This window comes from Humulus lupulus, chromosome X (assembly GCF_963169125.1).
Source record: "Humulus lupulus chromosome X, drHumLupu1.1, whole genome shotgun sequence".
Taxonomy (NCBI): domain Eukaryota; kingdom Viridiplantae; phylum Streptophyta; class Magnoliopsida; order Rosales; family Cannabaceae; genus Humulus; species Humulus lupulus.
Window position 1 is genome coordinate 100329743 of NC_084802.1, and position 72089 is coordinate 100401831.

At 44.1% G+C, this 72089-nt stretch overlaps 2 protein-coding genes and 1 non-coding gene across 3 annotated transcripts; 2 read left to right on the forward strand and 1 right to left on the reverse strand.

Annotated features, from left to right (window-relative positions):
- The first annotated feature begins 24079 nt into the window (after nucleotides 1-24079).
- On the forward strand, nucleotides 24080-25281 carry LOC133804143 (putative clathrin assembly protein At4g40080). The gene has a single exon (XM_062242303.1). It carries the CDS (start codon nucleotides 24125-24127, stop codon nucleotides 25193-25195), a length of 1071 nt encoding a protein of 356 aa, XP_062098287.1. The 5' UTR covers nucleotides 24080-24124; the 3' UTR covers nucleotides 25196-25281.
- A 27597-nt stretch (nucleotides 25282-52878) lies between these two features.
- On the forward strand, nucleotides 52879-54431 carry LOC133805149 (uncharacterized). Its single transcript, XM_062243252.1, has 2 exons — nucleotides 52879-53786; nucleotides 53881-54431. Exons 1-2 carry the CDS (start codon nucleotides 53328-53330, stop codon nucleotides 54349-54351), a joined length of 930 nt encoding a protein of 309 aa, XP_062099236.1. The 5' UTR covers nucleotides 52879-53327; the 3' UTR covers nucleotides 54352-54431.
- Nucleotides 54432-68888: 14457 nt separating this feature from the next.
- LOC133807478 (small nucleolar RNA R71) lies at nucleotides 68889-68995 on the reverse strand. Its single transcript, XR_009879390.1, has one exon. It is a non-coding gene; the product is annotated as a small nucleolar RNA R71 (small nucleolar RNA).
- Between the last annotated feature and the right edge of the window lie 3094 nt (nucleotides 68996-72089).

Consider the following 72089-nt stretch of genomic DNA (forward strand, 5'->3'; position numbering starts at 1 on the left):
TGATTTGACATGGAAGAATATGAAGTTCACCTGGTTAGACAAGTGTGAGGGTAGCTTCCAAGAATTGAAGCGATGACTGATTACTGCTCTTATGTTGAGTCTTCCTTGGGAGGAAGGGAAATTTGTGGTTTACTGTGATGCATCGAGACTGGGATTGGGATGCGTACTGATGCAAAATGAGAAGGTTATCACCTATGTGTCTCGACAACTGAAAGAGTATGAGCAGTTGTATCCTACCCATGATTTGGAGTTAGCAGCAGTGGTGTTTGCTCTGAAAGTATGGCAACATTATCTGTATGGGGAGAAGTGCGAGATATACACTGATCATAAGAGTTTAAAGTATTTCTTTACCCAGAAGGACTTAAACATGAGACAGAGATGTTGGCTAGAGTTGGTTAAGGACTATGACTGTGACATCCTTTACCACCCAGGAAAAGCCAATGTAGTGGCAGACGCGCTAAGCTGGAGGGGCCCAGGACAGTTGTTTAGTTCGAAGCAGATAGCAAAGGAATTGGCAAAGGAGATAACTAGAGCGAGGATAGAATTGGTTGTGGGTCGGTTGGCCAATATTACTTTATAGTCTACCCTCTTAGGGAGGATAAGAGAGGGTTAGTTGGATGATGCGCAGTTGCAGGAGGTTAGAGGGAATGTCCTTGCTGGAGTGGCTAAGGATTATTCCATTTCAGAGATAGGTTTACTACGGTATAAGGATCAGATCTGTGCTCCGATGGATATGGGGATTAGACAAGAGATACTTGATGAGTCACATACTACACTATACTCACTCCATCCAGGCACCACGAAAATGTATCAGGATGTACGGACTTTATATTGGTGGTCTGGGATGAATAAGGACGTGGTTGAATATGTGGCCAAGTGTTTGACCTGTCAGCAGGTAAAGGTTGAACATTAGCGACCAGCGGGATTGTTACAACCTTTGGGTATTCCCGAGTGGAGTGGTAAGATATTACTATGGATTTTGTGGGAGGTTTACCCAGGACGGTGGGGCTACACGACTCGGTATGGGTGATAGTAGACAGATACACCAAGTCAGCTCACTTTCTGCCAGTGAGGATGACCTATACTGTAGATCAGTACGTGGAGTTATATGTCATAGAGATTGTGCGTCTCCATGGGGATCCTAAATCTATAGTATCAGACCGGGATCCCATATTTACCTCCAAGTTTTTGGGGTGGTTTGCAGAAGGCTATGGGAACTCAGTTGAAGTTCAGTACAACCTTTCATCCCCAGACAGATGGACAGTCTAAGAGGACAATTTAGATATTGGAGGACATGCTTAGAGCATGTGTATTAGACTTTGAGGGGTCTTGGAGTAAGTACCTCTCGTTGATTGAGTTTTCATACAACAACAGTTATCAATCGATGATTGGAGTAGCTCCATACGAGATGTTGTATGGAAGGAGATGTAGATCGCCCATTCATTGGGATGAGATGAGGGAGAGGAAGTATTTGGGACCAGAGATGGTTCAGAAGACTAGTGAAGCTATTGAGAAGATCCAAGCTCAAATGCTCGCTTCGCAAAGCAGACAGAAAAGCTATGCTGATCCTAAGCGTAGGAATGTGGAGTTCTAGGTAGGGGACCACGTGTTTCTACGAGTTTCACCATTAGGAGGGATGAGGAGGTTTGGGAAAAAGGGCAAGCAGAGCCCTAGATTCATAGGACCGTTTGAGATCCTGGAGAGGATCGGGAAGGTAGCCTATAGATTGGCTTTGCCACCATCGTTATCAGGAGTTCATGACGTATTCCACATCTCTATGATTTAGAAGTACGTGTCAGATACGACACAAGTATTAGGGTATGAGGATCTGGAGTTACAGAAAAATTTATCATATGAGGAGCAACCAGTGCAGATCCTAGATAGGAAGTATAAAGTTTCGAGGAACAAGACGATTCCTCTAGTCAAAATCTTATGGAGGAATAGCAAGGTTGAGGAAGCGATCTGAGTGCTTGAGTCAGCTATGCGGGATCAGTATCCCGAGTTATTCTGGTAAATTTCGAGGACAAAATTCTCAGTAGGAGGGGATAGTTGTAATGATCCAAAAATGCTAATAGGGTTTAGTGCCTTGATTAGCGTGCCGGGAGGGCATAATTGGATTGTATGTGATTAATTGATAAAATGCATGACTATGTGGCATGCATGATATATATGATGATATGAATATACTTGTATGCATGTTTATAAGTATTAGATATGCATGTGGGACCGTTATGGTTTATAAGGGCACATCAGTAATTTTGGCATGTTAAGGGCACAGATGTGATTATATGTGTTAAATAGTTAAGACCACATTATTATGTGGATATATTTGCAGTATACGGCTCGAGACGATCCTAGTGAGCGGATGGCGGAATAGTCACAGCGGGGAATAATACCCGGCTCGAGGTGAGCATAAGGGTATTTTGGGAAGTTTAGTGTATATTTGGGATTTATTGAGTAACGGGTAGGTATTTGGTGATTAATTGGGCATGATAGGATTAATTGAGAATTGGTAAGAATACTCGAGGACTTAGCGAGATGTGCCATATGACGAAATTTCCCTTAGTGGCACTTGAGGATTTAAATTGACTTAAGGGGTAATTTGGACATTTGGGCTAAGGGATCTACTTAGTTTTGGGTGTTTAGACTTTATGAAGAAGCCAGACGGAAGGAAACCACAAGAACCTTTCAGCACATTCTCTCCCTCTCACTCACGTACTCTCTCTCTCTCTCTCTCTCTCTCTCTCTCTCTCTTCCGCTTCTTGTGCCTTGAAGATAAGGGAAAATATGAAGGAAAAGCCAAGGAAGTAAGCTGGGATTTAAGTTGGGAGAGCCTGGTGAATGAAAGCTAGGATCAGACAAGAGTTTATGAGGTGATTAGGCTATCAACTGGGGTAAGAATCTAACTTCTAATTGTTGAATTCTACTAAATTATGGTTAGAACTTAGAGCTTGCATGAAAGTGGTTTCCAAAACTGATTTTGGGTTTTTCATAAGTGTAAGGAATGGTTATAGGTTGGTTATGATGTTTAGGCTATAAGGATAAGAATTCTAGACTTAATTATGAATTTGGTTGATGATTGGGGTATGAATTTGAGGTTTAGGTTCGAGGAAAAACGTAGGAAAAAGGCTGGTTTTCTGGGTTTGGGGGCTCGAGTCGCGACCTTGTTCTTCAGGCGCTGCAGCCCGTGTGCTCGAGGAGGTTGGAAGGCCTCTGTTCTGTCTAGACGCGTCGCGACGCAAGGTGTAGGGTGTCGTGGCCCGTGTGCTTTAGTAGAGAGGCATTTTGCCTCTGAGTTGAGCGCGCTGCGCCCCTAAGGGGCCGAGCACGCCTCAAATGCAAGACCAAGGATGTTTGAGGGTTTTAAGCTCGAGACCGCTCATAATCCATTGCTTGGGACTTAAGGTAAGAAAACTGCACCCATGTGGTTGTGTTTGGGACTGAGGTTCCCTGTAATTGAACATATGTATTGTGTAATTGTACGGCTGTTGTATGCAATATGAAAGTACGACCTAAGGGTGTCGGGGCTGACGATAAGCGTACTGAACGCAGTTCGGCCTAAGCAAGTCGGGATTAGCTAAATAATCAGAGGGCTTGGCCTAAGGGCATCGATACCTAATTGCTTGTATTATTGATCGAAGTATTTTTTTATTGTTGTCTAGCTTTATACCTGTATTCTACTGATTAGTTGAACTGATTGGATTGAAGTTGATTATATGCTATTGTTGCTATCTATGCTTGTTGTTTGTGGTTTTTTTGCTGGGCCATGGCTCACAGGTGCTACGTGGTGCAGGTAAATGCAAAGGAAAGTTGAACCAACCATGATTTGGAGAGCTCTGGGGGCAGAGTGTACATCGTTAACTGCTCGACAGCCACGGCCGAGGGAATTTACAGGAATTAGAGCTCTAAACTGTATTTTGCCATTTAGACTGGATTTTTGCTGTACCAACTTTTGAGGGTTGTTTTTCCACCATGTAAATACTATTTTTGGGATTCCATGTATCAAACACTTGTTTTAATGAAAACTAACCGTTTACGATTAAATTCTTTTATCCCTAACGTGTCAGTTGACTTTAGAAAACACATTTATGTTCAAATGACTTTGTACGCCCATAATTCTCCATGGGCTATTAGCAGGCTTAAGTATGGAATATTTGTGTATCAGCCACAGGGATGATGTTTACCCCGGAGGTGCTGCCCCCAGGTCCCACCTCTTTAGCTCGAGGTAACCACAGGTTCGCTGGAGCTGCTATGGAGTCGGATCAGGAGGATGGACACCGCAGACTAAGAAGAAGTCCAGCTCGAGGTACGGGCTTGAGCTGGCGTCTGTGACCCCTTATAAAGTCAACCACGCAATGTAAACGTGTATATATCAGACATCACGTGTCTGATATGTCCCTGAATTCTCGGATACGCAGCCTAAACGTGCGTTTTCAGGCGCCCACGACTGGGGTGGGTCGTGCGGCCCATTATCCCCCTTACCTATTGATTAGACCTCACTTCATTTGTCAGGTTTTAGGAATTAATCATGAATGTCACAGAGATGACATGATGGGTAAGAAGGTCACGTGATGACCCCCTTTGCCAACCCCCAAGTGCCCTCTCCTATAAATATGGAGAGCCTGGGAGTTGCAAAGGGTTGGATTCTATGATGAAAAGAAATACTCTGTAAAGAATACCAAAAACTACCAATAATATTGGCTGGTGGAGTAGAAGGATTTTAACCTTTGAACCACCTAAAAAAAGAGGTGTTTGCATTGCCATTTTATTTTATGATCACTCATCTGTTTCGGTTCAATACTTAGCACTAATCCCACTCTCTTATTTTCTTAATTACCTGTTGGCGAAGAACCGCGTCAATAGTTTGGTGCTTTCATTGAGAGCCTGTCAGATTGGTGCTATCCCATATTCCTAACCATGGTGGTCACTCGCTCGAGACATGGTAACGAGGCAGACCAAGGTGATGGGCAAGAGGCCCATCATGCCGCCATTTCGGGTGACCGAAACCCTGAGGTTCAACAGCGGCCGAGCAAGCAGCCAATAGGCCAAGATGATATTGGAAGTTCGGCTCCTCGACCACCTAATCCAAACCCAGATTTTTACACGGTGGTGGAAATGGAGAATGCTTAGCTGAGGAGTCAGCTGGCGAAAGTTAACCAGTAGATTAAGGAGGTGTTGGCCCGACTACCCCCTCTTACAACCAATGTTAACGTCGGAAAGAGGCAAGGCGAGACTCATAAGTCCCGTCGGGGTAATCGGTCCAAGCCTAGCCGGTCAACCAGACCCCCGACATCCAACTCTACTCCCTCATCGCACCGCCGAGAGACAACCTTCGAAGAACTACCTAGGGCCAAGCAGCAGTATAGTCGATCGGTCCAAACTTCAACTCCCAGCTCACTACCACCCTCGAGTGCACCCAGGAGGGCTCGAGGGAACTCTAGAAGGAGATCCGGGGAGGGCTCACAACGACAGCCCGTCCCGACCAGCCGTCCTGCGCCCCGCTCAGCCGCCAACCGCAAGACCCGTAGGTTGGCAGAGGCGAGAGGCCTCTACCTAAACTCATCCGCTCTGACGGGACCAGGATTGTACCCTCGGTCAGGCATCCTCCTTCACCGATAAGGTATCTGTCTCCTCCTGGACCTGTCCGAGATGTTCCAGCTTACGGGAGCAGCAGGAGAAACATACCTTCCGCAGGACCTTCCCATCGTGGCAGGGCGCCCAGGGAAATCCCGGATCCTCATCCCCAGAGGTGGGCTCTAAGCTTCTCAAACGGGAACTTTTGGACCGGAAGCCGCCGCAGTGACCTTTCTGGCGGAGACCTGCGCCAACGCCTAAGGTTAGATCAAAGTCCTCAAGCCATCCCGAGGGGCGATCTCCAGGATCGTCTTACCTCTCAAAGGGGAGGCCCAGCAGGGAATGGCGGCCGTGCTCGCCCAAGGGAAGACCTGTTCGAGGTCCGCGACAGCAAGAATGTCCCATATAACCTATCCCAAGAGAGGAGGGACGATAACCCGTCAAACGCGTACAACGGATCCGGAGCTGTTGAACTGCCCCAGAATAACAAAGGAAATCAGGACAAAACCCTTGAGTGCCTAGCTCAGATGGAGGAGCTAATGAGGAAGCTCATGTCAGAGAAAGAAAAAGACGAATATGATTCAGGGGATGAACTTGAGCTCTTCTCCCCCAGCATAGCAGCTACAACGTATCTGCCCGGTTTCCGTATGCCGCACTTGTCCAAGTTCAACGGAGATGAAGATCCATCAGATCATCTGGGCATGTTCAATACTCTGATGATGGCCCACAACATTGGCCCCGAGCTAAGATGTCTAATATTTCCATCCACATTGACTGGGCTGGGCAGGCAGTGGTTCAAGCAGAATAAAAAACAGTCAATAAGCTCGTGGAAAACTTTCTCTACTGACTTCAAAAGAGCATTCCGAGCCTCCCAGGCTGCCCGCGTCAAGGCCGATTCCCTGGCGAACGTAAGACAACAACCCGATGAGCCTCTGAAGGCTTACCTGAGCAGATTCGCGAACGTCGCTGCTCGGGCCAGAGACGCAGATGACAGCTCCAAGCTCATGGCTTTGAGAACTGGAATCCTCGTCGAAGGGGAACTCTGGAATGAGATACAAAGAAAGGGAGTCAGCTCCGTAAATGAATTCCTGAATAGGGCCCAAGAGTGGATCAACTTGGAGGAGACCCAAGCCTCAACTGCGGGAACCAGCTAGGTCCCTGAGCAGCCCGCTGGAGTGGCAACGGAGGTCGTGACAGCGACCCAGAATGTCACACAGAATAACCAGTTTGGAGGCAAGAGAAAGGGGAGCAGCGAGGGCAACCAGCACGGCCCAAAGAAGAATAAGTCCGTAGAAAAATTCAAGCCGGTCTATGCGACTTATACAGAGCTCACCCACTCTAGGGAGAACATCTTCCTAGCAAACTCTGCTCGCCTCCCCTGGAAGAAGCCGGAGCCGTTAAAGCACCAGAAGGGGAAGCGAGACCCCTCCAAGTTTTTCCGTTTCCACAACGACGTTGGCCACAATATCAATGATTGTAGACACCTGAAGGATGAGATGGAGACTCTCATCAGAGCCGGCCCCTTGGCTCAGTATGCGCGGAACAGAGTTCCCGAAGCCCGTCCGACTCCGGAAGTCCCGATCACTCAGCCCGGGTCTCGGGTAGATCAGGACGTCCCTCCTCCAGTGACAAGAGTGGAGATCTCCACAATCTCTGGAGGTCCTCATTTGGCTGGCATGAGCAGAGGTGCCCAAAAGAGGTGCGTCAATGAACTTAAGGCTCATAATGGAGTAGAGTTCGTCCCCGAGCAACATCTGCCAAAGCAGCAGCGATTGGAAAGGAAACCAATCATTTTTACTAAAGAAGATGCCAGCCACGTCCAGTTCCCTCATAACGACCCTCTGGTCGTAGCAGTGCAGCTCAATAATCAGAGGGTTAGGAGAGTGCTGATCGATAATGGGAGCTCAGTAAACCTTCTATTCCAGTCCACGCTGGAGAAGATGGGTTTGACTGTCGTCGAGCTGAAGGCAACCTCCATGATGCTTTATTGTTTCTCGGGAGAAGGATCAGCGGCTATAGGGATGATCGAGTTGGTGATCACCTTAGGAGAGGGACCTCGGATAGTCTCAAAACTTCTTGAATTCGTGGTCATCGACTGTCCCGCCGCATACAATGCCATTTTGGGTCGACCTACACTTATAGCTTTTGAAGCCATCACCTCCATCCGCCACCTCGCGCTGAAATTTCCTTCTTCCACAGGGATATGCACGGTCCATGGCGATCAGCTTGCTGCCAGGGAATGCTACAGCATTTCCATGAAGGGAAAATTGAAACCCGTGCAGTTAACAATGGCCATCCAAGGTGGAGAAGAGGAATCTCAGGAACCTTTGCCTAATCCTGAGATTGAAAAACCTCAGAGTGCCGAAGGGGAAAGTATCGTCCTAAGTGAGGATATTGACCCCTAAATAGGCGAGGATAAGTCTAAGCTCCAAGCTATTGAAGAGCTCGAGGAAGTAAATATCGATCCACAAAATCCCTCACGGATGGTAAAGCTCGGGAAAAACCTCTGTGGCAAGAGGAAGGCGGAGCTGATCAAATTTCTGTAGGAGAACCTGGATGTGTTCGCATGGTCACACTACGACATGGTGGGAATCAGTCCAAATGTCATCATGCACACCCTTCATTTGGATAAGAGCGTTCCTGCAAAGTCCTAGAAGCAGAGGTGCCTGGGAACGGCTCGCGCTGAAGCCCTAGAAGAAGAAGTAGCCCGGCTCAAGAAATGCGGCTTTATCCATGAAGCCAGGTTCCCGGTTTGGGTCGCCAATCCCGTGTTGGTCCCGAAGCCAAATGGGAAATGGCGGACCTGCATCGACTTCTCCGATCTAAGCAAAGCCTCCCCCAAGGACTGTTTCCCCTTGCCGAGGATCGACCAATTGGTAGACGCCACGGCGGGGCATGAGCTCATGTCCTTTATGGACGCATACTTGGGCTATAATCAGATCGCCATGAATCCAGCTGACCAGGAGCACACTAGCTTCATGACCCCAACTAACGTCTATTGTTACAAGGTCATGCCGTTCGGACTGAAGAACGCCGGTGCTACATACCAGAGATTGGTGAATAGAATGTTTGCCAACCAGATCAGGAAGAACATGGAAGTGTACGTTGATGACATGCTGGTCAAGTCAAAGACTGCTGATAACCATGTTTCCGACCTAGAGGAATGCTTCAAGATACTGAGGGAGTACGGCATGAGGCTTAACCCGCAGAAGTGTACTTTCGGGGTCGCATTTGGAAAATTCTTGGGTTTCATTGTCAACACTAGAGGAATCGAGGCGAACCCCGATAAGATCAGGTCCTTGCTCGAGCTCCCCTCACCTAGGTCGCGAAAGGACGTCCAAGGCCTGACAGGAAGGGTGGCAGCCCTTAATCGGTTTATTTCCAAATCCACCGACAAGTGCCTACCATTCTACAACCTGCTCCGGGGAACAAGAAGTTCGAATGGACAGAGGAGTGCGAACATGCGTTCCTCGACCTGAAAGCACATTTGGCCGAGCCGCCCGTGTTGTCCAAGCAAATGGCAGGGGAGCCTCTTTTCCTTTACTTAGCTGTCACAAAAGATGTGGCTAGTGCCGTATTGGTCAGAGAAGAAGACCGGGTTCAAAAACCAATCTATTACATCAGCAAAAGACTTCTTGGAGCTGAGTCCCGATACCCGTTGATGGAGAAGATGGCATTCTATCTTATCACGGCCTCCCGAAAGCTCAGGCCGTATTTCCAGTCCCACTCAGTACACGTCATGATCGATCAACCCTTAAGGCAGGTTTTGCAGAAACCTGAAGCATTGCCTATTGAAGTGGGCTATCGAGCTCAGCCAGTTCGAGATTATGTACACTCCGCGAACTGCAATAAAAAGCCAGGCCCTGGCAGATTTTGTGGCAGAATTCACAGGTTTCCAAAAGGACCCTGTGGAAGATTCACCCCAGGTCACCTCGGCCCAGCCGTCATGGAAGATCTTCGTGGATGGCTCATCTAATGAGAACAGCTCTGGGGCTGGAATCATTTTGCTATCCCCAGAGGGGCATAGGTTCCACTCGGCGCTAAGGTTCGGATTCAAGGCATCCAACAACGAGGCTGAATACGAAGCTTTGCTGGCAGTGCTAAGGGTGGCCCAAGAGCTGAAGGCCAGCTCCGTTCAGTGCTACAGCGATTCCTAGCTCGTGGTAAACCAGGTGCTAGGTGAATATCAAGCACGGGGAACCAAGATGGCTGCTTACCTGGCCAAGGTAAAAGTTGAGTTGTTCGCATTCGAACGGGGCTCAATAGAGAAGATACCTCGAGAGTAGAACGCTAACGTAGACGCCCTCGCCAAGCTCGCTACCTCCGGGGAGACGGAAGCTTTGGGGTTAGTACCAATAGAGTTCTTGGAGAAACCAAGTATAGAAGAGGTCGGAGCGGAGGTCGAGGTCGAGGTGATCGACGCCAGGCCGACCTGGATGACCCCTATCCTCGAATATCTCACCGAAGGAAAGTTACCTGAAGGGCGTAATGACGCACGACAGATACTGTACCAGGCTCCAAGGTATACGGTGGTAGGTGGGGTGCTATACCGGCGTGGGCACTCCTTACCCCTCCTACGATGTGTTCTACCAGGCAAGGCAAAGACCATTTTGCAAGAAGTGCACGAGGGTTTTTGCGGGGACCACACTGGGGGGCAGAGCTTGGCCCTAAAGATCGTAAGGCAAGGATATTACTGGCCCACTCTGTCGAAGGATTCGATCTTGTACGTCAAGACATGTGATAAATGCCAGCGATTATCCATAGTTGCCGAGCTCCCCCAGTCGAGCTTAAGATGATCTCATCCCCGTGGCCATTCGCGGTTTGGGGAATCGACCTGGTGGGCGCCCTCCCTACTGGAAAGGGCGCGGTCCGCTACGTTGTGGTGGCTATCGACTACTTCACAAAGTGGGTTGAGGCGGAACCTTTGGCAACAATCACTTCCAAGAAAGTCCTCGACTTCGTGGTCAAGAGCATTATCTGCCGATTCGGGCTGCCAAAGAAAATCGTATCCGACAATGGGACTTAGTTCGACAGCGACCTCTTCACAGAATTTTGTGAAAGGTACGACATTGTGAAAAGCTTCTCCTCCGTGGCCTATCCCCAGGCAAACGGCCAAGTCGAGGCTGTCAATAAGACGCTAAAGGCGAGCCTTAAGAAGAGGCTGGACGAAGCCAAGGGGGTCTGGCCAGAACAGCTCCCCCAGGTACTGTGGGCATACCAAACCTCGCATCGGACCCTTACGGAGCATACTCCTTTCTCCCTGGCTTTTGGGAGTGAGGCAGTCCTTCCTGTCGAGATAAAGGTATCTTCGCATAGAGTCCAAGTGTATGACCAGGACCGCAATCATGAACTACTTTGCGCATCCCTCGACCTGATTGATGAAAGACGAGAAGATTCGCAGCTCCAACTCGCACATTACCAGCAAAAGATCACTCGTTATTTCAACTCAAAGGTCCGAAAACGTGCCTTTAGAATTGGCGGCCTGGTCCTCAGGAGAGTCTTCTTAGCCAGTAAGGATCCCAAAGACAGAGTATTGGGACCAAACTGGGAAGGGCCATATCAAATAACTGAGGTCATAAAGGAAGGAACCTACAAGTTAGTCTGACTTAATGGAGAAGCGATCCCATGAACTTGGAACACCATCCATTTAAAGAAATATTATCAGTAACACCCTTGTAAGGATTACTCAGAAAGGCCATTTTTTTTGTATTAAGCAATGAGAATTAAGTCTTCTTTCATTATTATGTATGTTTGTGAATGTAATCCCAAGTAACCACGAAAGACCCTTTCCTAATTACTTGGAGGGGCATATGGTACCTGTATAATATAACCAGGTCGCCTTAAAGGCTTAGAAGTTGATTCAAATCGATTGATCGATGTTTTTCTTAAAAAACACGAGATATTGATAAAGGATTAACGCGAACTAAGTCCTATCCTGGATATAACCAGGTCGTCTCAAAACTTAAAAGTTGATTCAAATTGATTGATCGGTGTTTTTCTTAAAAAGCACAAGATATTAGTCAAGAATTAACACGAACTAAGTTTTCAAATTAATGCCCTGGATAAAACCAGGTCCTAAAACTTAGAAGTTGATTCAAATTGATTGATCGGTATTTTTCTTAAAAAGCACAAGATATTAGTCAAGAATTAACACGAACTAAGTTTTCAAATTAACACCCTGGATGAAACCAGGTCCTAAAACTTAGAAGTTGATTCAAATTGATTGATCGGTGTTTTTCTTAAAAAGCACAAGATATTAGTCAAGAATTAACACGAACTAAGTTTTCAAATTAGCGCCCTCGATGAAACCAGGACCTAAAACTTAGTAGTTGATTCAAATTGATTGATCATTGTTTTTCTTAAAAAGCACGAGATATCAATAAGAAATTAACGCGAACTAAGTTTTTTAAAGCAATGTCCGGGATGCAACCAGGACTTATCTTAGAAGTTGATCCAAGATTGGTTAAGATGTTTTTCCTAGAAAAGCATAAAAGTATCAATCATAGCACTAACAAAAAGAAAAACAAACTAAGACTATTACCGAAGTGCATAGAGGCAAAAGGATATAAACCAATTAAAAACAAAAATTGATAAAGCCAATTGTCTCGAGGTGAAAAAACCTCATACAAAGTTACAAAAAAAAAATACATGTGTTCAAAAAATAAAAAGAAGGCCCTAGGCTCCACCGGGCTGCTCCGATGAGGTCACCACCTCGCCCTCCTGCTCGGCAGCTGTGGAGGTCTCTCCAGTCTCAGAGGGCGCCTCCTGTAACGCCCTGGCTACCCCAGAACAGTTACGGTGAACGGTGGACCGGAAATTTGACTCACTACCTGAGTCCTTTGGTCAAAACGTGCTCTAAGTGTAATTAACAGGTTAAGGTATAAAACCAATAAAAAGGAAATGGAGATTTTTATTACAAATTGCTCTGCAGAGCTAAGCAAAACATTTACAAGTGGTTCTCAGTACAAAATGGTCATTACTGTTTTAGATTTACAATCCCCGCCGACCTAAGCGGAAAAAATAGGGTAATCCCCCTAGTTCCTCTGAGAACTCCTTGGCCGTGGTGGTCAAGCGGCCGCATATGTACACATCACCACATCAGCTCTCCACTCAAGGCTAGGTGAGCTTTTCTTTCCCTTTACCTGCACCACATAGCACCCATGAGCCAAAGCCCAGCAAGAAAACATAATACTTTTCATAAACATTATCAAATGATTATCATTATAATCACATTGAACGTTAAGCTTTCAAACCAATAAGTGAACGTCACATGATTTTAGCGGGGGAGAGTGGCTGCTAGGTAAGCCACTAGCCTTCAAGCGCTTATTTCATTCATCAACCCTCGAGGTCGGTCTGGCATTAATGCTCTTTGAGCCATTCAATGCTAATAGTCGATTAGATCTAATCTTTGTTGGCTTGCGTGATCCACGCTATGGCCGTTCTGACTAATAAATCAGCGCTATGTGACCAGTGTCCAGTATCACTGTCGAACTTGACTAGTAAGTCACAGCTTCACAGCTGATACTAACACCTTTGCCAATTCTGACTATCAAGTCAGTGCAATGTGACCAGTGCCCAGTACCACTGCCGAACCTGACTAATAAATCACGACTTCACAGTTGATACTAGCACCTTTGCTAAACCTGACTAATAAGTCAGTGCTATGCACAAGTGAACAACATATGCTAAGCATTCCATGTTCAATCCATGTCCATATTACACAATCAACATGCCTTACAAACATCCATGCATGTCACACTTGGGGTGCAGTTTTCTTACCTCGGGTTCCGAGCTAGAACAAATAAAAGAGTGACCCTGAGAACGATCGACCTTTTCGTCCTTTAGCGGTTACCTGGTCATAACCAAATTATGGGATTCCATCAATAAAATGAATAATAAAAGGTTCCCAAACCAAAACCTAACCTCCGGGACCTCAAACACTACTCAACCGGGTAGTAGGTTCAATCCCGAGGCCTTAGGTTTGAATCCCCATGCTAAAAACACCTTTTTGGCAAAATTGAACTTAAGGGCCGCGACCCTCCCCTACTGCGCCGCGGCGCGCCCTTCAGACAGAAGGGGCCTCCCCTGCCAGACGCCAAGGGCCGCGATGCACCACAACTGCGCCGCGGCGCCCAGCCCAGAATGGCCAAAATGGCAGCACGCGAACTAAAACTTTCCCCTGTATTTTCCTCCCAAACCAGCCCTTCAAATCAGTTCAAAACCTCCTCCAAACACACAATTAAACCCCTAAACAACACTCATAACTCTCCCTCATCATAACCCAAGACAAACCCCAACTAAAACCTCCATCAATTCCAACAATCCTCCACAAAACACAAGCTGAAAACTATCTTTAAAACAGGGCAAAACCAGAAAAATAATGGTCAAAGCTTACCTCAAACTTGGTATTGAACCCTCTCCAATGGCTGAACTAACTCCACAACCTTAGCCCCTTGATTTCCTATCTTAGTCCCACACTTGAGCTCAAAATTCCAAAGAAGAGAAACTATAGAGATGAATGTACGGGAAGGAGAGACTCTAACTCTGTTTTTGTTCTGTTTTACTCTACGGCCTTCCAAGCTCATATATATCCAAGCCAAAAGACCTTTATACCCCTAGGTCTTTAAAAGTTTCTAAAACCTCTTAAAGGGTAATTTTGGCACTTTCCATTAATCCCGTTAATGATAATTAACGCTTCCCAATTCCCACTAATCTCAATATTCTCAAACATCAATAATTTACCTCCTGTTACCCTTTAATGCCCGGTAACACTCTAATCATTAAAACACCCCGAGACTCACCCCGAGCCCGGAGCTTAAGCCTGTTATGACCAAACCGACATTAAGCATTCCTTGATCGTCTCATGCCAAATGGCTCGAACAAACCCACATCATAATGTGGTCTCAAATTATATCACCAACATGCGAACAAATAACCAATTTACCCTCAACGGGCCAAATTACCATCACACCCCTGTAATAAGAAATATGGACTCGCATGCATGCATTTCACATCATATCATAATATAATCAACATATACATGCATTTAATCAATTAATAGCATAATTGAGTAAGTATGACCCTCCCGGCCTACTGTTCACGCCGTTAAACACAACGGAGAATTCGGGGCATTACACCTCCTGCTGAAGGCGAGCTTTAAACCCCTTCCGGAAGAGCTCCCAGGCATCCGCTCCTAGAAAGGAGAAGTCGCCATCCGGGTTGAAGACCCAGCAGTGGTATAGCATATCCTCCATGGCGGAGCTGGAAGACGCCTTCTCCATTGGCAAGGCGGCCTTAGCCCCCTCGGCCTCAGTTTTCGCAGAGTCTAGCGCAGCCCGGGCAGCCCTGGCCTCCTCGAGTTCGGCCGTTACAGCGGCTAGGGCGGCCTTGGTAGCCTCGGCCTCTTGCAGCTTGGGGCGGGACGCGTCCAGCTCAACCCGCGTGGCCGCCAAGGCATCCTTGGCCTCCTGTTCCTGCTTTTGGGCAGTCTTCAGGGCGGCCAAGGTAGTCTGCAGGGCGGCCAAAACAGCCTAATGCTCGCCCTTCATGTCCTCGAGCCGAGCCTTGGACCTGAATATGCTCCGGTGAAGAGCCAAGGCACCCTACAAAACAAAGAGGCAATTGCCTTAGAAAAAAAAAAAGAGAGAACGTGCGATGCATGGTAACCAAAGAATACAAAATGCAAAGCCAGCTTACCGTTAGAGCCATTCCCAGTGAAGACTCCATCACGCTCTCTGGGCTCCTTGTTTCGATTGCCCGCAGGTCCCTTTCGGTGGCGTTGTAGTAGTGGTTGACGGTGTAGGTCGCCGTCTCGTACATTGTCCCCTAAAAGACGTCAGGAATTTTCTCCAAGGCCTGAGGGTCCACCGAAACACGCACCTCGGGGACTGCGGTTGCCAAAGTCCTGGGCTCCACCTTCATATCCCGAACAGAGGCGGGAGCTCATGGAGGGGGCGGGGGCATCTTCTCCACTGCTGCAGGAGGTGGAGGTACCTTGGCCTCGGCAGCTAGGGTCTGGTCTTTCCCCTTTGCAGGGGACTTGGATGTTGTCCCAACGACTTTCTTAGCCACCCGGAGCTTCTTAACCATGGGCCCAGAAGCCCCAGTAGAAGAGTTCCCTCCAGTGAACATAGCTCGCAGGTCTTTGTTTCCGGGCTGAGACATCTCCTTTGGCAAAACAAAGACAACATTAGTATACAAGTAAGCATTTATGCAATAACAACAAAAATAAGAGGGAAAAAGTTGAACTCAAGTATATATTGAAAGGGATCCTACCCCCCGAGCTAGAAGAGGAATCTATGGTCACGACCATCGGCCCTGAAGCTTCTGCGGGGGAATCTAAGACAATGACTTCGCGAGATGGAACAGGTTCTGGGTCCAAATCTGGCTCGGGACTAGACTATTCTACATACTGCCTAAGACACGGAGCTACAATACCCTCCCGAAGAGAGGGCCACGACCGGAGATTAGTCCCATACTCCTCAAAGAAGGCCGACCTAAAGGCTAAGGTGTTGTCTACGACTACAGTACCCCTAGGGCGGCTACTCTGGTAATCCAGCACGAGCCGGTCGAAACACTGGAGTAGGGTTATGTCGAGGTCTGGGTCGTTTCGATGGCGTTGGACGGGCTGGTTGGGATTAAACCTAGCTAACCGGGGGTCTGCGGTGGCCCTTTCTAAGCCCCTAAATAGATAAGGGTTACCTTGGCCGGAGGGGCCGGCTGCTGCTTTGGATTGGGCCCTCTCCACGTTAACTGCTTGGGCGACCTCCAGCGCTTGCTTCCGCCTCACGAGGGGCACCTCATCCTCTTCTCCTCCCTCGGCCTCCTCCTCGGGAATGGGCCTCATCTCGCGAGCTGGGGGAAGCCCTCGCAATCTCCTCAAGGCCAAAGTCTGGCCTGGAGAGATCAGTTTGCATGCCAACATCGTCTCGTCTGATACGAGCTGGCGATAGTCCTTTTCGCTGGCGGGCAGCCTTGCCAGTGTCTCGTACTGACTCCCGAGGATCATAGACTTGTCTGTCCTCGCGAAAATGGCTGCAGAATTGTCCTAAGTTAGAAACTGATAAAGGGGAGCTAATCAATACTTAACTTATGAGCTAAGAGTGAAAGGTACTTACGAGGGCGGTTGAAGTAGTGAAGTTCGCAGTTGCGAAACCCCGTGGACATAAAGAACTGGTCTTTGAAGTCGTTGGGGTGGCTGGACAGCTTGATGACCACAGCCGTGTTTGGAAAACGGGTCAAGTAGTAGAACCCGCCACCTCGCCCCCGCTGCTCCGGGCTGGCCTTGAGGCAGAAAAAGTATATGATGTCCGCCGGGGTGGGGACCTCCCATTCCTGCTTCAGGAATAAATACCTCAACCCCGCTAACAAACGGTACGAGTTAGGGGGGAGCTGGAAAGGGGCCAACTTCACGTAATTGAGGAAGTCAGCAAAATATTGGTCCAGCGGGAGGAAGGCCCCAGCCTTTAAGTGCTCGTCACTCCAGACTGCGTATTCCTCGTCGAGCGGCGCGCAGCTCCGCTCACCTTCTAGGGGAGGTCGGGCGATTAGGGCGCCCCTCCCAAGCTCGATGTTGTGGGAAAGGAATATTTTATTCACTTTCCCTTGGTCAGTGATCTTCGAGACGATCCTCTCGGCCTCGAAGAAGGCATCGGGCACCACCTCGAGCTCCCGCTCCACGGCCGGCCCGAAAACGGGGATTGGAGAGTCTGTCACCACCTCCTTTCCTTTGGATTGTTGAGAGGACGAGCTGCCAGCGGTTTTCTTAGGGGCGCTCTTCTTGGGTACCATCAGCTCGCCTAGTGAACAAAAGAAGAAAATTTTAGAAAAGGCGACCTAAGCATAAGGAAGAATCTGAAGCGAAGTGTTTCCTTTACACGGGCGAAGGTAATCTCAGCCCATGAAGAGTGAGACCACGCGGTTCTATGTACACGCGCCTGTGCTCCCAACGGATCCCCGATTACTCGGAATTCGTATGTTAGGAGGGTCAGGATAAAAGTTTTCCTTGGGGGGAAAGTTTTAGTAGACAAACAGTGCGAAAACCGCCTGTGAAACGTGTCCCCTAAGCTACCCGGTTTTGCACCCAAAAGGCTGGATATTTCAAACAGGCATACCAAAAATCCTACCCAGAAAATTTCCCCAGAAAGCGTACCCTATGAACCATGCTCCTAAAGTTTTTTTTTTCTACGACCAATGCCCTAAAATAAAAACCTACGCCTATCATACCCACAAAAAACCAACAGAATGCTGCATCCGGCTACAGGAACACTTCACTTAAGCTACAGTGAAAAGAAAATTTAAAGCATGCATAAAGAGGAAAACTTACAAGGTGTTTTGCTGTGGGAGGGATGAAGGGGTCGTCTGGGTTAGAGCCTCATCGAAATATCTGGTGCCAAAACCTCGGAGGAGCTCTCGCAATTAAACTTCTGGAACGCTGGGAACAGTAACCGGAAGAAAAAGAGGGTTTTTTGAGACTGAGAAGGAAGAAGAAGATGGGAAAATTAGAAAATTTTCAAATAAACGGGTGGCCCATGCGTAAGGTGGCCACCCCTTTTATATACGTAGGAGGCCAAGTGAGGAGGGCCATTGGATTTCCCAGATGAGGGATCCGAGGCTCTCTACTCGAAAGGCGAAACGGTAGCCGAGTATAGGCTAGGCCATTTAATGCGGTTCTCGGAAGACGTACCATCACTAACCACGATGCTCCATGTACTCGACGCCTGCGCAATGGGTAGAATGTGAAAGTCCACAAAGAAGCCTAAAATCCCCCACTGTGGCCCCAGATGACGTCATGTGCCATGAACAGGGGCTTGGGGGGCAAATGTACGCCCATAATTCTCCACAGGCTATTAGCAGGCTTAAGTATGGCATAATTTTGTATCAGCCACGAGGATGATATTTACCCCAGAGGTACTGCCCCCAGGTCCCACCTCTTTAGCTCGAGGTAACCACAAGTTCGCTGGAGCTGCTATGGAGTCGGATCAGGAGGATGGACACCGTGGACTAAGAAGAAGTCCAGCTCGAGGTACGAGCTTGAGCTGGCGTCTGTGACCCCTTATAAAGTCAACCACGAAATGTAAACGTGTATATATCAGGCATCACGTGTCTGATATGTCCCTGAATTCTCGGATACGCAGCCTAAACGTGCGTTTTCAGGCGCCCACGACTGGGGTGGGCCGTGCGGCCCATTATCCCCCTTACCTATTGATTAGACCTCACTTCATTTGTCAGGTTTTAGGAATTAATCATGAATGTCACAGAGATGACATGATGGGTAATAAGGTCACGTGATGACCCCCTTTGCCAACCCCCAGGTGCCCTCTCCTATAAATATGGAGAGCCTGGGAGTTGCAAAGGGTTGGATTCTATGATGAAAAGAAATACTCTGTAAAGAATACCAAAAACTACCAATAATATTGGCTGGTGGAGTAGAAGAATTTTAACCTTTGAACCACCTAAAAAAAGAGGTGTTTGCATTGCCATTTTATTTTAAGATCACTCATCTGTTTCGGTTCAATACTTAGCACTAATCCCACTCTCTTATTTTCTTAATTACCTGTTGGCGAAGAACCGCATCAACAGACTTGATTAGCAAGTCTTGCACTATTTTAAATACACAATGTAACGGTCTTGGTTATGCAAGGTGTTATAGATACTAAACTTAGTAGTTGATAAACTTCTTCTTTTTTTAGCAGACGAGAACCAAGAATTTCACAAGTTTAAACAAAAGTGACCTAGAAAATAACACAGTAAATAAATCGCTGGTAGTACCATCCAAAAAATTAAACAACATGACATAATTCATATCAATATATAGAATTTAAGGCTTTGCCAAATACAACTTTGCTTTTTAGGAAATAAACTGAAGTGTCTTAACAAACACCTGGCCTTGCATCTGGAAAGTCACTTGGACTTTATGCAATGTTATGAAAACTTTTTAAATTCACATTTGAGACATGATTCTTATTAACATCTTGTTTGGATTCAAGAATAGATTCTTGCAGAGAGCTGGTCTTCTATTGCAGTAACTCCGGATCACAAGATCATGCTCCAATCTTTGACAGACCTCAGCTAGTCTCCATTGCACAATAGCAAACTACACCAAAAGCAACAACAAAATAGACCATAAATCAACCATATTAATCCATTCTACCCGGTTGCAAAATGCACCAAAATCCAGTCACAAAATACACCAAAAACTAGTAGCAAAATACAAGTAGCAGCCATTAAAGCAACAACAAAATAGACCATAAATACACCGAATCTAGTCACAAAATACACCATAAACCAGTAGCGAAACACAAGTAGCAGGCCATTAAAGTAGAAGCAAAATATACTAAAGATGGTATTCATTATTAGTCTAAGCTCAAAAACAGTTCGGAACATATCCTACACAATCAAATCAAATATAATTTAACATAAAAAAATCAAGAAATAAAACAAATACATGCTACCGCCGTGAGGTATAGTGCCACCGCCATGAAGCTGAGAACCCCAGGAGCCAACTACACGCTTTCTCCTCTGCAACAACAGCCCAGCCTTCACCACCGTACAACAGGTCACCGTCGAAGTCGATGGTCTCCTTCACCACCATCTACAGTAGCCGCCGAAGGTCAGAAAGCCAACTGTCGTCGTCGACGTTGATGGCCTCTTCTTCTCCTTCGTTTTCTCCTCTCTTTAATCTTGGTGCTGATAGAAAAAATAATGAACCCTAATTAAAGCCCCATTTCAAAATCCCATATATGTTTGATCCCCTTTTTACTTAATATTTTTAAGGGCACACTTTGAGTTCTCTTAATACTCTTTTAGAACACCCAAAGTGAGCCTTTAAAAGTTACCATTAGAATTCCAAATCAAATTCCCTCTTCAGGTTTTTTTAGGACCCACATATTTTATTAGGACACATATTGCGAGTCCTAAAATGTGTTTTTTAAAGACTCTCAATGAGAGTCCTAAAAACTCCAGAGACATTTTTTAGAGCATACATTTAGCTATGTGTCCTAAAAAGTTGACCCATAAAGGGTATTTTGTAGTAGTGTACATCCACTTGAATAGCATAAATGAAGTTAGGATCTTCTAATTGCTTACCTTGAAGGTACTCAAGAACACCACCTGTATCTCCTAACCTCATTTGAATTGTTCTCTTAGTTCGTAAATAATTCTTATAATCAACATGAGTAATTCCAAGACTTTCAAGTCCTTTAGCTCCTTTTGTCATTAGTTCCCAACTTGCTGTAGGAGTAATTCCTGTACTATCAACCAAGTCCATTTCAGCATCTAAAGCAGGAGTCAATCTTCTCTGTGATTTATGTAAGTGACTTTTTGTAGGAGTTGATGTCCCATGAGCGTGCTCAGGAATAAACTCAACAACATGATATTTACCAGTTTGATGACAATCGACTTTCATTCTTGCTAAACATCCAAACCTTGTCTCAGCACGATGACATCTCACAATTACATCTCGTTTATCTTTTTGTCGATACCCTTCGCAAGAGCAGCAAAAAGTTCTATTTATCATCAAGCCATATTTAACTTTATACCCTTTACTTTTTCTAATGCCAAAACCAACTATGTAAGCATAATCATTGTAAAAATTATAAGTTTGGTCTTCAGTTTCAAACTCCATGCCAAATTTTGGAATTAGTTTCTAAGATATTTCAGAATGGATCACTTCTATACTCTTCGCGTTCTCATTCACTAATTTATCTTCATCGGTTTCTTCTTCTCTCCTTTCAAATTCTAATTCACGACAAGATTGAAATTCTATTTTCATAGATTTATATTGGTCATCCATAATTTCAAAACTAATAATCTGTATGATCACCAAAATAAATAAATAAATCACAATTTTTTTTTTTTAGTAAAATACTATGTTCAATACTAAAAAAAATATGAAATAAATATCTTAATGAGTTTCCAATTCATATTCATGAGTACTCTAATTAACAAACATATAAATAAATTAATAATATATATATGAATATAGGACAATTCTTTTATAGGGGCTTCACTTTAAGTCTTATCGGTGGGCTCTTAGTGTTTTTTGACCCGTGAACAATTTTCGACGAGACTTTTTTTATAACTGTGTATATTGTAGCTATTTAGAGCTTCCTGCAAATTTTCAGAAAATTTCGAATAGTTTATAGTACCGAAAACTAGGTTCAAACATGTTGTTTTCTACGCGCATACAAAAAATTAGTCACGAGTGCAACAACATGTTTGAACATAATTTTTGGTACTGTAAACTATTTGGAATTTTCTGAAAATTTGCAGGATGCTCTAAATAGCTACAATATACACGGTCACAAAAAAAAATTACGCCGAAAACTGTTCACAGGTTGTAAACACTGATAGGAGAATTCCCTTGTGAATATATGCGTATTAACTATTCTAATTCATTATACTAGTTATACTATATCCTAGAAACAATTTATATGATTAAATTATTATAATCTAAAATAAAAAAACAGAAAGAAAAGGAACTCCCCAAAGTTTAGTCAGCTTAATCATTATTTTTCTAGAATTCTTTGGTACTATTTTGACAGAGTACTAATTCCAAAGCTAAAAGTAATATATATAATATAATATAGGATCTAATCATTTTAAAATGAATATTATAATAATATAGTTATAAACTATAATTAAAAAGCTGTAAGATATTTGTCTTGACGAAGAAAACGCATACAAATTTTGTCTGCAAGTCTTCAGGTTTGCGCTTGATTTCTTTTAGGTTAAGAATGATGGAAACTTTAATCAATTAAAATGAATTAAAAATAATAATAATAAAAAGAAATATCTTATTTGGAGATTACAACCTCGACATTTGGAATTTGCTCATTTGGCCAATCTATATGGCTAATTAAAGAGGCTGAAAAATAAGAATTACTAAGAAGTATTGTTGGTGGCCAATATCATTAGTGACTAACATTAAAAGGATACATATATTATTAATGGTTCATATTTTAATATTGAGTTTTATATATTTAAATTTAATAAATAATGTGAATATAGCTAATTAACCAACCTCACATATTTAAATTTAGAATAAATAGTATTTTTGTCCCCCGAACTATAAGCACTGTATGATTATGGCCCTCGAATGATTTGCGATGTTAAAAATTCCCTCTGAACTATGCACGTTACTAAAATATGAGACTTCTGTTAGATTTCGTCCTAGGTGGCTAACAGATTGATGATGTAGCATTTTGTCTCTTGATGTGGCAGTGTCATGTGTAGAATAATTAGAAATTTTGCCCCCTGAACTTTGACCACTACCAAATTGTGCCCTTTTTATTAAGACAATTTTTTTTAAAAAAATTGATAATTAAATCCTTAAAATTTTAAAAAAATCATTTTAAAAGATTAAGAAAATAATCAATATTGAATGTTTCAAATTAATTAAATAAAATTCAAATACACAAAAAATAAAAATCTAACTAATAGCAAATAATTTTTTTTTACTTTTCTTTTCTTTTACAATATATATGTTAATATAAAAATTAAAAACTAAATCATAAAACAAAGTTTTTTCCCCTTTATCCTCCTCTTAAATTAAAATTTGTATTTATTTATTGAAGCATTTTGTCCACCTCTTTAATTAAAAGTTTTTTCTTTGTTTTAGTATTTATTTTAAATGTTCATTCTAAAATAGTTTTAATTAATATTGTTTAAGAAATAGTAAAAAAGAGTTATTTTTTTATAATTAAATTTTTTTATTTATTAAGGATTTAATTATTATTTTTAAGAAAAAAAAATATATATTTATAAAATGGGTATAATTTGGTAATGGTCAAAGTTTAGAGGGCAAAATTGATAATTATTCTACACATGACACTGTCACATCAACAGACAATATGCTATGTCATCAATCTGTTAACAGAAGTCCCATATTTTAGTAATGTGCATAGCTCAGGGGAATTTATAACATCGTGAATTATTCAGGGCACGATATCATAGTTCGGAGAGCAAAAATACTATTTATTCTTAAATTTAATAAATAATATAAATATACCGACCAAGACCTTAAAGTGAGTGGGTACCTAAAGTGCCAAATAGGAATACTATGCAAAAAAAAAAAAAAATAATAGCATTACATAATGCTTTGTCCGGTTACGTTTTCACCTTGACTTTGACCGTAGTTACGAATATGTTATGTTGATCGTCCTAGTTATTTTCTTTCAGCGTTGTGATGTAACTACTAATTATCAATAAATTAATAATAATATCAGTAATGGGAAAACTCCTGAACAATTGTCAATCCTATACATTACCTTATAGGTTCGAATTTCTATTCGATCGTTCCATCGAAGTACAAACCGCGTGTACCCACGCATTTTTCTAGAAATTCAACGCGCATGGGATTGAAACAGGGACCATGTCGACGATACAAAATTAACAAATTAATAATTATTTACGTGTAAATAGAAGAAACCATTATATAATAATTAATGAAAAGAAAAATATAAAGCCGTGTGTGCATAAAATATGTATATATATATTTATATGATATACGTAACATACGTGCATACCTATTGACTCGACTCCAATTAATATGGGAATTATGATCGGGCGAAAGAAATTACGAAACTTGATCGGTATTATCAAGGACAAAGCCTCACTCACCAAAGCTATTACTCTTTCGACAAGCCGCCACGCATCGTCTATACGCGTGACCATCATATGCGCCACCACACACGAGCCGTCGTCTCCCCCTTCCGAGAACCACATCTCCGCCGTCATCGGCGGCGGTGGCCAAGAATCCCGCAGCATCTCGAGTACGTGCATCAACACACTCATGGGGCGCCTCCACGCCACGCGCAGTGCCGCCGTGGCACTCAAGTGCCTTCTCGTCGCTCATAACATTGTTTCCAGAGGCTCCTTCATCCTCAAAGATCAACTCTCCTTCTACCCTTCCTCAGGAGGTCCAAACTTCCTCAACCTCTCCACCTTCCGCGACAAATCGGACAACGACACGTGGCAAATGTCGTCGTGGGTTAGGTGGTACGCCGCCGTGGTGGAGCAAAATCTCATGGTGTCTAGGGTTATGGGATATTATCTGTGTAATAATTCTTCTAATTCGGATCACAACAATAATAAGGTTTTGGCACTGTCAAGCTGGGAGGTTTTATCTGAGGTTGACGCTCTTGTGGACTACGTGGAATGCACGCGCGATGCGCCTGATTCTTTCAAGAATGCGACGAACGATTTGATATATGACGTTTTGGAGATGGTGGGTAAGGATTACAGGCTGGTTCAACGTGAACTGTCGGTCCGAGTCAAGGAATTCGGAGATAGAATACAGGGTTTGAATTCTAGCGAGTTGACTCGGTTTCTAGAAGGTTTGAAGAGGCTGGAGGATGGCAAGGAGAGTTTATTGTCGTTGTTCAAGAAGAGAAGAAGTGATGATGAGTTCTGGGATTTGATTAGTCAGGTTAAGATGAGGATTTTGGAAATGGTGAAGAAAAGAGAGCAGGAGAAGAGGCTGATGATCACGTGGGTTGGGGGAGAAGATCCGTTGCAGAGAAAGTCAACTAGGTTGAGTGTGCGACGAGAGGCGTTGTTCCGGTTGCCATCTAGTGGTGGTTGGTCGAGTAGTCTTGGTCTAACGCCTGTAAGTCTTTGAACACTACTTTTGGTTAATTTTTGGGTCATGTATATAATTATTGGTTCAGAAACTTATTTAATGAGTTAATTATATTCTTATATCAAGCATATGATCCATTATTAATATTATTTTTAGGAGCATAGTAGTTGATATTTCATACCAGAGATGCCGGAGTTTTAGTATAAAATATTTGCTTTTACCTTTTTAAAATTGTTACAACTAATTCTTAATTACTACAAAACTATTAAGAATACTGAAATATAAACTATAAAGAAAGAGAGATGAAAATAGAGAGTGAAACTTTTGTATGCGTTATTTTAATGGGAGAATGACCCGTATTTATATAGATAAATAAGTCCCAAAAAAATCGAGTAACTAATTTGAATATAATCAATAATTAATGCTAATATTTTACTTTGGATAACTTAGTGATTCTTCATTATTATGGACATCCATATATATAAAATTTATAACACTCCTTTTTGGATGTCCATAAAAACTGCCTCATTAAAAACCTTGCTAGAAAAACCCAGTAGGACAAAAACTCAGCCAAGGGAAAAAGAGTGCAATATATATTTACTCCTCCTCATTTTGACGCTCTTGAAGAACTTTTAATCGATGCATTATGATCTTATGTACCATCTTCTCGAACATTGATGTTGGTAATGACTTTGTAAATAAGTCTGCAAGATTGTTGCTTGATCGAATTTGATGAACATCAAATCACCACTCTTTTGAAGATCATGTATGAAGAAGAACTGCGATGAAATGTATTTAAATCTATATCCTTTAAGATATTATCCTTTTAGTTGAGAAGTACATACATCATTATCTTTATAGAGAATTGCTGGTATTTCTTTATCGGGTGATAATCAACATGTTCCTCAAATATGTTGTTTCGTTGATCTCAATCACACATTTTCCCCTTGCTTCATAAATTGTAAGTATCTCAACATGATTTAAATTTGTCTCGTTAAAAACCTTGTCAGGAAAACCTAGTGGGAAAAAACCTGAACTAAGGAAAAAAGAGTACAACACGTATATGTCTCCCCCTCATGCATATATCCATGGTAACTTTCGTGATTTTCATTGTAATTATAAATCACCATAAATTATCTACGATCACATATTTACTATAACTCTTCTAGAGCATATGTGTAGAATGGAATATGAATATTTATCCAACATATTAAATCATTCATGTATATAACATTGTTTATTATCATATCATATCATATCAACAATGTTATAATATGCATAATATTTGTGGATATTCATTATCTATGACTATGTTCAATCCAAAATTTGAAATTTAAATATGATCCTATAAATGAATATCTTCCATAATATCAATTTTCATTTGCAATAAAGATGGTACTTCAGAACCATATATTCGTTGCATTCTCGTTACATGTTCTTTAATTTCTATATCAAGTGATCATATACACTATGATTCTTCATGCATACGAAGTTCTTTGGGACTTCTCTACTCATAATTTAACCTATAAATAAAGAATATATTTAATAATTCACAATCTACAAGATGAAATAAGAAATCCTTCTTCAATAGTTTATAAAATAATCTGGAGTTGTTCAAGAGCTTTTACAATGTATTATTTACGAATTCACATTGCATAGACAATCATACTTGTAATTTCAAATAATTATTCACATACATATCTTTAATCCAGACAAAAATCTTTATTGTGTAATGCACACGACTTTGAATTTATATCTCATAAGACATGTTGAATTCTTCTGGAATTTTTCCAGTAAAACATATTTTAAATTCTCATATTACTAGGAGCTCCAAATAAATAATTTGTGTTGCAACGTTTATATGACACATATCAATTCTCATAAAACATATATACTCCATGGTATAATAAAATCTTGATTATATTTTCTCATAACAATATGTATATGTATTTATTTAATCATTCTCTTGTCTACGCAAATTTTGTGCAATAATTCATTTGTGTACAAATATACAAAATTCTCATTAGAATTACCTTTTCTTGTACAAATATTTATTTGTACCCCTACAAGTTTTACTTCACTTTATATGAGTAAATTTATATTGTCTGGATTGCGTCATATAATTTTGGCTAAAATTATATATACATCGATAATTATCTACCCGTTTAATATCATGATCCTTACTATCTCATATTAGATTATTGCATATGCAAACATTTTGTATTGTCGACAATAATTCATAATATGATAATTTCCTCCCATATTGACATAACTTAAAGAGATCTCATTATTTTCAAAATACTTGTCAAACATGTATATTATTTATAGGTACCTATATAACCACTTCAAGGGCTTTAATTATTATCAACTTTGTTATGTCTATAACTTCTTTAAGGAGTCTCTTCAGGAGCACCATTTTTATTTAATGTTCAAATTATCAATATTTTATAACATTAATGTATCTTCATGAATGTCTCTTACTTACAACATCTTCAGGACGAACCAAATGAATTTTTGTTTTCATAATTTCTACTTTGTTCACTTACACTTCAAGTGTTATTAGACTCTTTCTGACTCAATTTAAATAATATTGATTTGCAATTGGCATACATATATGTATGGTTTTATCATTCTGAACTTCTAGTTATTATTTTGTGCAAGGATCATTTTTCAAAATATCAATCGATCCAATTGCATTTCTCTCCCCCTAGTCGAGAGAATATTTTTAAAAATTAATACAATCCGTAGGGATCACAATAAATCAATATTTGCTCAAACTCATATATTATTGGGTCATTGAACTTCAGGTTCAATAAATCATAATTATGAACTTATTTCATTTTCAAGAATGAGTCATACATATGTATAAATGAAAATATACAAGCTTATAATTCTTGTAAGTTCATGATCATATAATCTTATCACATCGATAAGAAATTATGCAATAAAATCCAACAATGATTTAAGAATGCAAAGAGAATATAATTAAACACTCGTTACCAAAATAATATAAAAACATTTCTCATATATCTTGGACTAGATGAATAACTATATAGAAAAATAATTTAAATAGGCATAATAATTTTTAGAAGAAATATAATTTCAACTTATAAACAATTATGTAAAATTTGAGAAATGAATACACTAAAATTCTAATGAGTGACACTTTTAGAAATGATATATATGAAGTACAAAAATTAACAATAAAACTAGACAAGTTAAAATATTTATAAACATAACATTTGAAAACTAGTTGAAATATACATACATATATATATATATATTTTCCTTTTAAAAATATAATATATTCAAATTTATTTTCACTTCCCATAAGCAAAATATATATACATATTTTCTTGAGCACCATATAAGAATTTATAATAAAAAGAAGCTTCTGGTTCTTCATCAATATTTAGGGAAAATTTATACATTTCATTGCATCTGATTGATCATTCAATTAATGAACTTCAGGTTCACTATACTTTGTATCTCACTAAAATTTTCAACATATACATAACCGCTATAAAAGATTCATTTTTATTTATATACTAAAGAATGAAATCATTTTAATATCCTTCAAAATATATAATAGCATTGATTCTTCAAGAATCAGATTTCTCCATTTGATTTTTGTAATATATTATGTTCAATAAAATTATATTTAACAATTTTATCTATCCAATGGAATGCTTGCTTAAAAGCACAATTATTTTTCAAATATAAACTTATCATTAATTCAAGTTGATACAAAATGATAATAATCATGTTTGTTGTAGCCAAATAGATATAATCATAATATGAATATATCACTTATTTTTCTTTCTCGTTTCTTTCCAACAAGTGGTCAAATTTATTAATAAAATAAATCATTCATATTCTTGTGACTTGATTTATTATATAATTAAATGTACAACCGGTATATATTATAAGTCATGTTTTCCACATTCACAATTATATAGAAATTGTACAACTGGTACATAAAATATGTTTAATTTTAGCTAGCAATATATTGTGTTAAGGTTTCATCTAGAACCTTTTCAAATAATCTTTGTGACTTTATAAAATTTTGATGAATGTAATTATAAATTACATTTTGATAAATGACAAAGTTTACTATAATACTAATAATTAGATATTCACTTCTAGGAATGTGCAATGAATAATTGACATAAGTAATGAATCATTCACTTCAAGGAATAACATTGAAAATACCATACTGATCACCACAAGAAAAATGCTCTACAGCGACGACTTTTGTCGTCGCAACAACGACGTCGCTGTAGGTCCGTATGTGTAGCAATCTACGGCGATGACAAAACACAGTCGTCGCAGTAGGGTTTTACTACAGCAACGACATGTCGGTCGTAGTAGGAATTCTTATTTTTCGGTTGGACTGGGATATTGCGACGACATGTCGTCGCTGTTGGTGTGCAAAGATTTGAAAATTTGAATTTCAAAAAACTTCTACAACGACGACATGTGGTCGCTGTACGTCTGTCGACCGCTCCATATACAGCGACGACATGTCGTCGCTGTAGGTATACAATTTAAAAAATATATATTTAATTAATTATATTGATTAAAATTTATTTATTAAATTATTAAATATTAATTAAATAATAAAACCAATTTAACAATATTCATAATCTCCAAATTGTATGATAACAAAATATAAATAGTATTGTCTTCAAAATATAAAAAACAACACAAAATATTAATAATTTGAAAATAGTAACTTAATAAAACTAAATGTCATCAAAATCAATTCCGAAGTCATTATCGTCGGGCTGTTGTGTTGGTTGTGCTGGTTGTTGTTGTGGTTGCTATTGTGGTGGCTGTGGTGGTTGTGGCTGATGTGGTTGTTGTGGTTGAAAGCTTGCCATCATGGACTATATCATGTTCATGTCCAAGTTGACAGGCTGAAATTGTGGAGGTTGGATGCTCGGATTTGTTGTTTGCAAATATTGTTGCATTTGCTGGAAGTTGTTGTTCTGGGTCATAAAAGCTTGACTGAAGTGTTGAATCATGGACTGGAAAGCCTGAGGTGGTATCATCAGAGGGCCAACTATGGTGGACAGAAACGGTGATGCCTCTGATTGTGAAGAGGATCCGGTGGCGCTTGAGGCAAATGTACTAGTGCCCTTCAACTTCCGTCCAATACCTCGGTTGTGGCCACGAGGTTGACCAAGTACCTTTGAGACGACTTGTGTCTCATTGACATTGGCACTTCCTGCTTCAGATTGAGATTGAGATTGAGATTGAGATTGAGATTGGGATTGTGTCTGGACTTCTTGCTGCAAGGCATCCTGCACTTTAGAAATAAGACAATTAATACATAATATAATTGAATAATATACATATATACAAAACTTAGAAAGTTACTTACATATGCATCCTTAGCATTCGTGTTCACCCATCCTCATGTTGGATGATTTTGCATGTCATGGAAGGTATCGATAATGCTGGGCAGTTCCTCGGTCTGAAGATTCATCTTTAGAAATTTTTTTTTAACAAAATCTCAGTTAAATATTGAAATTATTATTAAGATAACTTAAAATATTTCAAATTATCTATATATTTTTATTTAACTTCTTAAATCGAACAGAAGCATAAGAAGTCGATCCATGGAGACTTGGATACTTCTGTTTTGCTTTGTTGGCAACATTTGCCTTCGAGCGTGCCATGAACTGTGGAGTGGTGAAAAGGTCAACCAACTTCTGCCAACTCTCGTTGTCAGTGTCCTCCGGTGGATTCTTTTTGGCTCTCTCAATATCAGCATACCCACCATGTTCATCGAAGTGTCTTTTCTTGCGACCTTTTCTATCCTTGTAGCGATCCTGAAACTCTCGCTCAATCCCAGTCTCTATCAGGCGCCACTCAGGGAGAGCTTTGGGAAGAATGAAAAATTCCTTAAAAAATGGTGAGATTTTTTAAATTATAAAAAAAAAAATTACGCGTGAATAAGTAGATAAATTTACCTCAAGTTTTTGCATCAATCCAATCTTGTGCTCATCCGAAACACTCTGCCACGAGTCATAATATAACGGGACATGGTGACCAATAAGGTTGCTAATAAGTCTCGTGAACAACGTCCCAATATTACCAACTACTTTGTAGGTTCCCTCCTTCAGATCAAATTGTAGAGCCAACATACCTTTATTATCGTTGACGAGCTGCTGCAAATTTTTGGATCGAGACCGACCTCTTCTTTTTTAGGCAGCCGCTGCATATGTTAATTAAACAATACAATTAAATTGAATAAAATAATAATAATTTGTCATTTCTTGATAAAAGATAGACTAATTATAGTATATTACTTGTCTCATAGGAAGTAGGAACTCGCGTGGGACCTGGAGGAGGAGGAGGATCCGCTTTATCACCGCCATGAGAACAAGCAACAGTAGGAGACATATCTTTGCAGTTTAAATAATTATTAACATAAACTCAGTTATAGTTGGAGGTTAATTACATAACTTAAATAATTTCGGTAATGCAGTTGAAACTATTGAAAAACAAACATTGTTGAGAAAAATCATATATTGATTGAAAAGTCTTCAAATTAAAACATACACATTAAACATTCAAATATGAATATGCATAAGAAAATATTATCGATTCCTACATCATCATCTGTACTTTCTAAATAATCTTCACTAATTTCGTCATCATCATCGTCATTGATGAAATCATCATCCACATCCGGAACAGATCGAGACGTTTCCCCAATTATGTTGGTGTGGCCAGGTCGATCCAAATGCATAATCTCCAACTCTCCTAATTCCATAGTGAGTGCAAAATTTGATGAAGTGCTATCGTGTATGACATCAACCTAGTTATCATGATCGATACTTGGATGATCCCAGATCTTTCGATGATTGACTTCTTGTACTACCTTCCAATTTTTGTTTCTTGAAGGATCTTCCAAGTAGAAAACTTGTTTTTCTTGAGTGGCGAGAATAAATTGATCGTTCTTGTACAATTCAAAATTAATCATGATACTAGTTATGTTATTCTCAGTCATATTTCGACCCTTGCTTGCATCGGTGTTGAACCATTTGCATCGAAACAATACTACCGAGTAACCATGGGAATAACATAGCTCTACAATCTCCACAAGTTGGCCATAGAAAGTGAAACCATCTGTTCCTGGCACCAAAACTCCACTATTTTGAGTGGTACATCTTTCGTCACGACTATGGACCAAAATTTTTACACAGTTAACAATGCAAGCCGTGTAGGAGTATGCATTTTGATTGGACCTGTTTGGTAAAGCAAATAATTCATCAGTACACTCAGTTAACTGTAGTTGCCTCAAACGAACCATCTATAGAGTATGACACAAAAAAAAAAAATACAATGAGATGAGTATTAATCGATACGAATTTCGTAAGAATTCTACAGTTTCGATAATTTACCTTCAATTTAAACAAGATAGGGAAATCTTTTTGAAGATTTATGTTTAAATTTTCTCGAAGGCATTCACTGTATAGTACAAAGATTAAGGTAAGATAGCAGTTTGTCATAACTTAAATTTAATGAATTCATATATGTGTTGAGATACTTACTCCATATATGGTTGGATTTCAGGGAAATTGTTGAGTACAAACCACTCTGCTTCTTTCCGATGAAGATAGTCAAGGGATATGATTTTCTTTTTGCTACTTGGACGACATTGTGATTCAAAAACTGACAACTGTCTTTTAGGAATAACAATATCCGCATTTCTTTCCGGTTGATTAAATTTAGTATGTACGCCTTGGAGATATTGCGAACAAAAAGTCAAAGCTTCATCGGCAACATAACCCTCCGCTATAGAACCTTCAGGGCGCGCCTTATTCCTCACATAATTTTTCAACTTCTTCATTATATCGCTCAAACGGATACATCCACCTCATGCAAATTGGTCCTCCGAGGATAGCTTCTTGCGGTAAATGAAGAATTAAATGAATCATTATGTCAAAAAAGGCTGGAGGAAAAATTAACTCCAACTTGCACAAAATTTGTATCACTTGATCTTCTGCATTCTCCATGTCGTTAACAACCAATGTACGAGCACAAATTTGCTTAAGGAAATTGCAAAGTTCAATGATTGTCTTCGAAATAGACTTATCCAAGTAGCCTTGAACTCCTACCGGCAACAGACGTTGCATAAGAATGTGACAATCATGAGATTTCAACCCAACAATGTTGCCATCATTGTCAGTTACTTTCTTAGAGAAATTTGAACCGAATCCATCTGGAAGTCTAACTCCTTTTACGAACTGACAAAAAAACCGTCTATCATCCGGTGTGAAAGAGTACATAGGATGTGGTTTGATCAACTTTGTACCGTCTTTCTTGAGGTGCAACTCTTCTCGGATACCCCAATTCTTCAAGTCTACTCATGCGTTGGTGGTCTCTTTAGATTTCTCATTCATAAGAAAAGTACCGAGTAAACTGTCGCAATTTTTTTTCTCTACATGCATCACCTCTAAATTGTGCTTTAGTTCAAGTTCAGATCAGTAATCAAGTTCAAAGAAAATATTGTTTTTACTCCAATTAAACTCTTTTGGATCTCGCTTTCTTTTCACACCCCCGAAACTGACATGTTTACTCGGAAAACGATCTGGAACATGTGCTAATTGTTCGAGTATGTCTTGACTACTGAATTTTCTTGTAGGACGTCCTTTTTCATAATTCCCATCAAACAAGCGGCTCTTCCTCCACTTATGCATAGAAGATAAGAATCTTCTATGAACAACATTAGCCGTCTTCCCAATTACCCGACATGAAGGAGTGTCTTCGTTGCATGAAGGGCATGCCATATATCCTTGGCCACTCCAACCAGACAAACTACTACGGGCTGGAAAATCATTAATAGCCCATAATAGTGCTGCACGCATTCTGAATACATTGTTTGTTGCAGCGTCTCTGGTTTGAACTCCCTCATCCCACAACTCCTTCAATTCGTCTACCACAGGCCTCAAAAATTCATCCATGTCCTTCCCAGGTGATTTCGGACCGGGAATCAATAAGGTCAACATGAATGATGACTCTTTCATGCATAGCCAAGGAGGCATATTGTACGTGCAGAATATTACCGGCCACATGCTATAAGATAAACTCATGTTACCAAATGGATTAAAATCATCAACAGCCAAACCCAATCGAACGTTTCTGGGTTCTTTTGAAAAATTAGGATATTTGGAATCAAATTGTTTCCAAGCACCCCCATAAACAGGATGGTGCATCACACCATCTTCTTTCGACCGTCCCGTACTATGCCAAGTCATATCATTTGTTGTATGCCTTGAAACATAAAGACGCTTCAGCCTAGGAGTCAAAGGGAAGTACCGCAACACTTTGTGGGCAACTTTTTTCCCCTTTGTGTCTTTGTCAACCCATCGGCTCTCACCACATACAGGACAAATCTGTTTTTGGGAATTCTCCATCCAGAAAAAACAATAGTTGTACTTGCAAGCATGAATTGATTGATAACCTAACCCTAACTTCCTCATTTTTTTCTTAGACTCATAGAATGAAGCCAGAATCTTATTCTCCTTCGGGAATGCAAATTTCATAAACTTCAAAAGTTCATCAAAGGAACTATTTCTCTATTTATTCATAACCTTTATGTGCTTCATCTTCGCCAAGAAGTTCAAGGAAGACAACCATGTACAACCAGGGTATAACTCAGCTTCGACCTCTTGAAACAGATCATCAAATTGATTCTTTGCACTATTGCCACCACCATCTGAAATTCCGTCATTTGCGCCTTCTTCGTTAGTGTCTTGTTCACCAATAACATCATTGATGATGTTAATCATCTCACCAGTCATTGGTGCCCCGTCGTCCACTATTGGAGGCATGTCAACTTCACCGTGGTAGATCCACTTCACTTATCACTGCAGAAACCCATATCTGTGTATGTGAGCCTCCACCACATCCAGTTTCTGATTCAGCATATTGACACACTGAACGCATGAGCATCTGACTTCTCCCGAAGCATTCACATGATTCTTGGCCATTTGTATAAATTCTTGAAGACTATTCCAAAACTCATCAGAATTACGTCGTTTATTAGTTATCCAACTCTTGTCAATCGTCATAACTGATTCAAGTGGAAAATAAATTATCACAATGTGATAATCATAAAAAGCTACCGTTATTTGGTAATAAATTTTTTATCACCAAAGCACTAATTGTTTCAATTAACTTATGATATCTTATTGAATTTTATGAATACATTAGTAAATTTTATGAATATATTATCAAACTTTAAAATTACTTTGTTAAAATTTTTATTTCTTATTTTTAATTATATATTTATTAATAAACTATTTAATATTATTATTTGAATTTACGCTTTATAATTTTTTAATTAATTAATTTAAAATACACAATCATAAAAATTCTGATAACACTAATTTTAAAATTACATTGTTAAAATTTGTACTTTTTATTTTTAATTATATATTTATAATTTTCTATTTAATATTATTATTTTGATTTACACTGTACGCCCTGATTTTCCCACGGGCTGATTAGCGAGCTGAGTTGCGGCCTAATCATGATTATCTCGTGGACATCCCCAAGACCGGAGCTTCCGTCATAAGGTCGTACCTCCTTAGATCGAGATAACCCAAAGGTTCGCCAAGATTGCCTAAGACTTGAGTCCGGACTTTGAAGGCCGTACCATAAGCTGGATATGGAGGCTACGACCCCTTTGTAAAGTCAACACACGCAAGGTAAACGTGCACATATCAAACATCACGTGTCTGATATGCCCTTGACTTCTCGAACACGCAGCAGGAACGTGCGTATTCAGACACCCACGACTGGGTTGGGTCGTGCGGCCCATTATCTCCTTACCTATTGATTTGACCACACTTACGTGTCAGGTTTAAGAATTAATCATGAATGTCACCAAGTTGATACGATAGGTAAGAAGGTCACGGGATGACCTTCTTACCAACTCCCAGGTGCCTTCTCCTATAAATATGGAGACCCTGGGAGTTGATAAGGGTTGGATTATCTCTTGTAAGAAATATCCTGTAATCATATACCCAGAATAGAGCAATAATATTGACTAGTGGAGTAGAAGGATTTTAACCTTTGAACCACTTAAAAACCGTGTCTTGAGTCACCATTTCATTTTCCAAGATCACATATCTGTTTCGGTTCATTATTAGCACTAATCCCTTTCTCTTCCTTTCTAAAATTACCTGTTGGCGAAGAACTGCGTCAACTGTTTGGTGCTTTCATTGAGAGCAAAGTTCGATTAGTGCAGTTGCAAACATCCAACTATGGTGACTACTCGATCCAGGCACGGTAACGAGACAGAACAGCATGATGGGCAGGAGGCTCATCATACTGCCACCCCTGGTGAACAAGTTCTTGAGGCCCAGCGGCGGCCAGGAAAGCAGCCGGTGGGCCAAGATGACACCGGAAGTTCAGCTCCCCGGCCACCTAATCCAAACCCGTGTTATTACACGGCGGTGGAGATGGAGAACGCTTAGTTGAGGAGCCAGCTAGCAATAGCTAACCAGCAGATCAAGGATGTGCTGGCCCGACTAACCCCTCTCACAACCGATGTTAACGTCGGAGAGAGGCAAGGCGAGGCTCCTAAGTCTCTCCGGGGAAATCGGTCCAGGCATAGCCGGTCGGATAGACTTCCGACAGCCAATTCCACTCCTTCATCACATCACCGAGAGGCAAGCTTCGAAGAAATGCCTGAAGCCAGGCAACAATAATACAGCTGTTCGGTCAGAACGTCAACTCCTAGCTCCCAGCCATCCTCGAGAACGCCAGGGGAGCTCGAGGAAATTCCCGAAGGAGATCCAGGGAGGGCTCGCAGCATCAGCCCGTCCCCAACAACCGTCCTGCGCCTCGTCCAGATCGTCAGACGCGGGACCAGCAGGTTGGCAGGGCCGAAAGGCCGCCACCAAACTTGATCCGTCCTGACGAAACTAGGATTGCCTCTCCAGTCAGGCATCCTCCTTCCCCAATCAGGTATCCGTCTCCTCCTCGGCCCGTCTAAGATATCCCAGCCTATGGGAGTAGTAGGAGAAACCTGCCATCAGCTGGACCTTCCCGACGTAGCAGGGCGCCAAGGGAAAGCTCAGATCCTCACCACCAGAGACGAACTCCAAGCCTATCCAGCAGAAGCCACTGGACCGGCAGTCGCCGGAGTGATCTCTCTGGGGGAGACCTGCGTCAGCGTTTGAGTTCGGCACAAAGTCATCAAACCATGCAGGGAGGCGACCTGCGAGATCACCTCAACTCTCATAGAGGGGAACAAGTAGGAGGAGATGGCCATGCTCGCTCAGGGGGGGCTCTGTCCGAAGTACGTAACGGAGGGAATGTCCCAAATAACCTTTCTCAAGATAGGAGGGGCAATAACCCACCAAATATGTACAATGGATCCGGAGCTATTGAACAGCCCTGGAATAACCAAGGACATCAGGACCAAACCCTCGAGCGCCTGACTCAGATGGAGGAGCTGATGAGGAACCTCCTGTCAGAAAAAGAAAAAGACGAATATGATTCAGGGGACGAGATGGAACTCTTCGCCCCCAGTATAGCAGCAATGGCGTACCCATCTGGTTTCCGTATGCCGCACTTGTCAAAGTTCAATGGGGACGGAGACCCATCGGACCATCAAGGGATGTTCAACACCCTAATGATGGCCCACAACATTGGCCCCGAGCTGAGATGTTTAATCTTCCCTTCCACACTGACTGGACCTGCCAGACAGTGGTTCAAGCAAAGTAAAAGACAGTCAATTAGCTCCTGGAAGACTTTCTCGGCAGACTTCAAAAGGGCATTCTGAGCCTCCCAGGCCGCCCGTGTTCAGGCCGACTCCCTGGCTAACGTGAGGCAGCAGCCTGGTGAGACTCTGAAGGCCTACCTGAGCAGATTTGCGAACGTCGCTGCTCGAGCCAGAGATGCGGATGATAGCTCCAAGCTCATGGCCATGAGAACTGGAATCCTCGTTGGAGGAGATCTCTGGAAGGATATACAAAGGAAGGGAGTCAGCTCGGTTAACGAATTCCTTAACAGGGCCCAAGAATGGATTAACTTGGAGGAGGCCGAAGCCTCAGCTACGGGAACCAGCCAGGTCGCCGAACAGCTCGCTGGAGTAGGAACGGAGGTCGTGGCAACGACCCAAAATGTCACACAGAACAACCAGCCCGGTGGAGGTAAAAGAAAGGGAAATGGCGAAAACAGTCAGCACGGCTAAAAGAAGAATAAGTCCGTAGAAAAAGTCAAGCTCGTCTTCGTGACTTATACAGAGCTCACCCAGTCTAGGGAGAACATCTTCCTAGCCAACTCTACTCAAGTCCCCTAGAAGAGGCCGGAGCCACTAAAGCATCATAAGGGGAAGAGAGACACCTCCAAGTTTTGCCGTTTTCATAACGATGTTGGCCACAATACCGACGATTGTATGCATCTAAAAGATGAGATCGAGACTCTCATCCGAGCCGGCCCCTTGGCTCAATACGTGCGGAACAGGGTTCCAGCAAGTCGACCTGCTCCAGAATTCCCAGCCAGTCAGCCCGGGCCTCGGGTAGATCAGGACGTCCCTCCTCTCGTGGTTGGAGGAGAGATATCAACCATATCTGGGGGTCCGCACATGGTCGGCACGAGCAGGGGTGCCCAGAAGAGATACGTGAATGAACTAAAGGCTCATAACGGAGTAGAGTTCGTCCCGGAGCAGCGCCAGTCAAAATAGCAGCGGTTGGAGAGACAACCGATCATTTTTACGGAGGAAGATGCGGGCCATGTCGAATTCCCTCACAATGACCCTTTGGTCGTGGCAGTTCAGCTCGCCAATCGGAGATTAAGGAGGGTGCTGATCGACAACGGGAGCTCAGTTAACCTCCTGTTCCGATCCACGTTAGAAAAGATGGGTTTAACCGTCGCTGAGTTGAAGGCGACCTCCATGATGCTGTATGATTTTTCGGGAGAGGGATCAGCAGCAATAGGGACGATAGAGCTGGTGATCACCCTAGGAGAAGGATCACGGACAGTCTCCAAGCTCCTCGAATTCTTGGTCATCGACTGCTCCGCTGCATACAACGCGATCTTGGGGCGACCTACGCTCATGACGTTTGAGGCCGTCACTTCCATTCGCCACCTCGCGATGAAATTCCCTACTTCCACGGGAATATGCACTGTTCATGGCGATCAGCTCGCTGCCAGGGAATGCTACAGCATTTCTATGAAGGGAAGATCTAAACCCGGGCAGCTGGCAATGGCCATTCAAGGTGGTGGAGAGGAATCTCAGGAACCCTTAGCTAATCCTGATATTGAAAAACCTCAAAGCGCCGAAGGGGAAAATGTCGTCTTAAGTGAGGATATTGACCCCCGAATAGGCGAGGACAGATCCGAGCTCCAGGCGATTGAGGAGCTCAAGGAAGTGAACATTGATCCACAGAATCCATCACGGATGGCCAAACTCGGAAAAAACCTCTGTAGCAAGAGGAAGGCGGAGCTAACTAAGTTTCTGTAGGATAACCTGGACGTGTTTGCATGGTCCCATGAGGACATGGTGGGAATCAGCCCGAGTATCATCATGCATACACTTCATCTGGATAAAAGCATTCCCGCCAAGTCCCAGAAGCAAAGACGCGTAGGAACAGCTCGAGCTGAAGCCTTGAAGGAAGAGGTGACCCGGCTCAAGAAATGCGACTTTATCCGTGAAGCCAAGTTTCCAATATGGGTCGCCAACCCCGTGCTAGTTCCAAAGCCTAACGGGAAATGGCGGACCTGCATCGACTTCTCCGACCTGAATAAAGCCTGCCCCAAGGATTGCTTTCCATTGCCCAGGATTGATCAGTTGGTGGATGCCACGGCAGGACACGAGCTCATGTCCTTTATGGACGCGTACTTAGGCTACAATCAGATCGCGATGAATCCGGCGGACCAGGAACACACCAACTTCATGACCTCGACTAACGTTTATTGTTACAAGGTCATGCCGTTCGGCCTGAAGAACGCCGGAGCTACCTACCAAAGGTTAGTAAACAGAATGTTCGCAGAACAGATCGGGAGAAACATGGAAGTTTATGTTGATGACATGCTAGTCAAGTCAAAGACTGCCGATAACCATGTTTCCGACCTGGAAGAATGTTTTAAGATACTGCGGGAATATGGCATGAGGCTCAATCCACAGAAGTGCACTTTTGGAGTCGCGTCGGGGAAATTCCTGGGGTTCATAGTCAATACACGAGGAATCGAGGCAAACCCCGACAAGATCAGATCACTGCTCGAGCTTCCTTCGCCCAGGTCGCGAAAAGATGTCCAAGGCCTGACAGGAATAGTGGCAGCCCTCAACCGGTTTATTTCCAAGTCCACCGATAAGTGTTTGCCATTCTACAACCTGCTCCGAGGAAACAAGAAGTTTGAATGGACAGTAGAGTGCGAAAGCGCATTCCTCAACCTGAAGGCACATCTGACCGAACCGCCCGTACTATCCAAACCCAAGGCAGGAGAGCCTCTTTTTCTCTACCTGGCTGTCACTGAGGACGCAGCTAGTGTCGTATTGGTACGAGAATAGGAACGAGTTCAGAAGCCAGTCTACTACATCAGCAAGAGACTTCTCGGGGCTGAATCCCGATACCCACTGATGGAGAAATTGGCGTTCTGCCTTATCACGGCTTTGCGAAAGCTCAGGTTGTACTTCCAGTCCCACTCGATACACGTCATGACCGATCAACCTTTAAGGCAGGTTTTGCAAAAACCTGAGGCATCGAGACGTTTGTTGAAATGGGCAATCGAACTCAGTCAGTTTGAGATTTTTTACACTCCCCGAACTGATATAAAAAGTCAGGCCCTGGCCGATTTTATGGCAGAGTGCACGGGATTCCAGGAGGATCCCACAGAAGACTCACCCCAAATCAGCTCGCCCCAGGCTTCGTGGAGGATCTTTGTAGATGGTTCGTCCAACGAGAACGGCTCCGGAGCTAGAATCATTTTGATATCCCCCGAGGGACATAGATTCCACTCGGCGCTGAGATTTGGATTCAAAGCCTCCAACAACGAGGCCGAATATGAAGCTTTGCTGGCTGGGATGAGGGTAGCCCAGGAGTTGAAGGCGAGCTCCGTCCAGTGCTTCAGTGACTCCCAGCTCGTGGTAAATCAGGTTCTGGGCGAATATCAAGCACGGGGACCCAAGATGGCCGCCTATCTGGCAAAGGTAAAAGTTGAGCTGTCCGCGTTTGAGCGAGGCTCGATCGAACAGATACCTCGGGAGCAGAACGCTAATGCAGATGCTCTTGCCAAGCTCGCCACGTCTGGGGAGACGGAGACCTTGGGGTTAGTACCAATAGAATTCTTGGAAAAACCAAGCATAGAAGATGTTAGGACAGAGGTCGAGATGATCGATGCCAGGCCGACCTGAATGACCCCCATCCTTGAGTATCTCGTCGAGGGAAAGCTGCCTGAAGGGCGTAATGATGCATGATGAGTCCTGTATCAAGCACCGAGGTATACGATGGTGGACGAGATGCTATAACGACGTGGGCACTCCCTACCTCTCCTCCGATGTGTTCTTCCGGCAGAGCTTGGCCTCAAAAGTCCTAAGGCAAGGGTACTACTGGTCAACTCTTTCCAAGGACTCGATCTCATACGTGAAGAAGTGCGACAAGTGTCAGCGTTTCGCCGCAGTTGCCCGAGCTCCTCCAGTTGAGCTAAAGATGATCTCGTCCCCATGGCCGTTTGCCGTCTGGGGGATAGACTTGGTTGGCGCCCTCCCCACTGGAAAAGGCGGGGTCCGTTACGCCGTGGTAGCCATCGACTACTTTACGAAGTGGGCTGGGGCAGAACCCTTGGCAACGATAATGTCCAAAAATGTACTTGACTTCATGGTTAAAAGCATTATCTGTCGATTCGGCTTGCCCAAGAAGATCGTTTCCGATAACGGCACTCAGTTCGACAGCGACCTGTTCACCGAATTTTGTGAAAGGTACGGAATTGTGAAAAGTTTCTCCTCCGTGGCCTATCCTCAGGCTAATGGCCAGGTCAAAGCTGTCAACAAAACTCTAAAGGCGAGCCTCAAGAAGAGGTTAGATGAAGCGAAGGGGGTCTGGCCGGAATAGCTCCCCCAGGTCCTATGGGCATACCGGACCTCGCATCGGACTCCTACGGGTCATACTCCTTTTTCCCTGACCTTTGGGAGTGAGGCAGTCCTCCCCGTGGAAATTAAGGTGCTTTCGCATAGGGTCCAATCTTACGACCAGGACCGCAACCACGAGCTCCTGTTCAATTCCCTTGACCTAGTTGATGAAAGGTGAGAGGATTCGTAACTCCAGCTCGCCCATTATCAGCAAAAGATCACTCCCTATTTCAACTCCAAAGTAAAAAAGTGCGCATTCAGCGTTGGCGACCTGGTCCTAAGAAGAGTCTTCTTAGCCAGTAAGGACCCCAAAGATGGAGTCTTGGGACCAAACTGGGAAGGACCATATCAAGTCATCGAGGTCATTAAGGAGGGAACTTATAAGTTAACTCGGCTTGATGGAGGGGCAGTCCCGCGGACTTGGAACGCCATCCATTTAAAGAAATATTATCAATGATTCGCTTGTAAGGCCTGGAAGGCCATTTTTTATGTATTAATGAGAATCAGCTTTTTATGCATGTTTGCAAGTGTAATATAAAGTAACCACGAAAGACCCTTTCCCAGTTACTTGGGGGGGCATATGGTACCTGGATATAACCAGGTCTCCTTAACGACTTAGAAGTTGATTCATATCGATTGACCGTTGTTTTTCTTAAAAAACGCGAGATGTTGATAAGGGTTAACGCTAACTAAGTCATATCCTGGATATAACCGGGCCATAAAACTTAGAAGTTGATTTAAATCTATTGATCGTTGTTCTTCCTAAAGAGATCGAGATATGGATAAAAGTTAACGCGAACTAAGTTTTCAAATTAAGTTCCTGGTCCTAACCGGGTCATAAAACTTAGAAGTTGATTTAAATCTATTGATCGTTGTTCTTCTTAAAGAGCTCGAGATATGGATAAAAGTTAACGCGAACTAAGTTTTCAAATTAAGTTCCAGGTCCTAACCGGGTCATAAAACTTAGAAGTTAATTTAAATCTATTGATCGTTGTTCTTCTTAAAGAGCTCGAGATATGGATAAAAGTTAACACGAACTAAGTTTTCAAATTAAGTTACTGGTCCTAACCGGGTCATAAAACTTAGATGTTAATTTAAATCTATTGATCGTTGTTCTTCCTAAAGAGCTCGAGATATGGATAAAAGTTAACGCGAACTAAGTTTTGAAATTAAGTTCCTGGTCCTAACCGGGTCATAAAACTTAGAAGTTGATTTAAATATATTGATCGTCGTTCTTCCTAAAGAGCTCAAGATATGGATAAAGATTAGCGTGAACTAAGTTTTTCAAGAAATTGTAACCAAAATGCGTAAGGGCGAGAAAGCGGATCAATTAAAAACGTTAAATCAAATTGTCTCGAGGTGGAAGCACCTCATGCAAAGGTTACACAAAAAAAATTAAAAAATAGTGAAGGGCACAAGAGAAGAAACGCCCTAGGCTCCGCCAGGTGGCCCCTTGGAGGTCGCCGTCTCGCCTTGCTCAGCTGCACCAGAGCCTTCCCCGGCCTCGGAGGGCGCTTCCTTATCAAGGCGAGCTTGGAACTTCACCAGCAAGCGCTCCCAGAGGCTCGCTGACAGGAAGGAGAAGTCAGCGTCTGTATTGTAGGCCCAACAATGGTAGAAAAGGTCTTCCAGGGACTTTTCCGAAGTTGTCTGCTCGGCCTTTAGGGTGGCCTGGGCGGCCTGAGCCTCAGCCTTCGCGGCATCTAGGTCTGTCCGCGAGGTGGCGAGGGAGGTCTCGAGCTCTTGGACCTTCGAGCGGGTTTTTTCCAACTCGGCGTGCGAGGCCGCCAAGGCATCCTTAGCCGCCTGCAGGGTAGTCTGGTGCTCGCTCCTCATGTCCTCGAGCTGAGTTTTGGTCCCGGCGATGCTCCGGTGAAGGGAAACGGCGCTCTGCGAAGGTGAAAAGACAATTGCCTTAGAAAAAAGAGAGAAAAAACAGGGAAAAGTGTAGTAATAAAAAGCCATAAAGGGGTAAAGTCAGATTACCATTAGGGTCATGCCCAGTGAAGACTCCAGCACGCCCACCGGGCTCATTGTCTCGATGGCCCGGAGCTCCTTCTCGTTGAACTTGTATATGTGGCTGACGGCATAGTTCGCCGACTCATACACCGTTCCCCGGAAGGCCTCTGGGATATTCTCCAGGTCCTGGGGATTGAATGGGATGCGTACCTCAGAGGGCACAATTGCCAAGGTCCCGAGCTCCGCTCCTGCGTCCCAGGCGGTGGCAGGAGCTCGCGGAGGAGGTGGAGGCATGTTGCTTCCCTCTGCAGCAGGAGGGACCGCTCCCACGACCTGAGCAGCTGGGGCTTGCTCCTTCTCCTTTGCAGGAGACTTGGTGGGGGTCCCGGCGGCGTGCTTGGACGTCCGGAGCCTCTTCATTTTTGGCCCAGCGGCCCCTGCTGAGGGGTTCCCTCCGAAGAACGCACCTCGCAGGCTCTCCTCAGGCTGAGACATCTCTTCTGTCAAAGCAAAGACATGATTAGTACAAGTTAGCAATCACACAAACAAAAACAAGGGGGGAAAAAGAAAAATTCAAGTATGTGTATACTAAAGGGAATCCTACCTCTCGGGCTAGAAGAAGAATCTAAGTTGATTACTTCCCGAGCTGGCGCAAGTTCTGGGTCCGAGGCTGACTCAGGGCTAGATTCCTCTACATATTGCCTAAGCCCTGGAGCTACGGCACCCCTCCGGAGTGATGGCCATGACCGAAGGTTGGTCCCATACTCCTCGAAAAGGATCGACCTAAAGGCTAGGGTGTTATCTACTACTACGGTACCCCTAGGTCGGCTATCTTGGTAGTCCAGCACGAGCCGGTCGACACAGTGGAGCAGGGTTATGTTCAGGTCCGGATCACTTCGGTGATGGTGGAAGAGCTGCCTAGGATTGAACCTAGCCAGCCGGGGGTCTGCTGCGGCCCTATCTAAACTCCTAAACATGTAAGGGTTACCTTGGCCAGAAGGACCTGCGGCTGCTCCGGATTGGATCCTCTCCTTGCCCGTCCTCGGGGCGACCTCCAAAGCTCGCTTCCTATTCCTCACGAGGGGAACTTCGTCGCCCTCATCCTCCTCATCTTCATCTCCCGCGACCTCCTCCACGATGATGGGTCTGGTGTCGCGAGCTGGGGGAAGCCCCCGGGGCCTCCTGAGGTTCAAAGTCTGATTTGGAAAAATCAGCTTGCAGGCTACCATCGTCTCGTCTGTTACGAGCACGCGGTAATCTTTCTCACTGGGGGCAAGCCCGCCAGCTTCTCGTATTGGGCCCCGAGGGTCACAGATTTCTCTGTCCTCGCGAAGATGGCTGCAGAATTGGTCTAAGTCAGAAAGGGATACGGGAGGAGCTAAAACGACACTTAACTTACGGGCTAAGGATGAAAAAAACTTACGAGGACGATTGAAGTAGTGGAGCTCGCAGTTCCTGAACCCCGTCGACATGAAGAATTGATCCTTAAATTCGTTGGGGTGGCTGGGCAGCTCGATGACCGCAGCCTTGTTGGGAAATCGGGTCAAGTAATAAAACCCGTCACCTCGCCCCCGCTGATCCGGGCTGGCCTTGAGGCAGAAGAAGTACAAAATGTCCGCTGGAGTGGGGACCTCCCACTCGTGCTTCAAAAATAAATATCTGAGCCCCGCCAACAACTGATAAGAATTGGGGGGGAGCTGGAATGGGGCCAACTTCACATAATTTAGGAAGTCAGCGAAGTACTGGTCCAGCGGGAGGAATTCCCCCGCCTTGAAATGCTCGTCGCTCCAGGCCGCGATTGCCTCGTCCAGCGGCGCGCAGCTCCGCTCGCCTTCTGCGGGAGGTCGGGCAATCACTGACGTCCTCCCCAGCGCGATGTTGTGGGAGAGGAATATCTTATTGATCTTCATCTGGTCGGTGATCTTTGAGACGATCCTCTCCGCCTCAAAGAAGGCATCAGGAGTGACCTCGACCTCCTGCTCCACGGCCGGCCCAAAGTTGGGGATCGGGGAATCCGGCATCACCGCCTTTCCCTTGTCTTGCTGAGAGGCCGAGCTGCCGACGGTCTTCTTTGGAGCGCTCCTCTTCGGTGCCATCTGGTCGCCTAACGAACAAAAGAAAATATTTCAGAAAAGGCGACCCTAGCGTGAGGAAAAATCAAATGTTATTTGCACGAGCTGAGGTAAGCCCAGCCCGTGGAGAGTGGGACCACGCGGTTCAATGAACACGCACCTGTGCTCCCAACAGATCCCCGATTACTCGGAATTCGTGTGTCAGGAGGGTCAGGATAGAATTTTCCTTGGGGGGAAAGTTTCAGTAGGCAAAGATTGTAGAACCGCCTGTGAAGTGTGTCCCCTAAGCTACCCGGTTTTGCACCCAAAATTTCAAAACTCCTACCCATAAATTTTCCCCAGAAAATGCATCCTATAAAACATACTCCTAAACGATTCCCTACAACAAAAAATACCCTAACCTAAAAGGCTTTCACCCTTCATACCCACAAAAACCAGTAAACCCTTGCATGTGGCTACAGTAAACATTTACCTAAGCTACAGTGGAAAATATTTTCAAAACACGCATGGTCAGGAGACTTACAGTGTTTGGTTGGGAGGTGAATGAAGGTGTCGCCTAGGTTGGAGCTTCGTAGGAGTTGCTGTCTCCAAAGATTCAAAGGAATCCTCACGCCTGAGCTTCTTGAACACTGAGAATGGCGGTCGCAGAAAGGAGGGTTTCTTTTTCTTCTGAAATGAAGAGGGAAGAAGGAGAGAAGTTCTGAGAAATTTCAAATGAAAGGGTGGCCCATGCGTAGGCTGGCCACCCCTTTTATATATAAAAAGGATCACGCGTAGAGGGCCGTTGGGTGGCCCTGATGTGGGATCCAAGGCCCTCCACTCGAAATACGAAACGACGGCTGGGCATAGGCTAGGCCATTAAATGCGGTTCTCGTAAGACGTACCGTCACCAACCACGATGTTCCACGTATCAGGCGCCTGCGTTAGATGTGGAATGTGAAGAGTTCATGGGGAAGCCTAAAAGCCCCTACTGTGGCCTTATACGGCGTCGTATACCACGAGCAGGGGCTTGGGGGGCAGATGTACGCTCTGATTTTCCCACGGGCTGAATAGCGAGCTGAGCTGTGGCCTAATCATGATTATCTCGTGGACATCCCCAAGACCGGAGCTTCCGTCATAAGGTCGTACCTCCTTAGATCGAGATAACCCAAAGGTTCGCCAAGATTGCCTAAGACTTGAGTCCGGACTTTGAAGGCCGTACCACGAGCTGGATATGGAGGCTACGACCCCTTTGTAAAGTCAACACACGCAAAGTAAACGTGCACATATCACGTGTCTGATATGCCCCTGACTTCTCGGACACGCAGCAGGAACGTGCGTATTCAGACACCCACGACTGGGTTGGGTCGTGCGGCCCATTATCTCCTTACCTATTAATTTGACCACACTTACGTGTCAGGTTTAGGAATTAATCATGAATGTCACCAAGTTGATACGATAGGTAAGAAGGTCACGGGATGACCTTCTTACCAACTCCCAGGTGCCTTCTCCTATAAATATGGAGACCCTGGGAGTTGATAAGGGTTGGATTATCTCTTGTAAGAAATATCCTGTAATCATATACCCAGAATAAAGCAATAATATTAACTAGTGGAGTAGGATTTTAACCTTTGAACTACTTAAAAACCGTGTCTTGAGTCACCATTTCATTTTCCAAGATCACCTATCTGTTTTTGTTCATTATTAGCACTAATCCCTTTCTCTTCCTTTCTAAAATTACCTGTTGGCGAAGAACCGCGTCAACATACACTTTATAATTTTTTAATTAATTGATTTAAAATTTACAATCACAAAAATTCTAATAACACTAATTTTAAAATTACATTGTTAAAATTTGTACTTTTTATTTTTAATTATATATTTATAATTTTCTATTTAATATTATTATTTTGTTTTACACTTTATAATTTTTTAATTAATTGATTTAAAATTTACAATCATAAAATTTCTAATAACACTAATTTTAAAATTACATTGTTAAAATTTGTACTTTTTATTTATAATTAATTGTTTTAAAATTAATTAAAAATTAAATTGTAATGTTTAATATTTCTAAAACTACTAAAGTTTCGGCAGCATAACGACTATAATCTAACATATCCCAAAATTTAAAACCTGCATAAAAACTACAAAACCAGTCCTAGAACATACATATAATTGATTTCAAAGATTTATATCTCATATCAACAACATAAATCATATTATAAACATTTAATTGTATTTATCTAACATAATAATCTAATTATTATTTAAATTCTAATATTCACATCCACATTAAATCATAAAAATATATTCACATTTTTTATACATACATTCATATATACATAAAAAAAAATAAACATACATATATTAATAAATAAAATTATATCATCTAATATTTAATTGAAAACAAAAAATTATAATAAACATCTAATCATATTAATCTAACCTACCACACAATTTAAAAATAAATTTCACATTCACATTTATATACATATAAACATATTCACATTTATATACATATACATATATTTAACCTATCATACATTTTTTTTATTACATAACATTTAATTAAATTAACATAAAAGAAAATTAAAAATCACAAATATAATAAAATTAACAAAACATACAAATTTATATTAAAAACTACTAGAATTTAATTTAATTTAAAAATTATCTACACACTATTAATCATAAAATAAAAACATATTAAAAATAAAAAAAAATACACAAAAGCTTGAGATGCTCTAAATGCTCCAATACAATTTGAAAACAAAAAAAAACAATACAAAATTTAATTAACTCATAAAAAATACACAAAAAAAATCATAAAAACACTAAATTTAAAAGAAAAAACTAAAGCATTAAGGTTTAATAGTACTAACCTTAACAAAAGGCGGCCAAAAATGGCTCTAGGCGGCGCTGGGCGGCATTGGGAGGCGGTGGAAAACAGAGAAATCGTCTCTGTTTTGAGAAAAAATGACCGGAAATGAGGAAGAAAGGGTCTGCCTGGGGGGGTTATATCACTGGGACCTATAGCGACGACATGTCATTGCTATAGGGAATACAATGTCACCGCCACTGTTGAACGCACTGTTTCACTCAAACGGTGAGACCCTATAGCGACGACAAGTCCTCGCTATAGGCAGTGAAATTTAACTTAAATTTTTTGGCGGTTCACGTTCCCATGTTTTATTTTGGATCCTACAACGATGACATGTCGTCGCTGTAGAGTACAAAATAACTGATCGGTGGATTATATTGGACTCTATAGCGACGACATGTCATCGCTATAGTGTGTGCAAATAGGCAACCAACTATGGGCGGTTGAGTTCCCTGAGCATCCTACAGCGATGACATGTCGTCGCTATAGACAAACATATTTCCCTATTTTTTTCCTACGAATACCCTACAGCGATGACATGTCGTCGCTGTATAGTCAGTTCCCACCTCCTATTCCCTCAGAATTCCTGGAACCCTACAGCGATGACTAGTCGTCACTGTAGGGTATGAGGAATTTTGGAGGGCCAGATCGTGTATTGTTGACAACCCTACAGCGACGACATGTCGTCGCTGTAGCTTATTTTTAAATAAATTAAGAGAAAATAGCTTTTCGTGGATTTTGCCTATATACAGCGATGATTTTATAGTCGTCGATGTAGAGTCTTTTTCTTGTAGTGCTTGTTTCTTTTTGCCTACATACAGTGTTGACGCGGTTCTTCGGCAACAGATAATTAAGAGAAGAAGAGAAAGAGATTAGTACTAAAAGTAGAACCGTCGCAGATATGAAATCTTTGGGGAAAGAACTAGGTGACTCGAGAAACGTTTTTAAGTGGTTCGAAGGTTAAAATCCTTCTACTCCACTAGTCAATATTATTGATATTCTCTGGGTAATTGGTTTACAAAGTATATAGTTCTTAAAAGACTATTTTTTCAACCCCTATCAACTCCCAGGGTCTCCATATTTATAGGAGAAGGCACCTGGAAGTTGGTAGGGAGGTCATCCCGTGACCTTACCATTTGTCATATCAAGTCTGTGATATTCATGATTAATTCCTAAACCTGACACACAAGTGTGGTCTAATCAGTATGGAAGGAGATAATGGGCCGCACGGCCCAACTCGTCCGTGGGTGTCTGAATACGCACGTTCCTGCTGCGTGTCCGAGAAGTCAGGGGGATATCGGACACGTGATGGCAGGAATATGCACGTTTATCTTGCGTGTTGACTTCCCATAGGGTCAGAGCTTCCTGAGAAGCTCGCTACCGGAGCAATCCATAACCCGAGCTTATCCGTCCGTGGTCGCCGGATGTTATTCCCAGCTCCTAGTGCAACAAGTGTGAGCTGGAAACAGGACCCCCTCGAGCTAGAAAGGGCCCGTCCTGGAAATAGAGCCTCTGGCCTGTGGGAGCCTCGGACTAAATCATGTTTAGTCCGAGGTTCGTCCTGCTAAACAGCCCGCGTGAAAACCAGGGCGTACATCTGCCCCCCAAGCTCCTGCTCGTGGTCCATGACGTCAGATATGGGAGACCATAGTAGAGGCTTTTAGACTTCCCCCACAACCCTTCGTATTCCATGCTTTTCGCAGGCGTCTGATACGTGGAACGCCGTGGGTGGCGACGGTACACTCTACGAGAACCGCATTAAATGGCCTAGCCTACTGTCCAGCCGTCGTTTCACATTTCGAGTGGAGGGTCTCCCAAGAGCCTTTTACACGTGATCCTTCCCTTGTATAAAAGGGGGTGGTCATCCCACGCCCGGGCCACCTTACCATTCAGAACCTCTCAAATTTCCTTATTTTCTCTTTGACCTTCCGAAGAACAAAACCCTCATTTCCATTGCTCTCATCTTCTCCGTTCACGAAGCTTAAGCGTACGAGTTCCTTCAAAGTCTTGGAGACCACTGTGCCAACGAAGCTCCTACTAGCGCAGCAACCCCGCTCACCATCTAACCATACACTGTAAGTCTTCTGTCCCTGTTTATTTTTGAAAGCATGCCACTGTAGCTTAGGTAAATTTTTTTACTGTAGCCACATGCAGAGGTTTTCTGGGTCGCGCGGATATGGAGGGTGACAGTCCTTCTTAGATTAGGGCACACTTGTCATGGGACATCGTCTTAGAATATGGGTTCCATGGTTCTCTCTTAGGAACAATTTCTGGGTAGGATCCTTAGGAATTTTGGGTGCAAAAACCGGGTAGCTTAGGGAATACGCCTTAAAAGCGGTTTTGCCACGCCTTGCCTGTTGAAACTTTCCCCCCAAGGCAATTTTTTACTCTGAGCCCTCTGACACGCGAATTCCGAGTAATCTGGGATCTGTTGAGGGCATAGGCGCGTGTTCCTTGGAACGCGTGGCACCACTCTCCACGGGCTGGGCTTACCCCAGCTCGTGTACTTAATACTTGCTTCACTTTCCTGCTTGGGTCGCCTTTTCTAAAGTGTTTTCTTTTGTTCGATAGGCGACCAGATGGCTCCAAAGAGAAATCTGCCACAGAAAAATGTGGGAAGTTCGTCCTCCCAGCAGGATAAAGGAAAGGCGGTGGTGACCAGCTTGCCAATTCCTCACTTTGGGCCGGCGGTGGAGAAGCAAGCCGAGGTGGCCCCTGACGTGTTTTTCGAGGCGGAGAGAATCGTCTCGAGGATAACCGACCAGGCAAAGATCACCAAAATCTTCCTCAACCACAACATTCCCCTGGGGGTGGCCTCCGTGATCGCCCGACCTACTGCGGATGGGGAGCGGAGCTGCACGCCGCTCGACGAGTCGTTCGCGGCCTGGAGCGGTGAACACTTCAAGGCAGGGGCCTTCCTCCCCCTGGATCAGTATTTTGCTGATTTTCTGAACTATGTGGGGTTGGCCCCATTTCAGCTCCCCCCCAACTCATACCGTCTGCTGGCGGGATTGAGGTATTTGTTCCAAAAGCATGAGTGGGAGGTCCCCACTCCTGCTGATATTCTATATTTCTTTTGCCTCAAAGCCAGCCCGGACCAGCGGGGGCGAGGCGACGGGTTCTATTACTTAACCCGCTTCCCTAACACAGCAGCAGTGATCGAGCTGCCGAGCCATCCAAACGACTTCAAAGACCAGTTTTTCATGTCAACTGGGTTCCGAAACTGCGATCATCACTATTTCAACCGTCCTCGTAAGTGATCCTTGATTTAGCTCGCCTTTTAAGGGTTATCTTATTTTAGCTCTTCCCTTATTCCACTTCTGACTTCAACCAACCTTGCAGCCATCTACGCGAGGACCGAAAAGTCTGTGACCCTCGGGGGTCAATACGATACACTGGCGAACTTGCCCCCCAGTGAGAAAGACTACCGCGTGCTCGTGACGGACGAGACGATGGTATTCTGCAAGCTGATTTTCCCAAATCAGACTTTGAATTTGAAAAGGCCTCGGGGGCCTCCCCCAGCTCGTGTCAACAGATCGATCGTCGCGGAGGAGGTCGGAAACGACGAAGGCGAGGAAGAAGGTGAGGAAGTTCCTCTGGTGATGAACAGGAAGAGGACCTTGGAGGTCGCCCAGGGGATGAGCGAGGAGAGGGCCCAATCCAGAGCAGCCGCGGGTCCTTCTGGTCAAGGTAACTCTTACTTATTTAAGAACGTAGATAGGGCCACTGCAGACCCCCGGCTGGTTAGGTTCAACCCTAGGCAGCTCGTCCATCGTCACTCAAGGAATCCGGACCTGGACACGCTTTTGCTCCACTGTGTTGACCAGCTCGTGCTAGACAACCAAGAGAGTCGGCCTAAGGGTACCGTAGTAGTAGATAATACCCTAGCCTTTAGGTCGGTCCTTTTTGAGGAGTACGGGACCAACTTACGCACGTGGCCTGCGCTCCAGAGGGGCATCTATGCTCCGGGGATTAGGCAGTACGTAGAAGAATCCAGCCCCGAGTCAGAACCGGACCTAGAACCTTCGCCAGTTCGCGAGATAATCGTCCTAGGCTCTTCCAGCTCGGGGGGTAGGGTTCCCTTAGTATTTGCTTTCTTATTGCCTTTGAACCTTTTGTCCTTATTTCTGCATGATTGCTACCTTGTCATGACCATGTTTTTTGTTCTTAGCAGAAGAGATGTCTCAGCCCGGGAATAGCCTGCGGGGCGTTGTGTTCGGTGGGAATCCCCCAGCAGGGCCGAGGTTAAAGAGGCTTCGCGAGTCCAAGAGCTCGGCCGGGGCCTCCACCAAATCCCCGACTAAGGAGAAGGAGAAAGCCCCGCCATCCCAGGTCGCGGGGGCGAACCTCCCTGTTGCCAGGACAGGGCTCATGCACCCGCCACCCCAACGATCTCCACTAGCCGCCCAGGATGGGGTAATAGAGGTCGGGAATCTGGTCGCGGCAGCCCCGGATGTGCGTATCCAGGTCGACCCCCGGGCTCTGGAGAAGATGCCCGAAGCATTCCGGGGTACGGTGTATGAGTCGGCTAGCTACGCCGTCAGCCATTTCTACAATATCAGGGAGAAGGAGCTCCAGGCCATCGAAACAACGAGCCCGGTCCGAGTTATAGAGTCTGCGATGGACATGACCTTAACGGTAAAGTGCCCCCTTCTTTTAAGGCTTTAACACTCACACGCCGCCTTTTTCCTTTTTCCTTCCAGTTTGTTAATTTATCATTCTTTTCTTGCAGGGCATGGCTGCCGCATATAGAGGCATTGTTAGGACCAAGGCCCAGCTCGAGGGTTTGGAAGCTGATCGTCAGACCGCCCTCCAGGAGTCTCAGGAGGCGAGAGACGCGCTGGCGGCCTCTAACGCCGAGCTAGAGAAGATCCGCTTTGAGAACCAAGAGCTTAAAAAATCCCTGGCCGCATCGCTGACAGATCTTGAGGCGGCGAAGGCCGAAGCCCAGGCCTCCCAGGCCGCCCTGAAAGACGAGTGGGTCGTATCGGAGCAGTCCTTACAAGACCTGTTCTATCACTGCTGGTCCCACAATCCGGACGCGGACTTTTCTTTCATGCCGCCGGACCTCTGGGCATTATTGTTGCCGCAGCTCCAAGCCCGCCTAAATAAGGAGGTTCCTCCATCGGAGACTGGAGAGGCCTCTGTCGCGGCGGAGCAGGATGAGACCGCGACCTCCAAAGGGACAACTGATGGGGCTTAGGACACTTCTCGTTTAAGTATTTTGAACTCTCTTTCTATTGTAATTCTCTTTTTTATGTGAGGCGTTTCCGCCTCGAGACAATTTGCTCAGCCAGTTTGACATATATATTTTTATGCATTTGGTTACAATTCATCTCTTTATTTTTATGTACTTAGTTCGATTTAACTTTATTCGTATCCCGGGCTCTTTAAAGAGGATCCGCGTTCAACAAATTTTAGTTCACTTCTAAGTTTTCTGACCTGGTTAAGACCAGGAACTTATTTTGAAAAACTTAGTTCGCGTCAACTTTTATCCGTATCCCGGGCTCTTTAAAGAAGAACCACGGTCAACAAATTTTAGTTAACTTCTAAGTTTTCTGACCTGGTTAAGACCAGGAACTTATTTTGAAAAACTTAGTTCGTGTCAACTTTTATCCGTATCCCGGGCTCTTTAAAGAAGAACCACGGTCAACAAATTTTAGTTAACTTATAAGTTTTGTGACCTGGTTAAGACCAGGAACTTATTTTGAAAAACTTAGTTCGCGTCAACTTTTATCCGTATCCCGGGCTCTTTAAAGAAGAACCACGGTCAACAAATTTTAGTTAACTTCTAAGTTTTCTGACCTGGTTAAGACCAGGAACTTATTTTGAAAAACTTAGTTCGCGTCAACTTTTACTCCGTATCCCGGGCTCTTTAAAGAAGAACCACGGTCAACAAATTTTAGTTAACTTCTAAGTTTTGTGACCTGGTTAAGACCAGGATAGGACTTAGTTTGTGATAACTCTTATCCGTAGATAAAAATTAACACCTAAGTCGTTAAGGAGACCTGGTTATATCCAGGTACCATATGCCCCCCAAGTAACTGGGAAAGGGTCTTTCGTTGTTACTTTAAAATTACACTTGCAAGTAACGAGAAACATTTGATTTTTATTTATACATGGAAGGTGACCTTCTAGGCCTTACAAATGGCTCATTGATAATATTTCTTTAGGTGGATAGCATTCCAAGTCCGTGGGACCGCCCCTCCACCAAGTCGAGCTAACTTATAAGTTCCCTCTTTGATGACTTCGATGACCTGGTATGGTCCTTCCCAGCTTGGTCCCAAAACCCCATCTTTGGGATCTTTCCCGGCCAGGGTAACTCTCCTCAAGACCAAATCACCGACGCTAAAGGCACGTCTTTTGACCTTAGTGTTGAAGTAGCGAGTGATTTTCTGTTGATAATGGGCGAGCTGGAGTTGTGAATCCTCTCGCCTTTCATCCACCAAGTCTAAGGAGTGGCATAGGAGCTCGTGGTTCCCGTCTTGGTCGTAGGACCGGACCCTGTGTGACAGGACCTTCACCTCCACGGGGAGGACTGCTTCACTCCCAAAGGTTAGGGAGAAAGGAGTGTGACCCGTGGGAGTCCGATGTGAGGTCCTATAGGCCCACAGCACTTGGGGGAGCTGTTCTGGCCAGATCCCCTTTGCCTCATCTAGCCTCTTCTTGAGGCTTGCCTTCAGAGTTTTATTGACAGCCTCGACCTGGCCGTTCGCCTGGGGATAGGCCACAGACGAGAAGCTTTTCACAATTCCGTGCCTTTCGCAAAATTCGGTGAACAGATCGCTGTCAAATTGAGTGCCATTGTCGGAGACGATCTTTTTGGGTAGGCCAAATCGACATATGATGCTTTTAACCACGAAGTCTAGCACCTTTTTCGATGTTATTGTCGCCAACGGCTCTGCTTCGGCCCACTTGGTGAAGTAGTCAATGGCTACCACGGCGTAACGGACCTCGCCCTTTCCGGTGGGCAGGGCGCCTATTAGATCTATCCCCCAAATGGCGAAGGGCCAGGGGGACGAAATCATTTTTAGCTCGGTCGGAGGAGCTCGCGCAACCGCGGCGAACCGCTGACACTTGTCGCACTTTTTTACATATGAGATCGAGTCTTTGGACAGAGTCGGCCAGTAATAACCCTGCCGAAGGATCTTCAAGGCCAGGCTTTGCCCCCCAGCGTGATCTCCGCAGAACCCGTCATGAACTTCTTGCAGGATGGCCTTCGCTTCACTTGGAAGAACGCACCGGAGGAGAGGTAAGGAATGCCCACGTCGGTACAACACCCCCTCGACTAGCGTATACCTCGGAGCTTGATAAAGGACTCGTCGTGCGTCGTTGCGCCCTTCGGGTAATTTGCCCTCGACGAGGTACTCAACAATGGGAGTCATCCAGGTCGGCCTGATGTCAATCATTTCAATATCTGCTCGATCTCCGTCTATGCTGGGTTTCTCCAAGAACTCAACTGGCACCAACCCCAGGGTTTCTGTCTCTCCCGAGGTGGCGAACTTGGCGAGAGCATCTGCGTTGGCGTTCTGCTCCCGAGGTATCTGTTCGATCGAACCTTGCCCAAACGCAGACAGTTCGTATTTTACCTTAGCCAAATAGGAGGCCATCTTGGGACCCCGCGCCTGATACTCGCCTAGAACCTGATTCACCACGAGCTGGGAGTCGCTGAAGCATTGGACAGAGCTTGCCTTTAGCTCACTAGCTATCCTAAGTCCAGCTAACAAGGCTTCGTACTCTGCCTCGTTGTTAGACGCCTTGAACCCGAACCTCAGCGCCGAGTGGAATCTATGCCCCTCTGGGGATATCAGAATGATTCCGGCCCCGGAGCCGTTCTCGTTAGATGAGCCATCAACGAAGATCTTCCACGATGAACTTGAGGAGGCGACCTGAGGTGAGTCTTCTGATGGGATCTCATGGAATCCCGCGCATTCTGCCACGAAGTCGGCCAAGGCTTGACTTTTTATGGTAGTTCGGGGAGTATAGAAAATCTCGAACTGACTGAGTTCGACCGCCCACTTCAGCAAGCGTCCCGAGGCTTCAGGCTTTTGCAAAACCTGCCTTAAAGGCTGATCGGTCATGACGTGTACAGAGTGGGACTGGAAGTATGGTCTGAGTTTTCGCGAGGCCGTGATTAGGCAGAACGCCAGTTTTTCCATCAATGGGTACCTTGACTCAGCTCCGAGGAGTCTCTTGCTGATGTAATAAACCGGTTTCTAAGCCTGGTCCTCTTCTCGCACCAGAACAGCACTAGCTGCGTCCTCAGTGACGGCCATGTAGAGGAAAAGAGGTTCTCCTACCTTGGGCTTTGACAACACAGGCGGCTCAGCCAGGTGCGTTTTTAGGTCGAGGAATGCGTTTTCACACTCTACTGTCCATTCGAACTTCTTGTTTCCCCGGAGCAGGTTGTAGAATGGTAAGCACTTATCGGTCGATTTGGAAATGAACCGGTTCAGTGCAGCCACCCTTCCTGTGAGGCCTTGGACATCTTTCCGCGACCTGGGGGAAGGAAGCTCGAGCAGTGACCTGATCTTGTCGGGGTTTGCCTCGATTCCTCGGGTATTGACTATGAAACCCAAGAATTTCCCCGATGCGACACCGAAAGTGCACTTCTGAGGATTGAGCCTCATGCCATATTCTCGCAGTATGTTAAAGCATTCTTCCAGATCGGTGACGTGGTTGCTGGCAATCTTTGACTTGACAAGCATATCATCGACGTACACTTCCATGTTTTTCCCGATCTGTTCCGCGAACATTCTATTTACCAGCCTTTGGTAGGTAGCCCCGGCATTCTTAAGACCGAACGGCATGACCTTATAGCAATAGACATTAGTCGGGGTCATGAAGCTGGTATGATCCTGGTCTGCTGGATTCATCGCGATCTGATTGTAGCCCGAGTACGCGTCCATGAAGGACATGAGCTCGTGCCCCGCCGTGGCATCCACCAATTGATCGATCCTCGGTAATGGAAAGCAATCCTTGGGGCAGGCTTTATTCAGGTCGGAAAAGTCGATACAGGTCCGCCACTTCCCATTGGGCTTTGGAACTAACACGGGATTGGCAACCCAAATGGGAAATCTGGCTTCGCGGATAAAGCCACATTTTTTGAGCCGGGCTACTTCTTCTTCAAGGGCTTCGGCTCGGGTTGTCCCTAAACGCCTCTGCTTTTGAGACTTGGCAGGGACGCTTTTGTCTAGGTGGAGCGTGTGCATGATTATGCTCGGACTGATCCCTATCATGTCCTCGTGCGACCATGCGAATATGTCCAGGTTTTTCCGCAGAAACGCAGTCAGTTCCGCCTTTCTTCTATCGCAGAGGTTCTTTCCGAGCTTAACCATCCGTGACGGGTTTTGTTCATCGATGCCTACCTCCTCGAGCTCTTCAATAGCTTGGAGCTCGGACCTGTCCTCGCCTACTCGGGGGTCAATGTCCTCACTTAGGGAGAGCTCTTCGTCTTCGGAAACCCGAAGTTTTTCAATCTCAGGAGCCGCCTTGGGTCCCTGAGATTCCTCTTCATCCTGAATGGCCATCGTCACCTGCCCGGGTTTAGATTTTCCCTTCATGGAAATGCTGTAGCATTCCCTGGCAGCGAGCTGATCGCCCTTGATAGTACAGACCCCTGTTGAAGTAGGGAACTTCATGGCGAGGTGCCGGACGGACGTGATAGCTTCAAAAGCAACGAGCGTAGGTCGGCCCAAAATTGCATTGTAGGCAGCGGAGCAGTCAATGACTACGAATTCGAGTAGTTTGGACATTGTTCGGGACTCGTCTCCTAGGGTGATCACCAGCTCAATCGTCCCTATCGCTGCTGATCCTTCCCCTGAAAAACCATATAGCATCATCGAGGTTGCCTTCATCTCGGAGACGGTCAAGCCCATTTTTTCTAAGGTGGACCGGAATAGGAGGTTCACCGAGCTCCCATTGTCCACTAACACTCTCCTTACTCTCCGGTTGGCGAGCTGGACTGCTACGACCAAGGGATCGTTATGAGGGAATTGGACATGGCTCGCGTCTTCTTCTGTGAAAGTGATCGGTTGTTTCTCTAATCTTTGTTGTTTTGATTGACGCTGTTCCGGGACGAACTCCGCTCCATTGTGGGCCTTCAACTCATTCACATACCTCTTCTGGGCGCCTTTGCTCGTGCCAGCCATGTGTGGTCCTCCAGAGATGGTGGAAATCTCTCCCTCGACCACGGGGGGAAGGACGTCCTGATCAACCCGAGGTCCAGGTTGACTGGCTGGGATCTCCGGAGCGGGTCGACTTGTCGGGACCCTGTTCCGCGAGTATTGCGCCAACGGACCTGCTCGGATGAGAGTCTCGATTTCATCTTTGAGGTGCCTGCAGTCGTCGGTATTGTGCCCGACGTCGTTATGAAAACGGCAGAATTTGGAAGCGTCTCTCTTTCCCTTAGGGTGTTTTATTGGCTCCGGCCTTTTCCAGGGGACTCGCGTAACGTTGGCCAGGAAAATATTCTCTCTGGGCTGGGTGAGCTCGGTATACGTTGTGAACACGGGCTTGAATTTATCCGCGGACTTATTCTTCTTTTGACCGTGCTGGTTGTTCTCACCATTTCCTTTTCTTTTGCCGCCACCGGTCTGGTTACTCTGCGCGACGTCGGGAGTCGCCACTACGATCTCTGTTCCCGTCCCAGCGGGCTTCTCGAGGACCTGGCTGGTCCCCGCGGCTGAAGCTTCAGCTTCTTCCAAGTTTATCCACTCTTGGGCTCTGTTAAGGAATTCACTAACCGAGCTGACCCCCCTCCTTTGAATATCCTTCCATAGATCTCCGCCTACTAGGATCCCGGTCTTCATAGCCATGAGTTTGGAGCTGTCGTCGGCGTCTCTGGCTCGAGCAGCGACATTTGCAAATCTGCTCAAGTAGGCTTTTAGCGTCTCTCTAGGTTGCTGTCTCACGTTAGCTAAGGAGTCGTCCTGGACTCGGGCGGCCTGAGAGGCGCGTAATGCCCTCTTGAAGTCAGCCGAAAAGGTCTTCCAGGAGCTGATTGACTGCCTTTTACTTTGTTTGAACCACTGCCTAGCAGGTCCAGTTAGGGTGGAAGGAAAGATCAAGCAACGAAGCTCTGGCCCGATGTTATGAGCCATCATTAGGGTGTTGAACATCCCTAAGTGGTCAGACGGGTCTCCATCCCCGTTGAACTTTGACAAGTGGGGCATACGAAAGCCAGAAGGGTATGTCGTTGCTGCTATATTGGGGGCGAAGAGTTCCATATCATCCCCTGAATCATATTCGTCTTTTTCTTTTTCTGATAGGAGCTTCTTCATCAGCTCCTCCATCTGAGTTAAGCGCTCTAGGGTCTTGTCCTGAGATCCTGGGTTATTCCGGGGCTGTTCATCAGCTCCGGACCCGTTGTACATATTAGGCGGGTTGTTGCCCCTCCTATCTTGAGATAGGTCATTTGGGGCATTCCCGCCGTTACGTACTTCGGATCGGACCCCAACTGAGCGGGCCTGGCTACCATCCCTAACTCGATCCTCTCTGTGAGAGTTGAGGCGAACTCGAAGGTCGCCTCCCTGGGTAGTATGGTGACTTTGTGCTGAACTTAGTCGCTGTTGCAGGTCTCCTCCCGAAAGATCACTCCGTGCACTACCGGTCCAGTGACTCCTGCTGGACAGGCTCGAGGTGCGTCTTTGGCGGCTCCGACCTGATCCTTCCCCCGGCACCCTGCTGCGCCGGGAAGGCCCGGCCGATGGCGGGTCTCTCCTACTATTTCCGTAGGTCGGGATGTCTCGGACGGGCTGAGGAGACGGGGTATCTGATGGGAGAAGGAGGATGCCTGACCGGAGAGGCGATCCTAGTGCCGTCCGGACGGACTAAATTTGGTGGGGGCCTCTCGGCCCTGCCGGCTTGCTGGTTTCCCGCTGGGCGAGCTGGACGAGGAACTGGACGTTCTTCGGGGACGGGCTGACGTCTCCGGATCTCCTCGGCTCTCCTTTGGGAACTTCCTCGATCTCTTCTGGGCGTCCTCGAGGAAGGCTGAGAGCTAGGGGTTGACGTCCTAACCGAACAGCTGTACTACTGCTGTTCGGTCCGAGGCATTTCCCTGAAGTTCGCCTCTTGATGGCGTGATGAAGGGGTGGAGTTGGCTGCAGGGAGTCTACCCGAACGGCTATGCCTGGATCGATTACTCCGGCGAGACTTAGGAGCCTCGCCTTGCCTCTCTCCAACGTTACCGTTGGTTGTGAGAGGGGGTAGTCGACTCAGAACATCCTGGATTTGCTGACCAGCTGCTGCTAGCTGGCTCCTCAGCTGAGCATTCTCCATCTCCACCGCAGTGTAATAACATGGATTCGGATGAGGCGGTCGGGGCGCCGAACTACCAGTATCGTCTTGGCCGGCCGGCTGCTTTCCTGGCCTCTGCTGGACTTCAGGAACTTGCTCATCAGGGAGGGCAACATGGCGGGCCTCCTGCCCATCATGCTGTTCTGTCTCGTTGCCATGTTTGGATCGAGTGGTCACCATAGTTGTATGTTTGTGGTAGTACTAATCGGACTTGCTCTCAATGAAAGCACCAAACTGTTGACGCAGTTCTTCGGCAACAGATAATTAAGAGAAGAAGAGAAAGAGATTAGTACTAAAAGTAGAACCGTCGTAGATATGAAATCTTTGGGGAAAGAACTAGGTGACTCGAGAGACGTTTTTAAGTGGTTCGAAGGTTAAAATCCTTCTACTCCACTAGTCAATATTATTGATATTCTCTGGGTAATTGGTTTACAAAGTATATAGTTCTTAAAAGACTATTTTTTCATCCCCTATCAACTCCCAGGGTCTCCATATTTATAGGAGAAGGCACCTGGAAGTTGGTAGGGAGGTCATCCCGTGACCTTACCATTTGTCATATCAAGTCTGTGATATTCATGATTAATTCCTAAACCTGACACACAAGTGTGGTCTAATCAGTATGGAAGGAGATAATGGGCCGCACGGCCCAACTCGTCCGTGGGTGTCTGAATACGCACGTTCCTGCTGCGTGTCCGAGAAGTCAGGGGGATATCGGACACGTGATGGCAGGAATATGCACGTTTATCTTGCGTGTTGACTTCCCATAGGGTCAGAGCTTCCTGAGAAGCTCGCTACCGGAGCAATCCATAACCCGAGCTTATCCGTCCGTGGTCGCCGGATGTTATTCCCAGCTCCTGGTGCAACAAGTGCGAGCTGGAAACAGGACCCCCTTGAGCTAGAAAGGGCCCGTCCTGGAAATAGAGCCTCTGGCCTGTGGGAGCCTCGGACTAAATCATGTTTAGTCCGAGGTTCGTCCTGCTAAACAGCCCGCATGAAAACCAGGGCGTACATACAGCAATGATTTTATAGTCGCCGCTGTAGAGTCTTTTTCTTGTAGTGCTTGTTTCTGGCAAGCAATATTGCATATATAATAACATGACTAATAATATCAATACTCTTTAAAATGAAATTTACTTTCTATCATTCTCTTCAGGGAATAATATTTAAATGAATAACAAAATTGATATATATGTTAACTTCTTTATTGTATAATAAACACACATCCAAGTCAATATCAAAGGTTGTTACACCTGAATTAGTTTATTCTCTTCATATTTGTTTTTCAATATTCTTTATCATTATTTCATATTTTAATGTTTTGATGCAATTTTCTTAAAACTTTTGGGACTTGAAAAATCAGTCACCAATTGCATCAATCATAATACATTTCAATGTTTTTTAATTGTGTTCATAAATTTCAAATAATTGACAAATATGTGAAATATTCACTTCATGGAATTTTGCTAAAATATCACAATTCTTTAGCAATTATGTTTCTTTTATATATCTTAATGAATAATATCACTTTTGTATAATCTTCAGGATATATGGAAGACCTTATCTCAAGGATCTATAATTTTTTTTTTCAATATGCCATTGTTGACCGCGTTTTTGGCCAACGACGTGTAGACGTCAAAAATGATAAAAACTTTCAAGAGAAATAAACGACACAGACAATTTTTATAGTGGTTCAGCCCCAATGTGTTGGTAATAGCCTAATCCACTTAGAGTTGTGATTATAGATCTGCACTCAAGATCAGATGAACATGAGTCAACTGAGTTTCTTCAGTACAGATTACAAGAATACAAGAATTCTCTCAAATACAAGTACTCTGTCTCTCTAGAAAATAAGAATTCGAATCAAAAGTTCCCCAAAAAAAGTCCTCTTTATGATGCCATAAGCCTTGTATTTATAGGCTCAGGATCGTACAGATGATATCCCCCCATAATCGGGATATTTTGCTATTCTCATTATATTTAATTTACAATAATATTAAAAATATAACAGTATACTATATTCATGGGATAAACTGAGAGATTCCCGCGCAAACCAAGACCGATTCTTGTTGAAGTCGTTTCTGGGATTTCTTACGTAGCCCTGCTTTGTCTAGTCGATCCAAATCACACTCAGGCTGGTCGACCACACCTTCACTGGGCAGACACGCACCTGACTGGGCAGACATGAACTTGACTGGGCAGACATGCACTTGACTGGGCAGACATGCACTTGGCTGGGCAGACATGCACTTGGCTGGTCGGACATGGTCATGACCGATCGGCCAAGGTCATGCCTGGTCGGCCAAGGTCATGCTTGGGCAGACAAACATGTGACTGGGCGGACAAGGTCATGCCTGGGCAGTCAACCTGTCACTGGTCGGAAAAGGTCATGCCTGGTCGGTCATGACACTTCTCCGGCCAGTCAAAATTCTTCACTGGTCTACCAGGTCACTCCTAAGCCAGGTCACCCAACCATTTCTTGCCATTTGTCATTTCTATTGCCACATCATCGTTTTCAAATTTAGGAGATAACATTTGCCCCCCAAGTTTATTATATGATGTCTCACATAATAAACTTTTTTCTCCACAGCTGACGGCACTTATAAAAAAAAAAATCAATTGTTCATCTTCCTGCCATGCAACAGACCACAACTCCACAAACCACGATCACTGCAATTAACTGCTCATAGTCGTGGGGAGAAAAAATATCCCAGGAATTCCAAGGGTCCAAAAATAAGTGGTAATTCCCACTTTTTCCCTTTAAATAGACCCCTATACTCCCACATTTCCACACACACACAAGAGAGCTAAAAATAAAAAAACCCTCTCATCTTCTTTTTCTTCTTTGGCCGAAACCCTCTCATCTTCTTCTCTTGGCCAAACCTTCAAGGGTCTTCAAGGGGAAGCTTCTCATTTCTTCAATCAAATCAAGGGCTCTTCAAAGTTGGGTAAGTCTTCTCTTTCATCTTCATTTGTGTTGTATTTTTAAAAAAAAAACTCCATGAAAAAGACATGTGTTGGCCGAAACTTCATAGAGAATTTTTTTCTTGAATCTATGTGTGAATCTTAGAGACACAATGCATTTGGTGGCTGTTTTGATGTTGTTTAGGTTATGGATAACCCAATTTTACCTTCAATTTCATAGAAATTTAAAGAAAAATGAGTCATTTTAACCTAAATCATGAATATGGGCTTTTGGATATTTGATGGCATATATGGTCTCAAGAACATTGGAAAACCTTTCAATTTCTCCATTTTGATCTTGTGGTTGTGTGTTTTGGATGAGAAATAGTGTTTGTGCTAGATGGAATTTAGGACTTTGCTTTTTCGGAATGGGTTTTTGGTTGAGGTTCGGGTATGGGACATGGGGTATGGCCGATTGGCCATTTCTCATACATTTTTTAAAATATCTAGTCCGATTGGACTCTACAAAATTTATAGAAATTTCAAAATGGGCTTTGCTCCTCAGAAATGCACCAAATGGCTCCTCGGACGCACAGCTCGGACACAGGCGCGACTCCTCGGACACCAGGTGTCCGGTCGGACACCCACGGGGCTCTTCGGACAGAGGTGCGGCAGTAGCTCGGATGGCACCCAGACTCAGCCCCTCGGATTGGCACAGCTGCTCGGACGCAACACTGGCCCCTCGGACGCCCCAGCATCTGCTCGGATGCATCGCCTAGCCTCCTCGGACGCCTCGGCATCCACTCGGACAGCTCTATGCGCGCAGCTCCTCCAAGCTCTTAGGGACGCACACACGCACACGGGCGCTGGTCGGATGCCCTAGCATCCGCTCGGCCACATGCCCAACTCCTCGGACACCAACTTAGGCATGCACATGGGTCACTTTTTAGGCACTTTTAGGCACTTTTAAGTACTCTTAGGCACAAAATTTATTTTTTCCCATGCATGCTATATTTTCACTACTTAGATAAATTTTTTCTAAGTAGAAAAATAAACATTGCTCTGTTGTTTTAAATTTGTATGGTTACTAACCTCCCCATTTTTTTTTTTTGTAGATGAATCGCTTTGACTATAGGGGAGGTGACAACCACACGAATTTTGATACGTCCGTCCTGCAGTCGATCGACATCCCTCAAAGCAGCGAATCCTCGTCAAAGTCTCCTGACAGTCGCACTCCTGAGGATCGCCTCTGCCGCTTTAAGAAGATCCTCCCCCGTTCAGCTTTATACTTTCTTCACGAAGAGCAATTCCTTCATCAAGCTGAACAGTCGACAATGAGGGTAAAGAAGTCCAACAGACTCCCCCAGGACCAGGATCCTCAAGTAGCCCGCAGAGCGGTACAAAAAGTGGTGGAACGCAGTGAGGTCCGCACTGCAGCTTCTTCGAGACCACCCCACCAGGTGCCAAAACCAAACAAGCCTCGGAGAAAAATTACCCAGAAATTTGCTACCGAGATCCAGCATCTGGCTGTCCAAAAACCAAGGAAGGAAGGAGAAGAAACACCTTCTTGGTTTACCGCCAAGCCTACAAAACTCAACCCAGGGATGTTTAACAAACACATCCAAGCCTTGGGCTTGAGAGGGGTGAATGTGATATGTTCGCGCCCTCACCAAAGAGCTAACAGGCCTGGCGGGCCGTACTGTGCCTAGTCTAGGCACCATATATATGCAGGAGCGACTATCCCGCTACACCCTTTCTTCCGGTCAGTAGCAGATTATTTCAACGTCTCTCCCTTCCAGATCGCTCCTAACGAGATTCAGGCGTTGTCTGCCCTGTTCATTCTTTACTACATGCAAGGCTGGGATGAGCCTACTCCTCACGAGATACATTACTTGTTCGACTTCAGAACCAACCCAAGCCATAAGAACACATGTTTTTCCACCTCTTTCACAGGCATAAGGGGGTTAAATACCTTTGTGGCATCGCTCACAAGTCGAACCCTGGGAAATACTATACAGAGTATTTTCTCACGTCGGACATCAAAGCCAACAACCTGGCTTTTACGCATGTGGGTCCATTCCAGCAACCCTTGCCCACAAAAGACATGTTTGACCGAGCAGAGGAGTTGGCCAACATGTGCATCGAGGAGAAGGATGTGAAAAATTTGGTTACTGTAGACAATCTTCAGATGGTGGGCCTGCTACCAAGTAACCAAAACATCACAGTGGAGAGCACTACTGAGGAAAATAATGCAATTGATCAGTCCAACGCCGGCAGTGAGGTAGTGACTGATCAGTTCTCTTCTGGACCATCTCCTCAGTCCCGCAGACCAGGCAATCTCGTCATTAGGGAGCCTCAGCCAGAGGATCAACACAGATGATAACTCTAGGATTTAGAGTTATTTTCACATCTTGAAACTTAATTTTCAAGCCAAAACAAAAGAGTAACGAGTTGTAAGTAGTGTAATTGTGTCCATTTAGTGTATATTTGTATCAAGGGACTGTGTATCTGTATTATCATATTTTTCTTAGTGATTTATGTAGTTTCGTGTTTATGTTAATCAGGAAAGGAGGCTAAAACAGGTGATTGGGAACTTTGGATCATGAAGAGGAACAATTCTGGAAAGAGCTTGTTGCTGTACTCTTAATGTTGTAGCAAACATACCGTAGCAATTGGCAGAGCCCAGGAAGAAAACGTGACAAATGCCAGTTGGACTTAATGAGACATAAGTGGCGCTGAGGTGGCGAGAATATTGTACAATTAAGTCAGCTGGATGGTGTGGCAAAGGACAGGGGGGCAAGATTGACTTTGACTTGCTAATTAGGGTAAACCAAGTACCCTTAAAGAGGGCCCAGCCGAAATATTGAGGGGAGGGATCATTTTTGGAGAATTCTGAATATTTTTCACTAAGAAAAGTACAGAGAGAAGCAGAAAGAAAGAAGAAGAAGGGAGTACGAAATAGGAGAGAAAAAGAAGACAGACGCCTAAGGGGGACTAGAGCTCAACACTCAATTCTCTCTAATCTCTATCTCTCTTTAATTTTGTATTATTTTCTCATCTCAATTTCTGCTCAAACTCCATGGAAATATTCTGTACTGGTTTTATGTTTATAATTTCAGCCATGAACTAACACTCTAAAGATTTGGGTGGTTATGAACCCTTATGTATGAGCTAAATTTCTAAATGCATGGTGAAGTTGTTTATGTCAAAGTTCAATTGAATGTGCTGTAATGTTAATTGAATGTTAATTACTGGCCATATTTAGCATTTATTAAGTTAGATCTAACTTGGAAAAGGGAAGTCTAGCTGAACCCATTCAATTGATGCAAGAGATTCATCTATTTTTAGGTGATTTTTAGTAGTGGAATAGGACTATTTTGCTGCCTTGCATAACCTAAAGATTTGGTGTTTGATGGATTGTTTATAGTCTGTTTTAATACAGGAATGTATGGAGAGAGGTTATAAACAATAGATATTAAGTTTTGAGAAAAACTTACTGGGTTTTACGAAATCTGTTAACTGTGACATAAATTGCTGACCCATTGCTGAGCCATTGCTGTAGCAACTGGAACGTACCGAGGGGAAATAACCACCTAAATCTATTTTTCTCATATCTGAAATCCACCCAGAATTCTTTCATTTTAATCTCTGATTTTTAGTTGAATTAATTTGCTCATTTACATTTATTTTCAGAACTAATTACACAACCTTTCTCTTGATTTGGTTACTGTATTATAAACTGTTTTTGGTTGATTTTACATTAATTTAGTTGAAAAGTCCCTGTGGAGACGAACTTTGATACATTATCACTGTATTACTTGTTGTCGATTGTGTATACTTGCGCATATTTTAATCATTAGAATTTTCACAACAAGTTTTTGGCGCCGTTGCCGGGGACTTTAAAATTAAATTCTGTTTTATCAACTATTTTACAGTTTATTTTCATTGTTTTAACCTTGTTGGTTCGGGTTGTGCAAACTCAGGTACCTACAGTGTATGAACCAGCAAGAGGACAGTGAACTTGCTCCTATTGACCCCGAGATCGAACGAACTTTCAGAAAAAGGAGAAAGGATCAAAAGGCTAAAAGCCGAGGCACTATGGCTGAACGTGTTGATGATGAGGGGGATGGCCAGCAAGTTACTAATCCCATTGTTTTGGCGGATGACAGAGCCAGAGCAATACGGGAATACGCTGCCCCCATGTTCAATGAGCTAAATCCAGGCATTGTGAGGCCAGAAATACAAGCAGCTCAATTCGAGCTCAAGCCGGTCATGTTTCAAATGCTCCAAACCGTGGGGCAGTTCAGCGGGATTCCAACGGAAGATCCTCATCTCCATCTTCGTTCATTTTTGGAGGTGAGCGATTCCTTCAAGCTACAAGGAGTAAGTGAAGAAGCATTAAGGCTGAAGCTATTTCCATTCTCATTAAGAGACCGAGCTAGATCATGGCTCAACACTTTGCCTCCTGATTCCATCACAAATTGGAATGATCTTGCTGAAAAGTTTCTGCGCAAATACTTCCCTCCCACCAGAAATGCAAAATTTCGAAGTGAAATCATGTCATTCCAGCAGCTTGAAGATGAATCAACCAGTGATGCATGGGAGAGATTTAAGGAGCTTTTGCGGAAGTGCCCACACCACGGCATCCCGCACTATATACAAATGGAGACCTTCTATAATGGCCTCAATGCAGCTTCTAGAATGGTATTGGACGCTTCAGCCAATGGAGCCATTCTTTCCAAGTCTTACAACGAAGCATTTGAGATTTTGGAAAGGATCGCAAGTAATAACTATCAATGGTCAAACACTAGAGCTCCTACAAGTAGGAAGGTGGCGGGAGTTCTTGAAGTAGATGCATTAACGGCTCTAACAGCTCAAATGGCCTCAATGACCAACATCTTGAAGAATATGAGTTTGGGAGGAAGTATTCAGCCAGCTGCTGCCATTCAAAGTGCAGAAGTGTCATGCGTGTATTGTGGGGACGGGCATACTTTTGAGAATTGCCCTTCAAATCCAGCCTCAGTTTGTTATGTGGGAAATCAGAATTTCAACCGCAACAACAACCCATATTCGAACACTTACAATCCAGCATGGAAGAATCATCCTAATCTGTCATGGGGGGGTCAAGGAGCAAGTTCAAGCACAGCACCAGCACAAGGAAGACAAGCATATCCACCAGGTTTTTCACAGCAGCCAAGACCTTCACAACATGTTCAAAACTCCCAGCCGAACTCTTTGGAGAATCTAATGAGGGAGTATATGGCTAAGAATGATGCAGTAATACAGAGCCAAGCAGCTTCTCTTCGTAATCTTGAGATGCAGCTCGGCCAGCTAGCCAATGAAATGAAAACTAGGCCGCAAGGATCTTTGCCTAGTGATACAGAAAATCCAAGGAGAGATGGGAAATAACACTGTAAAGCTATTCAGCTGCGGAATGGTAAAAATCTGGGAAATTCTGAGGAGATACAGGGTAGTGGAGAGCCCACTTCAATCCAAAGTGAAGGAGAAACAAGTAACAAAACTGCCCAGGAAATTGCTGAAATTGGCCCAGTTGCTACAGCAAAGGGTCAGCAAACTGCTCCAGTAAATTCTGGTCCTAAACCGCCCCTTCCATTTCCGCAGCGATTTCGCAAACAACAACAGGATGGCCAGTTCAGAAAGTTTTTGGATGTACTGAAACAGTTGCACATTAACATCCCCTTGGTCGAAGCATTGGAGCAAATGCCGAATTATGTCAAGTTCTTAAAGGATATTTTGACAAAGAAAAGGCGATTGGGGGAGTTTGAGACCGTGGCTCTCACAGAAGGATGTAGCGCGATGTTGAAAAGCAAGATCCCTCCTAAGTTAAAAGATCCTGGCAGTTTCACGATTCCGTGTTCTATTGGAGGTAGAGATGTGGGAAGAGCATTATGCGATTTAGGCGCTAGTATCAACCTTATGCCTATGTCAATTTTCAAGAAGCTGGGTATTGGTGAGGCACGACCAACTACTGTTACTTTACAACTTGCGGACAGATCTATGGCTCATCCCGAGGGCAAGATTGAAGATGTGTTAGTTCAAGTGGATAAATTTATATTTCCGGCAGATTTCATCATTTTAGACTATGAAGCGGATAGAGAGGTACCTATAATCTTGGGTAGGCCTTTTCTTGCTACAGGGCGTACTCTTATTGACGTGCAAAATGGTGAACTTACCATGAGGGTGAATGACCAACAAATCACCTTTAGTGTGTTTAAAGCTATGAAATTCCCGGATGAAGTGGAAGAATGCTCTAGAGTTGACGTTGTTGATACTTTGGTAGCTGAGAAGTTCAATAAAAGGGTGGAAAAAGCTGCTATGGGAACCCAGATTTTTGGAGATGAGGAGGAGTATAGCAGTGAAGATGAGGAGATGCTTACATGGGTAGATTCTTGCCAACCAACCAAGAAATTTAGTAAGGTGTTTGAAGCTCTAAATCTGCCAGAAAAGCACTTTCAGGCCCCTAAACCATCTGTTGAAGAACCACCCCAGCTGGAGTTAAAGCCACTGCCAAGTCATTTAAAGTATGTGTACTTGGGCGACAATGATACTTTGCCTGTGATAATATCTAGCTGTCTGGAGCCTGTTGCTGAAGAGGCATTGCTGAAACTGCTGAAGCAGCATAAAAGGGCGATTGGATGTACAATGGCTGATATTCAAGGGATCAGTCCAGCGCTATGTATGCACAAGATCTTGCTGGAATCTGATTGTACTCACTCTGTGGAGCAGCAAAGGAGGTTGAATCCAGTAATGAAGGACGTGGTTAGAAAAGAAGTCATTAAGTGGCTTGACTATGGGATTATTTATCCAATTTCTGACAGCAAGTGGGTAAGTCCTGTCCAATGTGTTTCGAAGAAAGGGGGCGTTACAGTAGTTACTAATGACAACAATGAGCTTATTCCCACTCGTACAGTCACCGGATGGCGGGTTTGCATGGATTACAGAAAACTCAACAAGGCCACTAGAAAGGATCATTTCCCTTTGCCCTTCATCGACCAAATGTTGGACCGCTTGGCGGGAAAGGAGTTCTTCTGTTTTCTTGACGGGTATTCTGGGTATAATCAGATTTCTATAGCGCCGGAGGACCAAGAGAAGACCACTTTCACCTGTCCATACGGCACATTCGCTTTTAGAAGAATGCCCTTCGGTTTGTGTAATGCACCAGCCACATTTCAGCGGTGCATGATGGCCATTTTTTCCGATATGGCTGAGAGTATTTTGGAGATATTCATGGACGATTTCTCTGTGTATGGGGACTCATTTGACAGCTGCTTGGTGAATTTAGAACGAGTTTTAAAGAGGTGTGAGGAAACCCATTTAGTGTTGAATTGGGAAAAATGCCATTTTATGGTGCAAGAGGGCATTGTATTGGGGCATAAAGTGTCGAAAAAGGGGATTGAAGTTGATAGAGCGAAACTGGAAGTTATAGAGAAACTACCAGCCCCTACCACAGTAAAATGCATTAGAAGTTTCCTCGGTCATGCGGGCTTTTACAGGCATTTTATCAAGGATTTTTCTAAGGTGTCCAAACCTTTATGCAGCTTGCTGGAGCAGAATAGACCTTTTGAGTTTACTGATGAATGTCAAGAGGCATTTTCGAAGTTGAAGTCAGCCCTTGTTACTGCACCAGTGATTACAGCACCTGACTGGTCTCTACCTTTTGAACTTATGTGCGACGCAAGTGATTTTGCTATTGGGGCTGTTCTTGGGCAGCGGAAGAAT

Bases quoted from the DNA above. Each gene is read 5' to 3' on its own strand.
- LOC133804143 (XM_062242303.1), top strand. From the start codon at position 24,125: ATGGGAATTATGATCGGGCGAAAGAAATTACGAAACTTGATCGGTATT.
- LOC133805149 (XM_062243252.1), top strand. From the start codon at position 53,328: ATGTCTCAGCCCGGGAATAGCCTGCGGGGCGTTGTGTTCGGTGGGAAT. The intron at 53,787-53,880 runs GTAAAGTGCCCC...CTTTTCTTGCAG, and splicing joins CGATGGACATGACCTTAACG to GGCATGGCTGCCGCATATAG.